General features: G+C 44.9%; 1 protein-coding gene across 4 annotated transcripts; it reads left to right on the forward strand.

Annotated features, from left to right (window-relative positions):
• Positions 1–7247: 7247 nt before the first annotated feature.
• elavl2 (ELAV like neuron-specific RNA binding protein 2) lies at positions 7248–39523 on the forward strand. 4 transcript variants are annotated; one of them, XM_056575670.1, is made up of 8 exons: positions 7248–7534; positions 21875–21965; positions 23029–23272; positions 26603–26706; positions 32838–32991; positions 33559–33784; positions 34622–34660; positions 36830–39523. In XM_056575670.1, the coding sequence occupies exons 2-8, from the start codon at positions 21894–21896 to the stop codon at positions 37158–37160; spliced, it is 1170 nt and encodes a 389-aa protein (XP_056431645.1). In that variant the 5' UTR covers positions 7248–7534; positions 21875–21893; the 3' UTR covers positions 37161–39523. The 4 variants fall into 4 exon arrangements, with proteins under 4 accessions (XP_056431645.1, XP_056431647.1, XP_056431644.1 ...); XM_056575672.1 differs by lacking the exon at positions 7248–7534 and adding an exon at positions 12462–12637 and having other exon boundaries at positions 23032–23272; XM_056575669.1 differs by lacking the exon at positions 7248–7534 and adding an exon at positions 12466–12637.
• Positions 39524–51984: the final 12461 nt, after the last annotated feature.

Consider the following 51984-nt stretch of genomic DNA (forward strand, 5'->3'; position numbering starts at 1 on the left):
CTCGTACATTGCTAAGACTGCCACCATTTTGGGAGCATAGGAGCATTGTTATCATGTTTGGAGTAACGTTTTTTGGGTCCCTGTTAAGTATTAATCATGAAATGATTTGTTTTCACGGCGAACATTTTTGAGTTTGATGCTGCCACCGTGTTTCTCATGTGAGCCAGTGAAAAAACAAATGATTCAATAGCCTATGGTTACAGTATTTTCACTTTGGTTAAGGATTTCACGTTACTAAAACTCTCTTGAGTCCTCTCAAAAAGGCGGAGTGTTGCCATCATAAAATGGCCCATGATGCATTCTGCTGTACAAGCCCTATAGGGACCGAATGTGACTCATATAAACCTTGAGCAGGCTATGAGCCTATGTCATTTAGTGACCATCCACTAATGTGTATGGTTCTTTTGTGAAATCAAAGATGAATTGCCAATTTCACCCCCAAACCCGGGTCCCATTGATTACTTACAGTTGCGGCTGAAGATTAATGCTGGGAGATCTTCCCCTCTAGATTACTATTGATTCAGATTCCTCCAGAAAAAACATATATTCCCAAATGTTTTTCCCTCGAGTGCTGAGCTGAGACAACATTACTGAGAGATCTGGAGTTTGCCTTTTGACGTTGAATTAAGTTTGTGTGTTTGAGCGAATAAATGTTAGTTTAACTTCTCTGTTAGACATGCTCTATGATCTTTTTGGAGGGATGAGTAAAAGAAAGAAAACTATAACGTTGGGTTTCATAAATAACTCATTTTGGGTCTCTGGTGTGCTGTAAATGTTACAATACAACATCAAATGTCAGTATCCATCCCAAAAAGGACAAACAACACTCTCTCCTGAATATGGCCGTCGGGACCTTTATTTTGCCTATATTCCAACGGAAGCAGAAGTCTGAACACAAAATTGAGATTGTGACCATTGTGATCTCCCTAAACGTGACTTATTACCCATAATTCTCCCGAGAGTCATGAAAGCTGCTTTGAAAGCCCTGCTTCCTTGTGATGTGCACGTGCCGTGGGAGAAGGCAACATATCACAAGCTGCAGGATCTGAGATTCAATTACAGATCTATTTTAAATGAGACATGTTTGTAGTGAAGGAAAAGCACAGATTGTAGTTCTTTGAAATGGAAAAGTGGTTATTCATAAAGTGCCTGTGCCCTGTGTGTGTTTGTGTGTGTGTGTGTGTGTGTGTGTGTGTGTGTGTGTGTGTGTGTGTGTGTGTGTGTGTGTGTGTGTGTGTGTGTGTGAGTGTGTGTGTGTATGTGTGTGTGTGTGTGTGTGTGTGTGTGTGTGTGTGTGTGTGTGTGTGTGTGTGTGTGCGTGCCTGTGTGCGTGTGTGTGTGTGTGTGTCTGCATGTGTGTGTGCCTGTGTGTGCATGACTATGTGTGCGAGTGTGTGTTTGTGTGTGTGTGCGTGTGTGTGTGTGTGAGAGCCTTTTTATGCTTTTTATTTGGAAGATCCAAGTTCTATGAGACGGATTTGCAGTGGCTCGTATCTGCAGAAGAGACATGCCTTTTGTGCATTGAGCGCAGGTTTCATATACATTTCATGGGAATTAATGATTTAATGCAAGCCTTGGCATTCTTGAGGCGTTAAAAAAACTATATTTTTCTTTGTAGTTTGTAGTTTTGAATTTTTGTATGTACTCTTTCCGACTACATTCATCTCAAACCCAGAAAATTAAATAGAGTGCCAAAGAACCAATCCCATGACTCTTATTAATGTGTTTTGGCTGACTACGTGTTATTGTACTTTGTTGTTCTTAATTTTATTTACATCAACAATGCATCAATTTTATTTGTTTAAAGAAACAAGATGGAGCAAAATCAAATTCAGAAAGTATCATATATCCGCTGCTAGGGAACCAGGTCCCCACTCTTACTAATAAGTTAGGGAATACTCCACTGAAATGCTTGAAAGGTCCCCCCCCCCACCTCCCCCCCCCCCCCCCCCCCCCCCCCACACCACCATCAGAAACCTGTTGAAACCGGGCGATCGATGGGGGTTAAGTGACACCGGGAGCAGCAGGTCACACAGGCCGTGAAGCGGGGAATGTTTGTCTTCCTGATGGCCCGCCCCCCAGGGTCCGCGGCCACTGAGCCCTTAACCCAACCCCAACACCCCCCCCCCCCCCCCCCCCCCCCCCCCCTCCCCTCCTACCCCCGACCCCCGGAACCCCATCCCCCTCCTCCAGGTGATGACAGAAAGGCCCTATGACCATGAGAGGTGCACGAGGAGGTGGGGGGCCCCAGAAAGTTCTGAGGTGGGGGCCCCAGACAGGCCTGTGCTTGGGGCCCCACACAGGGCTGAGTTGGGGGGCCCAGTTATGTCTGAGGTGGGGGCCCCACATGGGGCTCAGTTGGTGGCCCCAGACAGGTCTGATGTGGGGGCCCCAGACAGCTCTGAGTTGGGGGCATCATATAGGGCCCCAGACATGTCCACTTTCACTACGCCCCCTGATCCGATTGGTTTGAAAGTGGGTTCAATTTGTAGTGTAGTGTCAATAGATTATATTTTATTATGCATTTATTTGCTTGAAATTGTGGTTTGGCACGCATCACTTTGGCCGCTATATATTTCAAAATCCTGCTCTCTGTACCTCGTTCAAATCGTTGGTTTGTATGAGGTACAAATTTTGTTTTTCTGTATTTTCATTGTATTGTATTTAAGATTGCATCCACCCAAGCCAAGGGCAGACCCTGTGTTGTTATGAATAGGCTTTCAAACCTTTTTGAATAAGGTCAAGAAAATGTTTGCACAGAAAATACAATCTATATATACAATAGTTTACAAAATTTCACGCAATTATTGCTTACAGCTTTGAAATATATTTGAAAATATAATCAACAATAAAAGTGTTAAATATTTTGACATTCTTTTGTATCTTTGTTGTTGGTAACAATATTAAATATTTTATCTTTGACTCCAAACAAGGGTTGTACAGTGCTAGACACATCTTTTTTTCGTCGATTTTCAATCAATCTATCATTGTGTGTTGTATGATTAGTGGAGAAATAAAGTAGATCATGACTGAGCCATGAGATCACTCTTTATCTTTGAAGGTTGTTTATCCTAACTCTATCATATGCTCCTTCAATATTTAAGAAAGCTTAGATATCTCGTAAGCATTACCGGGACTTATTCACATAAATATGCTTCGGAGCCGAACCATTTTAAAAAGGCTCTAGACGTGAATGACTATTGCATAGCTGAGCAGCATTGACGCCAGACAAAGGTCCACAATAGAAGCCAAATGTGTTTATCTTTAACCTAAATTCATTAAGGTTATCGGAAAGCCATTATCCTGTCAAACTGCCTTTGGTGAATAATTAATCATCCCATCATTCAGTTTGTTTGACCCAAATGTAGAACATTCATCCTTCGCTCTTCCCTCATAATCAAATCGTCTCTTTAATTTGAAAATGATGTCAGCCATTCATTTTTTGTTATCCATTTGAATGGCAATACAGCTAATGCATTATAAATTGCATTTATGTGGCACTTTTGGATGGCAAGGGCAGGGTCTCCTTGAGGCATGCCCTGCCACTGGGAAGCCATTTTGATTTCCAGCTTCATAACGAGATTTAATGTATTTTGGCCCAAGTCACAAAGTTACCAAGAGATTGGATGCAGATGCCATGAGAACTTCTGTTGATCTGATTTCTACTCTTTCTACAAAAAACACCAAAATGGCTTTACATATTTGAAGATATTTGGTTTGTGTGTTAGCCATACCTTCCCATCCCTTTAAATGGAAGGAAATCCAATGTAATCATCAGAGTTGAAAATGAAACCCTTTCAATTCAAACTATTTATTTGAACTTTTTGAATTACTTTTGAAAATGCAGAATGTAATTAAGTACTGCTATATGTGAGATGAAATGATGATGTAACTAGTGGACACCTTTATGATTCAATCTTTATTTACCCATGTTATTGATATTAGCTTATGAGCCACTGCATAGTTAATGGAAGGAATAAAAACTCATCACCCAAGACAGCTGGAACCAAACCAGACTTCTGGGATCAAACTCAATTTGGGGGACAAAATGGTCGGTTAGCCCTGGTCTCGGTTCAACAACCTTATTGTTGTTAGTTTTATTTTACGCTTGTCTTGGAAAGCTCACTTTTCTAATCCCCAGGAACCCGTCAAGGACTTTCCATGTTGTAGGTTTTTCTTTCCACATGAAGCAACATCGATTTCTTATTTTATCCGTGGACGACCAAAACGGATCACCCATCAACCACCGCCAGCACGACCTAGGGAAGAGAGAGAGAGAGAGAGAGAGAGAGAGAGAGAGAGAGAGAGAGAGAGAGAGAGAGAGAGAGAGCGAGAGAGACACTCTGTCTTTGGTAGCGGTTCATTCAGCCAGTGGCAGGGGTATAGCCTATTTCCTAGAGGGAGAGTAAAGCTCTATGTGGACCAGCAGAGCTCACAGGACCTCCCAGCAGTGTGATACGTCTAATTGAGATTCCATCACCTTATTTTCTCTTAGCACTGAAACCCAAATCTACTTCTCCTCCATCTCTTTCTTCTCCTTCTTCTTCTTCTTCTTCTTCTTCTTCTTCTTCTTCTTCTTCTTCTTCTTCTTCTTCTTCTTCTTCTTCTTCTTCTTCTTCTTCTTCTTCTTCTTCTTCTTCTTCTTCTTCGTCTTCGTCTTCTTCGTCGTCTTCTTCGTCGTCTTCTTCTCCACCTCTTATTTTTTCCCCACCACCAGCGGTATTTCCCCAAGGAAGGAGACAAAACGAAATTGTTTTCAGGTTTTATTTGCTCTTCTTTTATCGCAGCTGTTTTAAGACCGTCTTCTTTTATTTATTTATTTTTTCTTCCTTCCAGACACGTTTGAAACAGCTCATCAATAAAAGTGCCGCTTTTATTTTGGAGGAGAAGCAACCATGCTTGACTGCCTTGTCTGGAATGGCAGGGAGAAAGAATTAACCCCATTTGAAGTTTCTCCAAACCGTAATGGCTTATTAATGGCATGCCCACACTTGCCCAGAGGTTTGAAAATGTACTTCTCTCCTCCTTAGTTCTTATTTACAGATTTAATCTCCAACACAGCCACGCCTACAAGAGGACTCGGCTATTAAATCAATGCATTTGACCGAACAGGATTTGATATTTTGTCACTTCCATGGTGATTCTGTGTTCACTATTACGTGAACCCACATCAGAATAATTGTATTCTTTCGATTATCAGGTCTTGTTTGGAAAATCCCGTTTTTCTACTCAAGTGTGGGTTTCATGTGTAAGTGCTTTTAAAATAAAGTAACAGCTACACTAGGCCTGCTGAGCCCTCTTATCAAGGAGGCTGGTACGCATTACATCAGTCATTCTCATGTTTCCCCCACTTTAAAAGGAGCGCACCATTGCTTATTAATCTACCCGGTCAAAATCGTGAGTGAATTTAGATGGGCCCCTTCGTCTCATGGGGGCCCTCCCATAATGGATCCTGTGCTTTTATTCTGACATCATATAGCATTGCATTACACGGACCCTAATAGCCACTGTGGGACTGCTGCTGGACCCTCTGCGATCAATGTCATCATCAACACACACACACGCACACACGCACACACACACACACACACACACAGACACACACACACACACACACGTACATACATGCACGCACATACATGCACGCACGCACGCACAGACACACACACACACACAGACACACACACACAGACACACATACACACAGACACACGCACGCACGCACACACACACACACACACACACATACACAGTTTCTCTGAAAAGAGGTACTGGGTGATGTCAGACCCTAAAGACCATTTCTACTTTAAAGCCGGTGTGTTCAACATTGGCGTCAGCCATGTTGAACAGAGTGAAGGTGATTTGTCAGCAGTAATGAAGATGTTGAATTAAGTAGTCATTGGTTTTATTATGCATTATTCCAGATATACACAAACGGAAGTAAAAAATACCTGCTTCCATACAGCAATAGTCATGAAATCTATCATATCATATTATCTCTGATTTCAAATCCACCCATACCCTTCCCCTGCCATCGTTACTCGCTGTGAAACAAGCACAATAAATTATATATTTTCCCTTCGAATACAGCTCCTTTCTCTTCTACTTGGTTTGTTAAGTCTATCCCGGCGGTAACCAAATCCCCTGAAGAAGGCTGAACACCACACTGACACAATGACGGACCCTTTGAAACACAAACGTCTTCAGAGCAGCATAGATGGATGCCTCCGGCACGGGACGCCGTTGTCGAGACCAAAAGTCAGCGCGGAAGGAAAAAAAAAGAAGTAGAAGAAGAAGTAGAAACACCAAAAGGAGTTCCTCCCGAGTGTTCAGTGTGAGATGAGAGGTCAAGGGTCAAGGGGGCCCTACTCTTGACATTCAGCGTCAGTGGAGTGGGCGAGAGCCATACGATGGGTGCTTATGAACTATTGGCCCAACAGAGGCAAGGAGGAGGAGATGGAGGGGTTGGGGGTTGGGATCCGGGGGGTTGCAGATGAGGGGTGTAAGGCCGCGGACGACAGCATTATGGAGATGGATTAGGTTAATGACCCACAGGGAGTGTGTCGAAACCTCCCTCCCCTCCTCCCCCTGTCTCAAAGGAGGCCTTTCATGCATTTCCGGTTGTGATATATGGACAATGACCTGATGCTACACCCTCATCCCCACCACCACCACCACCACCACCACCTTACCCCCTTGTTCTTGTTCACTCAGAGGTGGATGCTAATACCATCCCCTCCATTAAATCGATATTGGTTTACAATAAACAGTCCCTAGGGGAAGCCTCGTTGCCACCTTTTAGCCCCGTGATGGGCAATAAGTACTCTGTGACATAACAGCCACGATAATGCTCCCAAATGACTCTTTTTCTTTTTTTTAAGGAAGCCGGTATTAGAAGTTCACCATGTAACACAAGCCCATCCGTATCAACCACCGTAACCTCAGCCGCAGGCCCAGGGAAACATAGAACAGGGAAGTAAGCCTGTGCAAATCCAGTTTTAGGCTCAGAATTATGTCTTCATTCTCTTTGACATCTTTCCTAAAGCTGGATACTTTTTTTAAGCCAGCTATTGGATAGATTTGCAAAGAGCTTTGCGAACCGTTCCCTCCGCAGCACTGGCTTGTCCATGTTCTTTTTTTCAAAGAGCTACCTTTAAGGCCGGCCACGCCCCTTTTCCACTCCAAAGTGGGTGTGGTCTGAAAATTGTTTGCCACACCAACAGGTTCCAGTTAGAATATACTGAGGGAGCTGCTATGGCTTCTTGTTTCCTCTCCCTATCGTTGTTTCGGCCCTGCTAACCTTGTTCAACACTATTAATTTCACTAAAAGCGTGCACTGGCGTGTATTTGTGCAAGTTTAAAGCTCAGCTGGGAAGGCTAATGCTGTTAGCCCAACAGGGTAGCTGCGGTGTGCAGTCTGCTAGCGTTAGCTTGTTTGCTACCAAGATGTTTGTTTTTGCACAGTTTGCTGGGTGTGGTGTAGCTAACCAGGAACATGTGGGCCTAACCTGAAAGGGACATCTGCACAAGTCTGGTAAGATTGTTTCAATGATGGTCACTTTCTATTTTTCAATTGATTTATTTGTATGTCTACTGAAATGGCAGCCAGGACATGGGGTATGGAAGCATATATGTAGCAAAATTCAAATGGCAATGCAATTTGGAATTACATTATGCATTTGACAATTCATTATGCAATTTTATAATGTAATTTGTAAATACGTTATTCAAAGTGTATTTTAACATGCAAAGTGACAATGCAATCCTCAATTAAATTTGCAAAAGTTATAACAATACAAATAGAATAACATTTTGTCAAATTCTTTGAGTTCCTTTATACAAATTGAAAAGCTATAGCGTCCCCGTGATTGCAATCCACTTCGCCACGCTCCGTGTGTTGCGATATTCAAATGACATTTCAATCCGCAAAACGGAATCCAAAACGGAATCCAAAGAGGAATCCAAAAAGTCAATATGCAAAGTGGCAAACGTATCAGCCAATCAGCGTCTGGGCGGGAACTACGTCACTTGCTCGTAATTTCCTTGTTCACTTCTAGTTCGTATGTGTCAGGTCCATGGTCACCAATGGAGATTATAGATACGCTCCGAAGTTTGGCCGATGATGTGGAGAACAATCGTGTTGAAGACACAGATGCAGTAGATAGAGTGCGTGTTCTGGGAGATAGGATAGACGACTTATCCTCACTTGTACGTTTTGACGCCAGTCACTTCCCAAGTGCTACAGGCACTGGGTGCGAAACATAGGGTCGGGAGACCCACCGTCTCCACCCACTCCTCACCTACAAAGCTCTCCACAACCTAGCCCCTAGTTACCTCTGCGACCTCCTCCAAGAATACACTCCCTCCCGCTCCCTCCGCTCAACCTCTGGACTACTATATGTATTATCCCCACATCACGACTCATTACGAATAGGTGCCCGGTCATTCAACTTTTCAGCACCCAGGCTCTGGAACTCCCTCCCCCCACACATAAAACAGATACCCTTGGAGACAATAGAAAGTGACGTAGTTCCCGCCCAGACGCTGATTGGCTGATACGTTTGCCACTTTGCATATTGACTTTTTGGATTCCTCTTTGGATTCCGTTTTGCCAAATCTTTTGCAAAGCGTTCGTTTTGCGGATTGAAATGTCATTTGAATATCGCAACACACGGAGCGTGGCGAAGTGGATTGCAATCACGGGGACGCTATAGCTTTTCAATTTGAATAAAGGAACTCAAAGAATTTGACAACATTTTATTGTTATAACTTTTGCAAATAATTTAATTGAGGATTGCATTTTCACTTTGCATATTAAAATACACTTTGAATAACGTATTTACAAATTACATTATGAAATTGCATAATGCATTGTCAATTGCATAACGTAATTACTTATTGAATTGCAAATTGCAAATTGCATTGCCATTTGAATTTTGCTACATATATGCTTCCATAATGGGGTTTAACAGAGACTTCTACTTTATGTGTCTGAGCTTGGGAAACATGTTCTTGACTGGATTGCATCACATGCAGTTCCATGGTAGTTATCTCCTTAAATCAATTCAAAATGATTTAGTCATGGTGGTTTGAAAAGTGTCACACAATTAGTGCTCTATGAATTGAATGTTTGTTCTCTAACTAATGGTAAAGATGTCAATGTGTTTGACTTCAAAGTTTTATTTGGCTTATTTGTTCTGCAATGATTCAACATAATGGCATGTTTGCTGAATTTATTGGGTTTTAAATAGCCTAAACTTTTAACAGATTGACTAAATTCATTGTATTGCTAATAACTAAATCTGCTATAGTTCAAAACTTATGGCCGGTGTAGTGTTGTGAATCTGAGGCAATTGGTGGGCCTTAATGGGAACACAGTTATATCCAGGGTTTCTGCAAAAGGTTAGGCATTGCTTGAAAGACAATCTTCCTGTTTTTTTCTGATGGATAGAGGGCTATAATAGAACCACTACTTGAACTACACATGTATGCTAATCGCAGCGCACAAATAACATGTTTGATAAAATACACTAATTAATAAACTATAAACAAGTGTTTGTTTTCCCCTTGATCATTTTTATTAGTATTGTCAGTTAAATTTCAATACTGAAGGATGAAGTGCAACTGAAGGGAAAATGCAATGAAGGAATTAGAGTAAAGGCACTTATTTAGTCTAGAATCACCTTCTCTGTCTAAAGAAGGTGGTAATGTGTTTTAGTCTACTGGCCTTCGATCGTTTGAGATTATTTAATACACAAATGGCCAATGAATTGAATAGATCACTTGCAAAAGTGTACAGTAGTTTCAAATCAATGGGGATAGAGCCAGACTGGTTGGTTAATTCATTCTTAAACTCCCCTGCCATTTTTAATGTATTTAAGTTGTGAGACCTTTCAGACGTTTAGGCTATATGTTTTCGTTTGAAAGCTGTTTCATTGGATACTTTGTTGTTTTCATTATTTATAATCATTTGTTTAATTAATTTGTATAATTTCTTTGTCATATGTTTATACATTTTACTGATAGGGCCTTGTATTTACTCGAACTGTTGCTCCACCCTTATAAACGTCAACAAAAGCGAAGCGCAGTTAGAGCCTATATTGTCCCGTCTATTTTTTTATTCCAGATCTCGTCGTAAGCTTTCTATATAGAACCCAAACAAAGCCGGCGCGTCCTCAAGCTATCGCGAGATCAAAATGAAGGTATCCCATAGCTGCGGATTGTTTTGCGGCCGATGTTTTGAACGCACGAAGAGAGAGGGGGAGCATGCTTGGATGTGGCCTAGCTTATGCAGGAAATACGAGGGGGAGAAGACGACGTGGGAGGAAAAGTGCAACGTCAGAAACGAGGCTTTCGTTTTCCATGGTGCTGAAAAGAGCCGGTGCTGAAAGCAATTGCTATTGCAAGAAAGCGTGTGTGCGCGTGTGTGTGCGCGCGCGTGTGTGTGTGCGCGCGCGTGTGTGTGCGCGCGCGTGTGTGTGCGCGCGCGTGTGTGTGTGTGTGTGTGTGCACAATGTTGTGGAATTTGGCGATGGCGCAGGAGGAAAAACGTTTCGCCAAACGCATATGATGGTCTCCCAGGCATGGTTTAAATCCTCTGGAGCATCCACCTCGGTGTCGAGTCCGTAGCGGTGTAACGTCGCGCGTTCGCCTTCGCAGCCTATATGCTCACAACTCAAACCAATGCTATATTGTCACTGCCCATTCATTCTGCCGCGCTCCGACGTGCGCGCGCCTCGGCACGGCAGCCGTGGTGGCTTAAATCCCACATTAGGGAAATATTTGATCGTCTGAATGACTCGATAAGAGGACGAATTGCTTCTTTTTGTTGGATAAAAAAAAAAAGGGGGGTTTGCCCGAGGAGCGAGTCTTGGCGTCGCGGCAGCCAATTACATGGCCGCGCTGCCGCTGTGTGCATCACGGTGGGTTGGAGCTACTCCGGGTATGCTTCCGCGTGCATGCGCGCTCGTGTAGGTTGAATGGGTGCGAGGCGAGAGCGGAGAGGTATGGTCTCGCTGTGATACGGCCCTATATATGTGCGCTGACAGGACTATCTTCCTTTTAAAGTCAACCTTTTCCTTCCGCTGCTTTTCACTTAGTAATGTCGCGTATTTGTGTGGCGCACCTGTAAAGAGAGACGGGCAGAAGCCGACTTTTTTTAATGATTTGATTCGTTTTATTTCCTCTTTTCGTTTCCTTTTTTATTTGATGCATTTGCTGAAAGGAACCATTTGTGTATTTTTGATTTAATAAATATTTCATTCCCCCTCCCCTTCATTTTATCTTGTTTGTGTTATTTTTTTCCAAGTTTGAACTAAGATTGGAATTCCATCCTTTTACAAGCATTTGCCAGGTGATTGTCTCAGTGGTTGTTTGCCTAAGGACGTCCGTAACTTTCATTTATAGAAACGGTAAGATCCTTTACACATTTGCTCCTTTTTAACCAAACGATGTGTTGTGTGCAAATTGTCTTGAAGTCTGAGTTGAACCAAAACGTTGTCTCCACCGTATGCATGCATTTGTAGCTTTATCTTCAGCATGGCTATGGTTTTATTTATTTATTTCGGGGGGCTGTTCATTGTGTGGTGCGATGGCTTTCGCAACGGAATAGCTTCGGCAATATCAAAGTAGGCTGTACCTGCATACCTTTCGACCTGGACCCGTTACAACGACACCGGATTGCGCTCATGGCGAGTAGGCCTATGCAAGCTATCACATTATTATGCATATCGTGCAGGGTTAGAAGCAATATTGGACTGGATCTGAGAGTTACGCGACTTCAGGTTATGTGTCATTTTGAGCATTTGAGTTAGGACTTTCATTCATCTCGCGACTTGCCTTTATTAATATTTTGCCATTATGATGCACCTAGAATTTCCTTTTGTATAGGAGAAACATGCCTGTTCTATAAATCTGCAACAATCCTGGATTCGCGAGGTGGCATTACGTGGAGAGGAACCTGTATAGAAGAAATGCAATGTCTTCTGGATACTAGACCACATTATGTTAGGATGCAGTAGAGCTACCGGCGTATTGCAGCAGAAACCAAGAGCATGGCATTTAGTAGGCTGCAACCAGTACACTATACCACCCCTGCTATACTGTGATTCAATCACTTTTTTCTTTTAAATACTTAACTGTTTTTTGCACTGCTTAAATAGCACTATTGATCATTAACACGCCCCATTCACTGAAGGTCACAAATACCTATCAGTGGTAAGGTAAACTGTTTTTGTAGTAGGCCCAGTTGAAGGTAGGCAAATTCTAACTCTAAAAGCATGTTTGGTCACCATTTTTTATTGTGTGAATCCCAATCAGGCATACGTAAAGGAAATTGTTTAAAAAAACAACAGCCCTGCTTCTTCCTTCTGACTTGGGCTGGTTGACTTCAAATTAGGCAGCACCCAAACACCCCGTTCTTGTGTGCAAACCCCGATGTTCCTCAGGACCCTATCAGTGATGGTCCAGTCCGAGCGACGCTATTGGCTAAGCGGTCTGATTAGTTTACTTAGCGTGGGAACCTGCCCGCCACACTCCCCCACTTTCCACTGCGCAAACTTCTCGACAAAGCGATTGATGTCGTGCGGACGTCCTTCATAAAAAAAAGTATCTGCGATTCTTGTTCAACACATAACAGGTAAGACCACGGCCACACACACACACGCCTTTCTCCATTAGAAGGTGAATGTTGCCCCCAAATTGCGGGGCTAGTTGGCCTACGTGGAGGCGTAATGTCACCTTAAAGTCCATCTGGGTTGCTTGTGAGGAGGAATTGTCGTGGCTGTGTTACGTTATGTAAGCACGAACAAATGTAGAACGAATGGTCGTACAGTTGTGCTCACTTTCGTAAACGTTATCTTTGACTCAGACAAACAATGGACCCGCTAGCCAATGATCCTGATCAGCTACGGTGTCGAAACTCATGGACACCCACCACCTCGTATCGTTTTAATAGATTCGCTATTGGGGGTTTATTTCTTCGTTTAATATCATGGCCTACTGTCTTTCAACGTCTTCGTAAGCCTACTTCGTTTTAAAGGCCAACATCGTTTGGGAATACCTCTGAATAAAGTATTTCCCAAACAGTATTGACTGACTCTCAAACAACGTGTGGGCTCAGGCTTGTAAATGCCCCCCCCGCTAACTTTGCCTCGTTCCATTACATTGTATTTCGCCTCGTGGTTGAGCTAAATGCCATTGCTGCGTCACCCCTGGACGGCGCTCGTGGGGACACCTTACACAGGTGTACGGGATTAACCAAACGAGCTCGTGCCTATATGGAGTCAACCCACAGGCATGCATTGGTTACCAAATTAGCACTTGAGTAACTCTAGTATGGCGCCAACCGCCATGGTAACCAAATGAACACGTTCTTGGCGTTACCATTGCGTTAACCAACAGTCATGTTAACCAAATGTACGTTACCGTGGCGTTAAACAAGTCTTGGTAATCAAATGAACTCGTGCCAGACGTTACCGAGGCGTTAAAACAGGTTAGCGGTTGGTTAACCTTTCAGCCACAGGCCTCCGAGAAATCACGCTTTAAATAAAACGCCTTCCTCTTGTATGGGTTAATGGCTGCTCTACGGTTTGCTGTGCATGGGGTTTGCCAACATGTGTGGAAGTTGAATTTAATCTGAAAATGTCTTGAATATGTTGGCTATATGCGCCATGTTTTGTAAACCTAGCGCCTCTGCGCTCTTTTCCATTAGAAAGAGCAACAACGCCATTCGGTTTATTTAAACAATTATCAATTTTTCAGGTGTTGGTCATGTTGACAGGGACATTTAATCCGATTTGAAAGTAGTCCCTAGCTTTTATGCAGATATTTGAACAGTTTATTTTTTTAAATGGTTGTACTGCACTAGCTAGCTTATTTTGAAGCTAGGATTTGGTTGGTCAAAAGTCAGAAGGTCGTGAATATATAATAACAAATCAAAGACTGACCGGCGATTTATTAGGAGGCTGCTGTGTGCTGACACCGTCATATGGGGTTGGAACATTGGAGGGGATGGTACTGGAAATGAAGGGTGTGGTGAGCTTGAGGTTGGAGATGGGTGACTGGCCGCAGGGCCAGTGTGTGTGTGTGTGTGTGTGTGTGTTCATCTATTGATTGTGCTTTTCGATTAATTAGGCCACCTGTCTGTCCATTTAACAACATTAACTTAGTAGTAACTTTAACGGTATTATCTGTCCTCTACTACTTCCCAATAATTTGGTGGGAAGTGGGAATTCCCAGATGCTCGGCCCCAGATCCCAGGCATATGTTCCCATAGGCCCTCATCAGGTTTCCTATCCCTTCCCCTATTTCAGGAGCTGTTTTGGGATAAAATGGGTATCTTGATGCATTTTCGAGATCACACAATTCCCTCTCTAAATAAGGCCGATGTGACAGCAACTCAAACGCGGGAAAGAGGCGACTTCCCAAAGGCCATTTTGAGAATAATCACTTAGTTGAGGTTGGAGGTTATCCAGTTTCAGGGTAACTTTTTTTATTTTTTAAATCATTAATTGATTGGCCTAATCTGAGCAGAAATCTATGTCATAGAGAGAAATATTATAGGCCTTTATGACACGGGTCTTCTCAATGCCGTGGAACGCTCCGTTCACTTGCATGGCTAGTAGACCGGTAACTTGTCAACCCCAGCGTCTTCCGTTGCTAAGCGACGTCAACGTCTTTGGCGGACTATTTCACTGCTGATCAACACTACGAATACTGGTAACGAATAAATTGTAAAAAGACACACCATGTGATGTTATTTTTTCGTTTTGGCAAGTAGCTGTGTAATAAGCGGGATGATGTATAGAACGTCGCCGGTCATTATCGATATGACCGGAGTTTTCCCGGTAATGACCGGCGTTCTATACATCATCCCTTACTATATATTTAGCAGAGTAGGTCTAAGTAACAAATGTGTACAAAGTTAGAAATGTATTAAAAAAATGTCGGGTTGCAATCGGGCTCGGTCTCATAATTACAGTTAATGTGTCGGGCCGGGCCGGGCTCGGACAGAACGTGCATGGGCTCGGGCCGGGTCGTGCTTGATTTTCTGGGTCCGATTTAAGCTCTACAATAGGGGTGTATATATGGGACAAGGAGATTTTTGTTAACAATCATTGTCAAAAAGGCAGGTAGAGTAGTGGTCTCCTTCACTGTGTGTGTGTGTGTGTCCATTCCATCACTGCTGTAGATCTGCAGCTTTTAACCTTTGCTTGCTCGCAATAGAGTATTCCCTATTCAGTAGGCCTTCAGACTCGTTATTCATTATATCATGATGTTGTGGCAATATATATGTGTAACTGGAATTCATTATCGGCTGAATATTCATAATTTCCGGTCATGGAGGCTGTGTCAATATTAAAAGATCTACTTCATGACGTTCTGTAACACACACGTCAATCATTACTTCCACCAGGTGTTCCTCATGTACTCGAAGGATACGTGTGGGCGATGCTGTGTATGTGTGTGCACGTGTATCAGCATGGTAATGGCTAATATTGAGTAGTGCTGCATCACCATTTTGCATCATGCGCTATAATGCTACACCCTTTAGACTCATCATACAGGGATTGGGTCGTACAGTGCCATCATCTGATGGCACTAGGCTAGATTGTGTATCAGGTTGGTTTATTTTTCTTCGTCTTCAGTTTCATGTTGTTTCAAGTCTAGGTCTTTTATGGGGCATTTGCTATGCTTATCTGATCAATTGATTCCCTGTCCTTGCTTTCCCAAAATGTAGTGTAATAAAGCAGTTTTACAATATTGTTTTGTTTAGGCCTAGACGCACACAAGCAAATGTACCTTTTTCCAGTTCACTGAATGGTTTTCAATTTTTTTTTGGACTTCTCAAAAGTCCATCAGTAGCACACAACTTTGTTTCAAAAGTTGTGTACTCAATCAAACCATAATTTATAAGAGTATCTAACTGATTTATTGTTGGTGTCTGAAACTGAGCAATTTCTTCACACTTGCTCTCCCGCCAAGGTTTAGTTTACAAGATGTAGAGGAACTAGTGCTGTACCTTGGTCACAAATGCAGGCCAAAACTGTTAGTTCTTTCTACAGCAAATCAACCGCGAGCATAACTCAATTGGTATTCCTCACATGGATTGTTTCCTTCATAGTAGCATTGCATGCCAAAGCCTTCCCCTCCCTCTGTGAAAGGCCAGTGGGATCTGAACCAGCAACTAAACGCGCTGCACTATTAAATGTAGCGTTAAACGCAAAGGCTGCAGAGTGGGGGGGCCTAAAACCGAGGCAGCAGCGGCTGTGTTGATCCTGGCAGGGACAGAGACGAGGGTCCTCGTGCTGCTCTCGCTGGGTGTGTATTTTGATAAACTGCTCGGGTAGGCCTCCGGGGAGCAAGATGCTCCGTGCTGAAATGCCAGCTCCGAGAGTAGAGGGCCGCTCCCTCTGAAGCCAAGCGCAGAGACTCGGGAAGGGGGGCCCCACGCCAAACGTCCTCTTCCAAGTGTTTTTATCGAAGGAGATATTTCTGCCTTTGGCCCGTTCCATCCCACCAGGGACAATAGCGCATGTTTACACTTTGAACTCCTAATGGAAGGTAAAGCACGACTCTCCTGACCCTGGCGGTCTTCGGCCTTGTTTTGTTATCGCTGAAAATAGGATCTTCCTCGGCTGTAGCTCGCGCGTCAGTAAAGATTTAAAAAAGAAGAAAAAAAAAATCTTTGGTGTTTTGGCAGGTGCACCTTTTGGCATTCGGGATGTCAGACAATGGGCCATCGAACTGTCGGCGGCTGACTCCCGATATGTGCTGATTTGCAGAAGTACACTACCCACCTGTGTGGAACTTCCAGGCAAATAACAGATGGAGGGAGCTGTGGGAGGGCTCGGTTGAGCTGTGAACTCCAAGCCCACAGAGATGTGTGGAGTGGAGAGCAGCGAGCATATTTTGAGTACAGTTTGACTGTGCGTCTGGCACACGAGGCCCGCTTAATGACACTAAAGATTCAGACTTAATTTATAACCCCCTTTTTCCAAATGGTGCTTTTAATTATTTTCTATTTTTAATGAAGATATTTCTGGAAAACCGAAGAATCGTAATGTTGTGCAATGTGAGACTTGTCTCCTGTGAGACGCAGGTGAATGCCGTGGCAGAAAGCGTTTGTTTATGAATTCAGTCATGTGATTGCTTATTCAAGTCTATCCTCGCTGGTATGCACTGACAACCTGCCATCAAACGAACAGAAGGCACTTCACACTCATGGATTGGCACTTTACTTGGTGTTTTTCTGTTCCTAATCAGTTGTAAACAAGTATAAAATAAAATAGCCTGACATAATGAAAACAGCATTATATATTGGTTTCCAACATTCATTTGTATTGACATTATACACCTTCATTACCTTTGCATATGTGTAGTAAGGAATAATGGTTGGGTTTTAGTCTTTCATTTAGTTTCATCTTTTTAATTGGCAAACAAACATATTTGAATGACTTGTGTTGATCTTAAAGCTGCTTTTCGGATTCTAAAGGCTGTTGGCGATGTCATTAGATGAAATCCTCAGGAAAGAGGGTGCTGTACTTGCTCAGTGATTTCTAATGAGATGGAACTAGGTTTTCATAACATTCAAAATCTTAATTTCATCAAACTTCACAGCTATTCTTAATGACCCAACTACTGTCATTGTGTAAAATACGGTACATGTAAATTGCTGTCCACTTGCAATCAAAATAAAGCTTTTGGCATGCTTGCTTGCATACGCATAAGTCCAATGGGATGTTGTCCTTGGCATTATGGGGTGTTGGGATTATTAAAAGTTGTGTTTCAGGGTATCCCTGCCTAGTGTTTACCAAAAGCCTACTGTTCAGATTGCCCATTGCAAACCATGTTTTTCTTGTTAATTAAATTGTTTTCATGCAATGCAAGATTGTTATTTCAAGGCTGGTGGCACACAAACTGAAATCTGGGCGAACGGCCGTTTCCCTTTTGCCTCATATTAGTTTTTTCGCCCGAGCATGGGGCTGGAGGCAAGGATTGGTTAGCGAGTAATTGGCTACCACAAACTGGGCCAGCCGTACTAAACTGTTATGAAGTGTCTTGAATCAACACAGCGTAGACTGGCCACTGTAGAAATTGAGATGGTAACGGAGTAAACAAAGTTTATACACAGACAAATCCCCTTCAGTTTCAGACACTGTCTTCAGTAGATCTCCAATGAAAGGGAAACAAGGCGTCACTCTGCCCCTTGCATCTTTTGGTATACACCTCCCTCCCCCCTCCCCAGTTCTGGTGCAAGGTAGGACCGCTGGACCTTAGATTAGGTTGTATTTGACACTCCAGGATGGATTTTTTTCATGCTTTGACGATGTGCATTACCTGTGAAATGTGAATTAATAAGAATAAATCATATATATTTATGCTTCATGCTATATATGTGACAGGAAGGAGGTTTGTGCTCAATTGAATCTCGTGATGACCTTGTGTCCCGAGTTTCTTTCTTTTTGACCACTGACTGAATATAGACTACCAGTGAGATAGGAGAGGATGATTTTTTGTTGGCTGTAGCATATTCCATTTTTCACCCGTCAATCTGAAGGCACGGATATTTATATCGTATTGACGATATTTTTATTATAGAAAAACCCTTTAACTTGCTGTGCTTGAAATGTGAAAATGCCATCAGTTGTACTGCTTTGATTGAACATCAACTTGGAGACAATGATCCTAGCTGGCAGATAAACATTTTCATCTAACTGTCACTCTGGATGATGGAGAATAATGTTAATGTTGAACCCTGCTGCAGAGGGCGTTAGGAAATGCTTACTTGGCAACTCGAGCAGGAAATTAAATGTGCCCTTTTAGTGTTTAGTCTGATTAAAAAGCAAACTCTGCTGTATAAATATTGATCTCTGCATAATGTATTACTGCCACATACAGAAATTCTACTTATAAACATAGCCTATATTAGGTTATGTATGTACCAAACTGAGCTTGTATGTATTTTCTCTCTATATCTCACTTTAATATGCTTCCTTATCAAATATAAATGCTTTTAGGCCTACTTGTAGGGCTCATCATTTTAATTGGTCTGAACTGCAGCTCTGTTCTATAACAATTTGGTTATAGAACGGAAATCTGACCAAAGATCCATATGGCAACAATAATTATTTTTATAATTTTTGCAATATTGCCTCAACTCATGGATGAAGTCAGCCATATGCACATTCCAGAAGAAAATCATACTGTTGCCAAACGAAAGTGTTGGATGTGGGAGGCAGTGGGGCTGCTGAAATCATTAAACATTGGGAAGTAGTATAGTGCAAAACATTAATTTTATAGCCGCAGTACAGTAATGGTTATTTATGTGGTCTTTTTTTTTTTTTTTTTAGTCCTAAATGTGTCTCTCCTTATATACCCCCAGTCAAATATTGTACTTTAGGGAAAAGCCTTTTTAAAATCTGATGCCAGCTAATTCCCCCATAGGCAATCAAACTGAATAAAAGCTATGTAAATGCTTCTACCCAAACAAAGACTGGCATTTGTCTTTCAATCATACAGAAGTGAATTTTTAAAAACCAATTCCAATGTCAGGCAGTTGCCAGTGGCAACGTTTTCTTTCTTGTTTGCGCTTTTGTACTTAAAGGAGTGGGTTGCAGCTATTCATGAGTGTATACACCTCCCATTACCCGTAATATTGAACAATTTAAAGCTAGGCTATCGAGGGTGCCTAAAGCAATGTGCTCTAACCAGAAAGCTAATGTTGTTGCATTTCTCTGCGAGTCTTACTTCACTGGAGGCAGGTCGGTGGGGCTGACCCACTCAGGGGAAAAACACAAACTGGAGGCAGTTTGTGTTTAAAGGACGTGTCAGACTGACATCTGAGTCCTTTATCAAGACCTAATGAATGTTCGCTTGCTTTTCTGAATGCCGTTTTAATTTGTACCATTTTGAGCTGCAAATACGTGTCACAACTGTTGCACACAATGCACTTGTGTCTAAAAGGCAACCAGGGGGCAGTGAGAATTCACGCTTTTGCCTGTTTTAGATTCATGATTAGGTTGAGCTGTATTGTCGTTATTCAGAGTACAGGTACAAAGCCGTCTGAATGCATTAAGCATCGAACCAGGAGTGCAAATGTATTATTTGCAGATGTACAGGAAAGAGCTGCAGCAATACTTAAGCAAAGTAACGCTATATTTTACAATATGTACTGTGATGCATAGTGTTGCAGTATACAATCAAATTGTCAACTGTGTTCCTTCTCGTTGTAATCCTTATGAGCAAAGACTTGGATGTATCTAATTGGTGGTGTGTCTATGCTAGATGGAACTACTGTGTCTCCATTACATTTTTGGGGCATCTTTCCAGGAAGCCACCCAATCCAGGGTTTTCCACGGCTGTCTATAAGTGAGACATAGCTATATGACCTACCGCCCATATTGTATGTCATGATCTACATTTGATACAACAAAAAGCCTACTATTGGGGTCAAATAAAATAGGCAAATATGTATACCGTAATATAATGTAAATATTACCATGCATCAAACATTTGGCGGTTTCCATGGATATGCAGAGCTGTTTGATTATGCAGGTATTCGCACCGTATCAATTATCGTCAAACAATGAGGTTTCTATAGATAGACAATTTAGAAGTGTAGGTTTCATTAGGTGGTTAAATGCAGTTCATTTTGGTGCAACATTAAGATAGTAAAGTTCATTGTAATTATCTAAATTACGGAGCTGCTTAATCATGAGTATAAACTGAGCATGTTGAGAGGTAATTAGCTATGCCTTATATAAAACCCCAGTGAGTGATTTATTTATATTTTACCAAAAGGTAAATTTCATGAAAAAGTACACTTTAACTGTATAAAAATATAAAACTGCATAACAATGTATATAATACATGCTTGTGCATTTAATCGCTGAAATAAGCATACTTTGTAGCTACTGTATTGAGCAGCATGTTGTTTGGTTAGCAGCCTGCTGAACTAGTTTAGTATTTTGAATTCATTATTTTCTCACAGACATACCTTGTTAACAACACTTATCACTTGCATTTAGAGCGAATCTTGGGGGTACCGAGATCACAAGTTTTTAGCAACTACTTCTGGGATCTGCAGGCACATGTCACACATGTGCTGTGATGACTCAATATCGACAAATCTGATTGGCTTACATAAGGTGCCATTTATGTAACAGCAGCTTCATTGGCAGAAACATCACACAGCAAAAATGATGTTTGTTTTGCTTTGACCCAGAAGTTTTAAATCCAAAATCATCATCTTGCGTCGAGAGCGGGAGTTTGCTGGGTTAGCATTAGGTGATTAGGTGAGCAGACATCTAGCATTAGATGGCTACTGAAAGCAAGAGCAGTTGGAGTGCCAGTAACAACGCAACAAGATTGTAGTTTGCCTAGAAATGCTGATATTCCCGCCCCATTTCCAGAGCTGTGATTACTAGGCTACCTGGGGTGGGCCGCAGACTGATAACCCCCCCCGTGCAGACCACCCAGCCAGGACCAGCTCATAATAAAACTACGCCAGTGGCCACATTTAAGAGGAAGCACTCTCTTCCCTCCCTCCACTCAACTTTTCATGTGGGAAACCCTGCCAACCACTTCACTAATTGCGTTCATAATGCTTGTTGTCCCTGCCTGGGGGCCAGATTTTCTTCTATTGACCGAAAATGTACTAATGCTCTGAATTGTCCTGCTGAACATGAAGTGTGACTAAGGGGAACCGTTGTGAAACGTACCTCTCCTCCGGCCGTAACCGAGCTGCACACAGCCAGCATGTGGAGAAGTGGCCCGTTTCCCCTTCTCAGCCAACGCGATCGCCGCCGCCACTGTTTCTATCTTCTGGTTGTTCTAACGTCGTGTTTTCTGTTTTTGTGTCCACATTTTGCAGACGGCAACTCCAAACTAACATGGCAGTCAGACTGTGCGACGTGGCTTCCCTGCTTAGGAGTGGTTCGTGGGCGGCCGAACCGTGGACCGGGGTGAGTGGCTCTCCTCCTCCTGAATACGCTCAGGCCCGTCGTCTCCGTGCCATACCCATCATCTCCCTAGCCGTAACTGGCCAGTGGCCACCCTCACAACGGCACGAATACTGTGTTTTTGGCCTCTTATTTTTAGCTTTGATGGAAAGCTGCTGAAGCCTTATCGTTAAGTGACGTGTTGGTGTGGTTTTAACATGACCGTGACCGACTGATATCGACATGGTAACTCTCTGGGCATGATATTGCCGATGCACACACAAGAACAAAAAATTGGCCTTGTCAAAATGTGAATGGCTGAGCATAATGTGGACAGGGTGTGTGGTTGTTCATGCATGGGTTCTGTGCAAATTGCTGGCCGTGTTCTGAAAGCACGACTCTTCTCACAAGCTTAAACGGCTTGGTTTTGAATAATATTACTATGTTGTTGTTTTCTGATGCAGAGAGGTGGAGGGTTTGGTTTATTAGAACTGATGACTGACTAACAATGTAAAAAAATTGGGATGATAAAAAAATCCTTAAATAAATAAAACTAAACTTTATCTGACAGATCGTTGGCAAAGCCTTCCTCTGCCTCTTGAACACATTTATCCCGTCGCTGCGCTGACACTTGTGGGAGGGACAATCGTTTGCTCTGCCAAAAATAAAAACAACTGCATTCAGATCAGTACCAATTATGCTCTTGAGAAATGCCTCAATATTGCACCCGGCATTGTCTAAAAAGCATTCATTAATTTTGCTTCCCAAGTTCCATAGTTTTAGTTCTGAAAGAGTTCTGAAAGTCCAAAAGGATGTGCCAGAAGTGTGTGTACTGCTCTAGTTAATCATAATATTTACAACACACGGGAAGAAAACACACGGAAATGACCTGAATTAGTGTTTAGTAACACATCTCCGGTAGCATTGGTTTTATTCCTGTGCTCATTAAAACGCCACTCGACCGTGAAAGAAAAGAAATCATTTTTTGACTGTTCCTGCCTCTTTGAGTCCTGTGCTTACTCCAAGTGCCTTTTCCTCTTTTTGATTACCATGCGGCTCTGACTCTGAATTTCTTGTGCCTCTATAGCAGGTAATTGCTGCCATGGAAACACAGCTGTCCAACGGGCCGACGTGCAACAACACGAGCAACGGTCCCTCCACCATCTCAAACAACTGCTCCTCCCCTGTGGAGTCGGGGAGCATAGAGGACAGTAAAACCAACTTGATAGTCAACTATCTGCCTCAGAACATGACCCAGGAAGAGCTCAAGAGTCTGTTTGGTAGCATCGGGGAGATTGAGTCTTGTAAACTTGTTCGAGACAAAATAACAGGTAATGAGAAATAACGCGTGTGTTTTTCTGTGTCCGTGTGTGTTTGTGTGTGTGTGTGTGTGTGTGTGTGTGCGTTTGCTTGAGTGTGTATGCTTTTGCATGTTTGTGTTGATATATTGACAAAGTGACTGAAAATCATCTTTTAACACTAATGGACACACAGGTCTGTCCGGCCTTGCCACAGTTTTTTTTTACGTAAATTTAAAATATCTGCATCCTCGATTTAATCAAGGCTCTGAACAGAATTTGAACATCCCCTCATTCCCAATTTATATGATTGATTGTAACTTTATTTCTAATTTCGAACTGGAGGCAAATCGAATGGCTTCTTAAATTGGCTGTCATCGTAAAAGCTTAGCATCAGGAATCCATTCACTCGATGCAGGGTCTCCTGGTTATTTTCAGCAGTCAGTTTAGCAGTCAAGGGCTGAGCCTTTCCTTTCTGATGAGTTCATGGCAAAATGGCGTTGCAATTAATTAGCCGGTCACATATAGATTCCTGTCGGAGCATTACAATGGCTGGTGTCTGACGTACGTGTGTGGGGCCCGATATGAAGGAGAATAACTTCAGAGGCAGCCCAGCAGCTGCTTGCTGACAAGCCTCTGTGCTGTGCGTCGTCAGGGGTTGGCTGCGGCCTCTAGATATATATATATAAAATGTGAGCATTTTTAAATAGTGCTTGCTATAGCGGTCAAGGATGTTTAGGCTCATTATGGCTGGCTTATAAGTCTGCCTGGTCCTCTGGGACTAAGTGTATCCAGCCCTTTTAGGGAGAATAAGTCTGTGAATTGCCACAGATTATACTGTTTACTAGTGAATGTGAGGTACATTTGTAAACCATGGAGGATTTATTTTCCAAAGAGAGGTCTATTGGAATATAAATTAGAATTTTATACTGCTGTTGAATGAGTGCAGCCGACTCTGGCAGCAAGCGCCTGGGTTCCCAAAATAAAAGTTAGATATTCCATTGTCCACCTCGTCTGAGCCTTGTGTGGCGACAGAGGTCGTGGACCTCTAGGACCAGAGTGCTGTGTCTCAGCTGCTTCTCATCATCCCTACAGTTGTGCTGAATGTATTCTCTCTAAATACAGACTGTTCGTTAAGGTGTACCCATTACTGATGCTGCAGAAACTGGGCTGGTCTTGTCTTTTGTAGTGTAACTATAAACGGTAGCCCTAGGATGAGGAAAGTGTTTACGGTTTTACTGAATGTAATTTCATTCACTTTAGCTTCTCTGTCGTTGGAACATGAGAGGTGAGGGGGGGTATTCAGTTGGTTGCAATCTACAACATCACCCCTAGATGTCACTAAATCCTACCCACGCTACCTTTTAAATACTTTAGGCCATGAATGGTAGAAGTACTTAACGATGCATTAATGATGCCGGACACATTAATGATGCCGGACACGGCATCATCGACCATCGAGTTTAATAAAAAGGCAAAGGATAGCACAAAGAATGATACATTTTTAAGATATTCAATTATACAATTTGATATCGAGCTATAGTGCAAAGGTTGTTTCAGTTTCTCAAGCCTGCATAGTTCTAAAAGACGAGCAGTCAAAATATTTTGGTTACTCAAATAGAAATGTTAAAGTAGACACCTTTTGAGATGTGTGCTCATAGGCTACTAGCTGGAAAATCTTTCAATGAATATATTTGAAATTGGAAGTCCTGCTGCGAACTGCAAAGCTGGCAGCCTTTCTTATTTTTCACCGCTGTCAAAATATATTATAAGGCAGAAGTTGGTTCGCAAAGACTTCTGTATACTTTCTACATAGTGTCCTGATTACAATTTCCCTGCACCATCAGATTAAATCAGAGTTGCATGTTTCCCCTTTTCCTTATTTTACTTAAAAATTAACATGAATGTGGGGGCTGAGAAGAAGCCAGATATTTAAACACATCTTTCCCGTCTTCACTACTGCTGTGTGGCAGACAGTCGACCAGTAATTTTGCAGAGCCTTTCGGGCGCATTACGCGCGGATGGTGCCTGGCTTCAGTCTTAATACTGCACAACACGCATTATAACCCCTCCTCCAGCTCAGCTGCCTTGTTTCTCCTACCCCCATTCGCCCGCCCCTGTGGCAGTGTGTTAAATCCAGCCTGCATGGGCGCTGGTGTCATGTCTGATAAGTAATCAGCCGAGTGCGAGCTGCGTGTCTTGCTCTTAGAATCCTCGAAGGCTCCTCTGCCTCCTTTGGACGCGAGACTGTAGGCCTACGGTGTCACCACTGGCTGCGTGCATCCTCCTCCTCACCAAGACGTCCCTCCAGGTCTCTCGACGTTCCCGCTACAAGAAGGGGCTCGGGTCTTGATTGCTCTGAAGGGCATGTGCTTTTTTTGCCATAATGCAGTGATTGGCCCACTTCTCAGCTCCCAGCATTATATGGACTTACACACGTACGCACGCACAGAAGAGGCTGGCTGGAGTGTGACGTGGCCAAAGGCAACATGTTCTTCATCACTCCTCGTCCTCCCTGGGATGGAAATGTAGTGGATGTGGTGACACAATGAGAACAGAGACTAGTGGTAATATCCCAGTGGTGTTCCTCTATACTGAGCATTACAGTATATGCTAGTATTCCTACCACTACCGGTCTTGCAGTCATACGTTGATGACAATGTGGATTTATATTCTGAGTTATGAATAGGATGATTGAAGTGCAGTCAACGATCTAAGGCGTGTTGATTTGTGGGTTGTGACAATAAGGAAACAAATATAAATCGGACTTGAATGGAGCAAATGCATTTTTGTCGTGTAATATCCGGAATGGCTAAAAAACGATGTATAGAATACAAATAGGGAAGGAATTTTCAGCGGCCTATAATTGTACATTTCTAATTGATGCCCTCACTCTGTAGCATGTTGCGGTCGGTGAACCACGACAGGGCTTTCAGAGCACATGCTATGGAAGCGAAAACACTGTCTTGGTTCAGAAGACAACGCTGTATACGGCGACTTCGCTTCTCCCTTTGTCCTAATTTGCTGCAAACATCCGTCCAGCGGGCTTGTGAGTGTGCGTGTGTGTGTGTGTGTGTTACACCATGCCTGTCTTGAGTTTTGATTCGGTTCTGGGAAAAGAAATGTGTTGGAATTCCTCTTCAATGACAGAAATACACGCTCTATTCATTTGTGTCTGCTGGTAGTACAATTACCCGTCATGGACCACAGTTTTTATCGAACCAAGAGAGACATTTGCTCCAAATAACCTCCTCTACTCTATTACCAGGAAGCTGTGCTTTTTATATTCAGGCTACCTCTCTTCTACTTCACTGTCAATCATACACAATTCTGATTTTACTTTCTCCTGTCTTTCCTTTGCAGGGCAAAGTCTCGGCTATGGATTTGTGAATTACGTGGATCCGAAAGATGCAGAAAAAGCCATCAATACCTTAAACGGCCTGAGACTTCAGACTAAAACCATCAAGGTAAGGCTACATTGCGCCGTGGATCTGTTTGCGTGTTCCTTAATGCGTGAACCACAATGGGTCTCTTATGCCACAGAGCCATTTGATTCCCTGTCAACATCCAGCAGTCCTCTCATTCAATCATCCGCAGAGCAGCGTTCGAGAGATGCCTCGCTCCCCGTCGATGCCTCGCTCCCCGTCGATGCCTTGCAGCCTATTGTTAATCTGGGCACAGCCCGGCTCGCCACGGCGGCCTCAACTAGAGCAGAACGGTTTCTATGGTTGCATGTGCTGCTGCTGCTGCTGCCGCTGCTGCGGCAGAGCCCGGGCGCATGATGCCAGGAGGGAGGGCGGTGGCGGCGGCGGCCATTAGCATTCATCAGGCACCAGGGCCCCTGTGCTGCCGGTGGAGAAACTCATTTGCTTTATATAGTGTAGCGGTACTTGTGTAGGATCAAATTATCGGGGTGGGGGTGCTTTCTGTGCGCGGGGACCTCTGCGAGGCATTAGGGGAACGGGCCGAAAAGCCCACGACCAGAATAGCCTTCTTGGCGGTAATATATTTAATGATTTTGATAACAAGTAAAATCAATCTTGCGTACAGCCGTGTCTTGAGCAGCCATCAAAACGTCTGCGGTTTTGATTGCCTCGTCTTGTTGAAGCGGCGGCCCGCTCTTTAACGGTGCGACTGGATTGCGCATGGTTTAAACAAATGGACTACATTTCTGTGTTTTCCCCATCGTCTTTATTTTTTAAGATGGGTTACAACCCCCGTATTCCCGGGCCCCCGACGTCAGTAGTGCAGATAAGCCCGGGAGTGGCAGGGCAACGAACACACTTTGCATGTATTAGCATCCCATTAGGGGGGGGGGTGGGTGGGGTGGGGGGGGGGGTGTGTGTGTGTGTGTGTGTGTGTGTGTGTGTGTGTGTGTGTGGGGGCCAGGAGGCTGTGCATTAAAACACATTTAGTATTCACTCCCTTTTCCTCTGCAAACACAAGGAGGAAGTTTGTTTCTAGCTTGCCAACTTGGCCAGGGGGGAGGGACTGTCTGGTCACTTCGGAGCCCCCCGTCTGAAGGTTTAATTAAAGAGAGTGTATTTTATTGATACCATTCATCTGATGAGATGGTGGAGAGGGGGGCCGGCGCAGGGCTACTTGGACGCTGCAGCGCGGTGTAATAATTAACGAGGACTGCGGTGCCTTTTACAGATGACACACATCCCGGTCATGAGGAAGTGCTTCCATGGGGAACACGGCTCGGGTTTATGGCTGCTTACCCCAGCTTGCTCGCTCGCCGGTTTGCCATCCAGGCAGTCTGACGTACGGGGATATTTATAGATTCAATTCATCAAGTGCGTGTTTGAACGAAAACCAAAATGCTGGCTGTGCATTGCATTTGTGCAATTTGTGCAATGCACAGATTCCACCCCCCCCCCAGCTATAGATTCTTAAAGAGTGTGGAAGCGTTCAGTTTTTTGTAAGGATGTTGAGAAAAGCTAATTTGGATCCCCTTCGTATGTATTGATCCGAGGCCGGTGAATAACTAGGGCTGTGCCTCGGGTTTCTATTACTTATTCGCCGTGATTTATTGCTCGGGTGCAGATGTTTATTTAACCCGGTGTCTGGCGCGGGAACATTGCCTCCTCTCCATCTACCTCCCCAAGCTAATGTATGCAGCGCCAGCCAGCAACCCGGGTCTTTTATTGTGAAACCTGGCAAACAGTCACGCTGCCCCCCCCCCACCGCCCGCCCCCACCCCCGGGGCAGAGAATCAACTAGGTAACGAGGTGGAGCACCTTTAATGCAGACCCTGAAAGCAGAGGCTGCAGCCGCGAAGGGGCTATGCAACATTATGCATCAGTAGATGGATATGACTGAGGCTAGGGTGTGAAAGTGGTTGTGCATATGTTTACATACATGTGTATGTATATATTCTTACAGTTGGATAGCGTGCAGCCTAGGGATGTAATGGTATGAACATTTAACCTCACTGTTATTGAGACCCAAATTATCCTGGTTTTCGGTAGGGGTGGGAATCTCTTGGCACCTCACGATTCGATTCCGATTATGAGGTCAACGATTCGATTCTGAAGCGATTATCGATGCATCTCGATGCAACAATTGTTCTTATGTACATTTCCATGCATGATTTTCAAAAAAATATATATACATCTTGGTTTGCTACTCGGAGTCTGCTAATCACTTCCTACTTTTGTGATGATCATTAAAGACAACGGATGAATTAACTTATCTAATATTTCATAAGAGAAAGCTTTTGTCACAAATGACTTTCTATGAACAATGGAATAAGCAATGCAGCTTGCATTATAGCACAATATGGAAGCATGCAATCTTTATTTTCTATGTCATTAAAGGAAAAGCTATTCTTGAATTAGGAGTTATTGTGTCTGGCTGTGAGTTTGCGCGCATGCTATGCGTAGGCTGAATCGGTATTATCGTGTCGAGACATATCAGATTGGCCAATACACACTGAAGATAAATTCAATAATTTTAGAATTACAAAAATTATCCCCCTCTGGCGTACAGAATGTTGCAGCAGGCAGAAAAAAATAAAGAAATCAGATTATAAATGTATCTGCATCGAGACAGAATCGTTCTAGCGAGAATCGCGATGCATCGAAGAATCGATTATTTTCCCCACCCCTAGTTTTCGGTATTATCGCAGTATTTTGCTTGCTAAGCGTTGCTAAGCGTATAATGACCGCTGTCAAGGAAAGTTTATTAAATTTTCTATCGTATCACTCCGCAAGTGGTCTGGTAACTTATCAACCCCAGTGTCCTGGGTTGCTAAGCAACGTCAACGTCTTTGCCAGACAATTTCTCTGCTGATCAACACTACGAATGCTGGTAACAAATAAATTGTAAAAAGACACACCGTGGGAAATTATTTTCTTGACGTGTGTAGTTCACCATCATGCAGGCTGTGTTCAGTAAAATAAATAATTAAATAGCGATCTGTTTTCGGCCCATGTAGACCTATCCGCCTAAGCCCACGTTGAAATAATTTTGATGTTGAATGTTGATGGCGCAGTTGGTGAAATAATCAGATTGATTTCATACAGATCATAAAAGCCTCTACCTGTGTCATTGTGTGCGTGTGTGTATCCGAGCTGCGTGTGTGCGTGCGTGGGGGGTTCTTGATTGACGATTGAATATTATTCGAATACTTCTCAGCAAATATTGAATAGTATTTTTTGCAGAAATGCACATCACTATTAGAACAGGGTGTCCCGAATCATTAAAAAGTCTGTAGATTCTAAATTTAAGGCCATAAAAAGTCTTAAATTCGTTACAAATGTCATATGACGGTCATAAATACTGTAACTCAAGGACTTAAATTTGCCGGGGCAGGACTATATATTTTTATTTTTCTCGTGGGACTTTTCAGGAAGGAAATGTAGAGAGGCTTCTTTCTTGCTAGCTGCATATATAAAGGATTATCTGCGTGCTTGCTAGCTAGTCTGCGACAATGGGTAGGTGTAAATTCAAGGACAGTTGGCTGAAAGACGTCCGTTTCCGAAGTTGGCTCGCATCTGTTGCCAACCCCAACCATCGCGTGTTTTAGGTCTTAAATTTCATTCAAGGTGGTATTAAAAAGGTCTTAAAAAGTCTTAAATTTGACTTGCTGAAACCTGCAGATACCAAAGGCTGATGGATGTCTTGAGCGCTGTCGTCTCCTTCCGCCATGATTCCAACTGAAACGAAACGTAAAAACATTATGTTGTAGGCTACACAGTGCGCCTGTGGGGCAATTTCAGGAGACTCGGATGAAGCGATGGGGTGGATTTAAGCACACGGTTTCCACGCCGTGGGCGCGGTTATCCACCGCGATAATAATTTTATTCGAAATGATAATGGTAACATTTTTATCGCGGTTTACAGTACCATCCCTGTTGCAGCCGATGTGGAACAGGGTGGAATGCGAGTGTCTGACGAGATTGCGCGCACGTGTGCCTGTTTCACCCCTTTTTTTGCTGTGCTGCGAGACGGCAACACAATTTGCATTTGAATTGAAAATCCTGACACGTTCATGTGTGGCTTTACTGTTTTTAGTTGCTTCTGAAACAAATGCACAGCTTGTGTTCCCCCACAGGACAACCGCAGCCCCCCACATAGAACACTTGTACGTTGTAGTTTTTTTTTAACTAGACGGCGCTCTGTAGGTTAAACACACGCCATCGATCACATCGCCTCTGATTGGCTGTTGGGGTTCCCCGGTCACCTGCTGAGCGCACCGGTTCTCCGCTGATGGGAACTGAATTGTCTGCAGTCAGGGGGAGGGGGTGGGTTCCCCTTTTAAGAACAATAGGCACGATGGTCGGAACAAATGTAGTGAGTCAGGTTTAGCCACTACCATGTGGTGTTTTAGGTCGTTCTTCAATATGCTGAAAACTGACATAACATATTGAACACTTTTATCAATTGTACTATTATCATTATGTTTACAAGAATGAACTACCGTAGTTGTTTGTTGTAGTATTTAAAAAAAAAAAAAGAAGTATTGACCTTTAAAAGACCCAGATGGTATTATCATTAAACTGTTATAATCCATTACACTCTGTAACTGCACTTCAACGTGGCTTCAGTTTCTCTCTTGACCACTTTTTTTTTTTTTGTATCCATTATGTAATTTTTTTACATATAACAATAGCCTTTCTGTCTCACCATCTGAAAACAAACTGTCAGAGCGATTAGCCGTTATCTGAAGGCTTGACCTCCACCTTTGAGAAGGCCTGGAAGGATCCTCCGGCTGACAGCCCTGTCAGTCTCAATCATCTCCTGTTGTCCTCTTGCTGCTAGGTAGAAGTGACTTTGGGCTTGGTCTGTGCAGCCACCGTTTCCCTTTGTTTAGACACAGCTAAACAGCTAACAGCTAAACCCTTTACACTTGAAAAATAGTATTTAGAATTGAGTAGCATCATATCCTAGCCATCTTTGTTGTATACGGGGATGGGGTAACCTAGCGATAGTTAGTGCTTGGTACTTGATTCTATGAACATCCTTGCTGTTAGTATCGACAGCCGAATTATTGTTTCTTACTTCTGACAGATGTACTTATTGTAAGTCGCTTTGGATAAAAGCATTTGCTAAACGTAAATGTAGATCCTACAACCGTATCTCATTCCAGAATGCATCTAGATTCAGAAACCGTTCTCAATCCTTTTCCGCAAATTGCTCAGCACACTCACACTGGTCTCAGCCTGTTTAGATGCGGCTCCTGAGAGATCCCTGCTTGATATGCGCACGCACAGCCTCATGGAGTCCAGTAGGGTTAGGGTGAGCACCGGTTTACGTTGCTTTGAGTAACATGGAGCTCCGTGTTGAATTCTCGACTCATAGGAGCTAGGCGTAGGTGACGAAGGGGTTAACGACCAGACATGGCAGGTCCGTTGTATTGAGTTGTACGAGTAGGCACAGAACGGTGTACGGCTTTGGATACGATGCCAAATGACACGCATTTGCATGCGACACCACCTTTGCTTAATCCAGGCTGATGACCCGTGACTTATCGGCTAAGCATGAGTCTTGTCAACGCTCCTGCCAGGGATTCTGTCCAGATCGGTCCCTCATCAATCTGCATTGGAAGTGACGTTCACTCCGTCCAGAGGTGGTTCTGAAAACTGTTTAGAAAGAGAAATTTGGTGTGAACATAGATATTGATTTGTAGCTTATTTATCAGCTGAAATGCACGAGACGTGCAGAGTGGCTCGGATGGGGAGGTTGGACTCTGCGTAGTGAGAAATAATTGTGCTTTGCTGCACATTTACGTTGTGCGTGCTCCGCTGATGTTGAGCTTGATTGCCTGTTTCGCTAGCTTATATTTTTTACTGCTCCTGTGGCAATGTCCGTTGTCTTCAGCAGTGGAAGTGACCACACTTTTACTGCCTGTGACTCACTCCTATGAGTGCGTCTGCACGCACAGCCCCGGCCGTCATACAAAGAGTCAGGCTGAGAGAGCATTCCCATGGATTGACTCGAACACCGTATTTGCCGATGTGGAAGTTCTACAATAGTGGTTCTTAATTTAGAGCCGGTCTTCTGGGGCATGAGGGATCCCCTGGTACACTGCCTGATCTTCATCGCTCCTCTCTCCCTCTCCCACTCACTCCCTCTCGCTCTGTTCCTGCAGGTTTCCTATGCGCGTCCAAGCTCAGCCTCGATCAGAGATGCAAATTTATACGTCAGTGGTTTGCCGAAGACCATGACTCAGAAGGAGCTGGAGCAGCTGTTCTCCCAGTACGGCCGCATCATTACCTCACGCATCCTGGTGGACCAAGTGACTGGTGAGGAGACCATCCGTGTTTTGTGTTCTGTCTCCCTCTGAATACCTCTCTATCTGTCTCCATGGCGCCCAAGGTTATAAAGGACGGTACATTTTCTAACTTTGAGTAGCGGAGTGTTTTGAAAAGGTTGCGCTCTGTGTGACACGACCCCTTAACTCTCCAACTGTGTTCAGTCATGCTGAAACTCTTTTGGGAGATGTCGCATTCAGAGTTATTTAGAACAGAAAGTAAATGCTTGTTGCCTTTCTACGTGTGCAGGTGTTTGTATTGTCAGTTTTGTTGCGTCTGGGTAGGCCCTTGTGACATTTCCAAACACTATTTTCTCACTGAGCCGCGTGGCGTTCACCCCGTTTCCGACGAGGTGAACCAAACTGCCGCTAGTGTTAGCTCGCAAGCTAGCGTTAGCTCGCAAGCTAGCGTTAGCTCCTAAGCTGGCGTTAGCTCCTAAGCTGGCGTTAGCCCGCAAGCTGGCGTTAGCCCGCAAGCTGGCGTCAGCCCGCAAGCTGGCGTCAGCCCTCAATCCAGCGTGTCCTGGACGCGGTGACAGTGACCATGCCTTCTCCCCAGGAGTCTCCCGCGGGGTGGGCTTCATTCGCTTCGACCGGCGCATCGAGGCGGAGGAGGCCATCAAGGGCCTCAACTGTCAGAAGCCACCCGGCGCCACGGAGCCCATCACTGTCAAGTTCGCCAACAACCCCAGCCAGAAGACCAGCCAGGCGCTGCTCTCCCAGCTCTACCAGTCGCCCAACCGGAGGTACCCGGGGCCCCTGGCGCAGCAGGCCCAGCGCTTCAGGTACAGAGTGTGAGGGGCCCGGCCCCCAGACGTATGAATGTGTCGGGGCCCCTAGAGGTATGGATGTGGTAGGGCCCCCAGACGTATGGATGTGGTAGGGCCCCCAGACGTACGGATGTGGTAGGGCCCCCAGACGTACGGATGTGGTAGGGCCCCCAGACGTATGGATGTGGTAGGGCCCCCAGACGTACGGATGTATTGGGGGCCGGCCCCCAGACATGTGGATGAGTTGGGGCCCCGGGCCCCAGACATGTGGATGTTTTGGGACCCCCAGATGTGTTGGGACGGGGGGGGGGGGGTGGTGTGTGTGTGTGTGTGTGTGTGTGTGTGTGTGTGTGTGTGTGTGTGTGTGTGTGTGTGTGTGTGTGTGTGTGTGTGTGTGTGTGTGTGTGTGTGTGTGTGTGTGTGTGTGTGTGTGTGTGTGTGTGTGTGTGTGTTGAGGGTACTAGGAGCAGGGATGGTGCTGGCTCCTCGTACGACTAGGGACTGAGTAGTTTGGGATTTAGTGGAGGGAACCCCTTTCACATTGCATGCATGACTGTATGATCATCACTTGTATTAGCTGGATTATTTACACTGGCAACTCTCAACCAAATATGCCTTTGATGGTAAAACAGATGACTCTTTTGGGGTTCGGTGGATCATATACACGCTCCATTGTGCTTATGAAATGTTGTTGGAAAACACCAGACGAATAGTCCAGAAGGGTATTCTAGCGCGTGATTGACTTTGTTTGTTTCCGAAGCTTCCGATGCCGCACAAAAATGTGTTCACTGATTTAATGGACGACGAGGTGCGTGGCAAGGAACTAACCTGTGGTTTGTTTTGTGGTTTCAGGTTGGACAATCTGCTAAACATGGCCTACGGCGTCAAAAGGTACGTTCTCACGTTCTCACCAAACGCATTTCCGACATATTTCAATTAACGGTATTCTTGCTCAAGACGGTTCTCTTTATCTCTGACGGATCAGACCCATTTAGTCGGCAGTGCCAATGGCATCAGAGTCAGTCCAGTATAAAGAGATATGCAGCCTTTTCAATATCAATTCTGCCTCATTTATAATCAACACTCTTTAAAAAGCATATCAGTCTCCAGTTTTCCTAACCTCAATTCTGGCCTGTGGAAGGCTCAGATTATGTATTCATTGAAAATGTTAAATCTTGGTCTAAACACGTCCATACTGGTGATATATTTTTTTATATTGCAATATTTGATTTTATTGCGTCAAAGCTACATTTATTAATTTCCTTTTCCGACCCAAGTCTAAGAGACCTTTACAGCTGATTGTCTGTCTTTTCCAGCAGCTTGCAATACCGGTCTCTTAAATAATAAAAGCAAAGTGGGAGCTATACAACTATGACTACATTATTGTCCTCTGTATAACAAGAAGCTGCAGAAGATAAGAGAAACCAGTGTGTTTTTGTTTCAAACAAGTGTGTGTGTGTGTGTGTGTGTGTGTGTGTGTGTGTGTGTGTGTGTGTGTGTGTGTGTGTGTGTGTGTGTGTGTGTGTGTGTGTGTGTGTGTGTGTGTGTGTGTGTGTGTGTGTGTGTGTGTGTGTGTGTGTGTGTGTGTGTGTGTAATGAGTCACATTTGACATCCACCCATATTCCAACCAAAACACTTCTGACTCCCTCTTCAAACACACGATGGATACAAACAAATCCATCCATTTTGATATGCTCGAGTCTAGCAGCAAATCCCGGAGCTTTTCGCCAAGTTGAAAGACTGCGTTCGCTTCCTTCGCCTACTCTTTATCCATGTGAGAAGGTGAAATCAGTGGAAAAAAAAAGTAACTTCACTTTTCTTAGTCGTCAGTCCATTGCCCTCCTTTTTGCCCACACTCGCGATACCCAGTTGCCCGTATCCCAGATACGTGGGGCGACCACGCCGGTCCCTCACAATCCAATTTAAATTAAAACAATAGACGGCAATGTCCTGGATCAAAGGTCAAGTTTCTTACCACTTCTTGCATGCTATTGCACTAAATTGCCTCCAATTCCCCCAGTCTTTTTCCCTTAACCCCCCCCCCCCCCCCCCCCCCCCGCCTGCTCTGATGCAGGCCGTCCGTCCCGTTTCAGCCCCTGTTGCGTCAGGCCCTTCCCAGGAAGCACTGGACCGGCAATTTGCCAGCACCGAGCTTTCACAGAATTCCTTCCCTGAGCGTTATTGAACTTCAATCCTTTTCTTCCCTTCAAGGCTCCGTCACTGTGGAGCGAGATAGGAGAGACAGATAGGAGAGACAGAGAGGAGAGGGAGGAAGAGGTAGAGTCCACCACCGCAACGGTGGTGGACTCTACCTCTTCCTCTCTAGTCCGTGAGAGAGAGAGAGAGAGAGGGGAAGCGCTCCACCGCTTCCTCTCTCTCACTCCTCGCTATCCCAGCTCCCTTGATGCTGGTAGTTTACCTGTCATGGCGGATGTTCCCGAGACGCCAACTGGAGCACATAATCTCCTGCGACACGGGCGGCAATAATTCATGGCCTTCCATACACGTCCTTTTTTTTTTTTTTTTTACTTCTCCCCAAACTGCTTTAGCCTCAGATTGGGCCTATCCCTGTGATGTGATATTATTGTCCTGTTTTTGTTTTTCCTGTTTCATCCCACCGGTTTTCCGCCCGATCCGCTTTCGCCAACGCGGCCGAGCCGCGTTGGCGTAGGATACTAATTGAAATGCATCATTTAGAACAGGCATGGATATTTAAAACCTGTGGGCTCACCCCGTCGGGTACCCTGTCTTTTTAAACATTAAACCCTGCGCGACTTGCGTATGACAAGGCCAACTTTATAAATACATTCGTCAGAGCAAAAAAATAAATACGTCATCCTGCCAACAAGTATCTCCGACATATCCGGCGTTTTTAAAAATACATCGGAGCGCTTTCGCGGCTCCAGCGCCCTGCCCCGCCCGGCCCCGCCCGGCCGTCTCTCGGTTTGTCAGATTGCATTGACCCTGTTGCGCGTGATCCCCCCCCGTCTCCAGTACCGCCCCGGTCCGCTGTCCCTGGCGGCCGCGTGTTGAACCCCCGTTGTGTTGTGTCTCCACAGCAGGTTCTCGCCCATGGCCATCGACGGGGTGACCAGCCTGGCTGGCATCAACATCCCGGGGCACGCCGGCACCGGATGGTGCATCTTCGTCTACAACCTGGCGCCCGACGCCGACGAGAGCATCCTGTGGCAGATGTTCGGGCCGTTCGGGGCGGTGACCAACGTCAAGGTCATCCGCGACTTTAACACGAGCAAGTGCAAAGGATTTGGTTTCGTCACCATGACTAACTACGACGAGGCGGCGGTGGCCATCGCCAGCTTGAACGGCTACCGCCTGGGGGACCGAGTGCTGCAGGTCTCGTTCAAGACCAACAAAACGCACAAAGCCTAATCCCCCGTCCCCCCGTCCCCCGTCCGGTCGGATTGTTTCTAGAAAACCGCGGGAAAAAAGGAGAAACAGGAAAATGGAAAACGTTCTCGCCGTAAACTTTCTACATTAGTAAAAAAAAAAAAAAAAGAAAGAATCTTTGTAAATCAGTGTTACGAAGGGTAAGCGAATTTGGCGTCCGGTGTGGTTTGATTTGTTTTCGATATTTCGTTTTTTCTTCATTGCTGCGCTTTGGAACTTGGTATACTTTATGTTGAAACAGGAAAAAAATACTGCAGGTATTTCTGCCTGTGATGTTGCATTCTCTTGCTGTCTACAGATGGACCTTCTAAAATGTTAGTTATTACATTTTTGTCATTTTGTTGCGCCTATGCTTTGAATCCGTAAGTCTTGTAAGGCTTTGTGTAGTGATTTTCTTTGTATTGTGTCCTAATTTGCCTTAGGTGCGTTTACGCCTTCTGTGGTTAGCAAGTGTTTCGTTTGAACATTTTGCAATATCGTTTTTTGTAAGTATTTAGTTTCTTGTAATATCAGTTGGTTATTGGTTGGCTGCATAATGTTATTGTAAAATTAATATGAAAAGACAAAAAAAATCTTAAAGCAGTACCTTGCCAAAGAGCTGAGAACCTCTTTGATGTGGGTTTAAAAAGCATCTATTTTTATAAAAAGAAAAATTTGGAGAAACTTTTTACTGGACCTGGAGCAAAATATTTTGACTTCGATACTTTAGAAATATCTTCATATGACACCTTGTGGGCTTTTGAACTTTACCAGAACGTTTGCCATGGGTCGACATTTCTGGGGAGACTTATGCCGTTAAAGATACCTTTTGAGATCTTTGTATTACCTTCAGATTCTAGACTCCATGGCAACGCTGGGTTCATTTGTAAAACCATCCGTGAGTTGTCCCGTCATTCCGGTTGCCGAGTGACTAGCGACTCTCTTTCCGATTCAATTTGGAAAACACACACTTAAAGAATAATAATACAAAGGTTTATTCGCAAGAAAGTGCATGCAAAATTCTTCTTCAAAAAAGTGTTACTATCTTTAAGGAGTGTGAGAATCAGTGGAAGGCTGCCAATCGGTGCGCTTTAAACATTAGGCTGATTTGTGTCTTGATGGCGACTTGAAGAGTTTTTACCGGCTTTGTATGGAAGACTAAGGAGGACGATGAATGGGCCGCTTGAGGCTTGAGAAAACTAGTTTGATTAACGCATTGAATGGATTATCTTCTTGGCTAAGAGCTATGTAAATAAGTTTATGTTGAGTATTTGACCCATCTTTCTTTTTAGGTTTTGTTTTTTGGACTTCATTGCAAAGTGCTTCTTGTTTTTCCCTCTTAAACGAGTCTGTGAAGTATAGTTTTCGTTTGGGTTATTGCCTTTTTGTTTTTACGTTGAATGTTACCTTTGAAAGACTTGATCTGTTGTCCAATGGACTCGCATTGCAGTGCATCATATGTTGGTTGTTTTTGTTTGTAGATAGTCTTGCTTCGTATAAAGGTATTAATCTATAGACAGATTTGTTTTCTTTTTGTTTTCTTTTTTTATATATATAAACACTATAGATATATATTTATGTGGTGAAGAATGGATATAAACCACAGTTTTGAAATATTTGATTACCTTTTTCATATCTACGTAATGCATATAACCTGTCTTCAAAAAAAAAAAAAAATCTTAAGTGTATATTGCTTTATTCACTTCGGGGAAGTACGAAGAAGTGGTTTCAACGGCCGTGAGCGCAAAACGTACGGAGGGACTTCCGAACGACAGGGGGGGGGGGGCTAGCTACGAGCCTCGGATGCCCCGAGTACTGCACCGGAGTCCTGCTTGGTATTTAAACACAACTATTAGTCATGCTTCCCCTAAAGATGAGCAGTGTGCTATGCATTATATATTTATCTTTGCAAATGCTTTCTTTTTCTTTGTCTCTTACTACTTCTTTGGGTATCCTTGTGAAGGTTTACCCTGGACTCTGAGCTGTGAATGATCGCTGCTGTAGGGAAGGGGTTGAGCTTTTTTTCACGCCTGACCTCAGCATTTAAAAGAGAATATTAATATAATTGATATAATAATTTGGTTTATTTTGGGTAATGGACCGATTGGAGGCTGACGGTCCGGCCTGAAAATAATCTTCCTTCGGTACCCCCTCCTCATATTTCAATTCTTTATTGTGAGAATGACCTATTTATTTGAAGTTGTACAGTCTGACTTTGTTCACAGCGATTTTTGAAATAGAATCTATCTTTAGTTGAGTATTTAAAAGATGTACATGTTATTTACTTTGTGTTTGAGATACTTTGGATTTTTCCATGTTAAGTACATGAATAAATAAGTTGAAGGGCAATGCACTTCTTGTGAATCGGTCCCGTTCTTCAAATTAATGTTTTTTTTACTCCGTACTACTTTCAAGCACCGGGTCTAGAGAATTCTAAAAGCCTGGTAATCTACGCTCCAATATGTCTGTGCGTTTAAAGATCTTTCATTCAGTCCCAACGGTTCCTTGAAAGAAAGCCTTAATGGCAAAGTAGTCTCTGCGTTATTGTGCTCGCTCCATTTTTACCATTTCCAGTTGCTGCGTTCACACTCTCTCAGACCTTACGGGAGTGGAGTTTATATTGGTGCACTGAAATGTTTTCCCTGAACTCGGGGAGGAACAGCCTTTGCTTTTTTTGTTTCCTGTACGGCTGCAGTGTGTCCCAAAACCTTCTGCAGCAAGCGGTAGAACACACAGCATCTGTTGATTCCATTGACATGCGTCCGTTAAGGAATTGTGTTTTTTTTTTTTTTTTGCATCGATTTTCCTTATCTTTCGCGCCGCTGGACACAGACAGCCTCTGAAGTCAACATGGCCTCTGTATCTAGATGAGCACTCCAACCCCTCCCTCTCTCCCCCTCTCCCTCTCTCCCTCCCCCTCTACACCCATCCTGCAGCCCTCGTAGCTTTGTCCTCCTGAAGGACACTGGAAGGTCGGGCATCGGCCAGTGATTGAATCGCATCAATATGTTCCTTGTCTAGAAGTTCTTTTAAGCCTTGTTTTTCACTTGAAGCACTCTATCTTGACACTTTGGAGCAATTCCCGAAGCGCCCGGCTCACTTTAGAAGAGGTGTTAACACAGACATACTCTCATCCCCCGCAGAAAGTTCCTGTATGCTCGGCGCTCAGCAGAAAAGTTAGTTTTGTGGTTAGACGGTACAATGTGCTATTTTTTATACTGTATAATGTCGTGCATTTAGGGACACCAATATTGTCGATGCAGAGTGAATGTCAATACTGAAGAACGTCGCCAATATTAACACCGTGCAGAGACGGAGATTAACATTAACAATATATTGAGTGTTAAGTGTTTTTAAAAGTGCCATATTGCTGCAGGTGTTTGCAGGAAAACAAACCTCACATCTCCCTGCTTGTTTATACCTTTCGACTTCACCACACGTCACTCATCTTGTCAGACTTTGGGAAAACAATCGTAGCACACACACAAGTCTCAGTGGTGTCTTGCGAGATGGATGTGCAAGAAATGAACAGCAAGCGAATGAGTTTTTATATTGAATAAGAGAGTGGCGCTTCGCTGGTGGTGGTGACCTTGCCTTCTGCAAAGTCCACATTTGAAATCGCATTTAGATCAAAAGTGACGGGTCACGAAGAGGAGCCCTGGACTGTCATTAAAAGTCTTATTTCTCCAAGTTGCAAAGGTCGGGTCGTCCAATCTGAATTTCAATCTCATAAAGTACATTTATTTTGGGCGCATAAGTGGCATTCAGAGTAGATCCAAATAACTATTTCATACTCTTTTGAAATGAAGTGGTCTCGTTGCTCTCCTGTTACTCCGGGGACCAGTTTGCATCTCACCATCTGCACCTCCACTGACTTCTTCACATTACGGCTTCTGGGGGGGTCATCCCACCCTGGGCTTACTGCTCCGCCAGTGTCGTGAACGCTCCGAGCCAGTTAATGCTTTAACAGTTGTAACCTCTCCCCTGCCCCCTCTCTCCTCATCATTCACCCAACGTGTTAGCGAGGAGAGGGAGACACTTGCGTGTCGCACATATTCGAGGCTGGCTCACACCTCGAGCCCTGGCTGACGCAGACGTCTGAGGAGACGGGGTGTCATCGGCCACGCGTCGCGGACATGGCCCTGAAATCAAGAGGATGCAGAGCGCACAGCGATACCTGGTACTCGTGTTTCAGAGGACACTTTGGGTGTTCATGAGCTACACATGAGTTTTCTGGTTGGGTAGCATTTATTCAAATATGTTTTTTAGACATTTGAAAAATGGCAGTAAAAGATGTTGCCCTGTATGCCATCCATGGTTTTAAAATATAACATGAATCTAAATAGTTGGGGGAATTGTGCTTGATTCCCTGAGCAATGCAAGGGGTTTAGCACAGAGCTCGGATTTATTTCTAGCAAAGTAGCAAATACATATTCATATAATTTTAGAGAAAATGGAAGGTCCACACAGCGGAAGAACGGTCACAGATAGTTCCAACCCTAGTTCTAATTCGAACATGACCGTTTTTTTGGGCAATTATGTTGTATTTAATAGCGGAACCGTAGTGAGTGATTTGATCAAGGGTCGGAGGCCCTTGGATGATGAGGATATAATGAAGGTGATCTGGTTACCGTTCTCCTCTGTGGAGCCATCCTTCAATGCACCGCCACTGAAATGCTCTTCAACGCTTCAAATGAAAAGGGCTCTAGGTCTATTAGGCTTGAGTGCCTGTTTGACTGCCTATTCTGTTTTTTTGTTTTTTTTAATGGTGCTCGACAAGTGTCGCCGATACTTTTGCAGATAAACCTTAGAGCGTTGTCCACCTCTCTCTCCCTCGCTCTCTCTCTCCCTCCTGTCGTTGCTTGTCACGCAGATTGTGGTGGAATAAGTGGCGATGACGTGACCGATGTTGATTGGTCACGGAGGCAGCAGGCGACTGCGTATGACTACAGCAAAACAACGCCCTTCCTTCTGTTCATGTTGCCGATTTAGTAAAATGTCGCCGTTATGCGTTCACCTAACGCCGACGCCACAACGTGCATCACAACATCACCACAACGTGCACCACAACGTGTCTGGACAACCAGACGTAGTTGGCTTAACGCGTTCTCTATCCATTGCTTCTTCACGGTTTGTGTTTTGTTTTGGTTTCCCCTGATGGGATTTCGACGCTTAACATCAACATTTATCATCTTCTTATGCGGTGGGAAAGATTTGGCGGACGACCCAAGCATCCTGTCACTGCGGTTTCTGGCTCCAGTCGGAGGAGTCGTAGGATAGCATCGTTTAACCACGTCTGGGACCCGCCGCCATCTTGCCTTCTCCTTGGCAACCTCTGTTTCGTAATGAGGCTGCGAAGAAAAGAGAAGAAGCAGGGGGTGCCGGGTGGTGGTGGTGCTGTTGGTGGGGGAGGAGGGGGTTTGCTTGCAGATTAGAGTAACAGCCTTAACTAATCCATAGCCGGGCTGAAGAGCCATCACGTTCAGGGGAAAGCGTGTCATTTCTCATTTTGCAGTGCAGGCGATGAGAAATCTGTATGCACGCACGCACACAGATACACAAACAGACTCACAGTAATGCATACATATATTCACACAAACAAGCATACATATAGTCACACAAACACACGGATATTAACTAAAAGATGCACACAAACTAACAGATATGGACACACACACACAGATATTCACTCACAGATACACAAACACAGAAACAAAATCAGAGAACAAGCTTTGAAAGTAGTGGCTTTGGTGGCCCCTGGCACAAGGACTGGCAATCAACACAACTGCTTCCTTCTCTTCCTCTCGCTCTCTGCATCACTATTATCTATCTACCTCTCTCTCTCTCCCCTCTCTCCCCCCCCTCCCCCCCCCTCGTCATTCTTTGTCTCCTCTTCATCTTTCCAAGGGAAGCGACAGAGCCAAAGAATGCATGCCTCCGTCTGTTGCCTCTGGAAATTGGAGAAGATGAGGATGAGTTTCTCAGTGGGGGGAAACCTTCTCATCTCAAGGACAAATGGCCTCTCTCTCTCTCGCTCTCTCTCTCTCGCTCTCTCTCTCACGCTCTCTCTTTTTTCTCTCCTATGATTGCTATTGACAAGCATGGCCCTCTGCCTTTGTTGGGGAAGAAGAACGGGCGAAGTCAAGTGGATTGTATCGCCGGCTCCGGCTGTCGTCCTGCCTCTGCATTCGAACGCAGGATAAAAGGCTTTTTAAAGGCATTTGCATGCGGGCAAGTGAGTAAGGTTTCTACCGCCGCAGTACAGTACAGTACAGCAGAGGCTGCTGGGAAACGTTTCTACTCCTGTACATTTCTGTGAATCCGAAAGCGGAGTCGTTCACCACCGCCGTGGCCGCGCGTGACACTACAAGCACTCCCCCTTCCTGTCTTCCTGTTGGTTTCCCCCCCGAGTGCAGGAAATGAAAGCGATCCATCCTCCAACCAGTACTTGGCCCAAACAACAGCAGGTCTAGGTTTCAACCAGCGGACCCGGCCTAGTGTGCTCAAGAGGACACAAAATGCTGGAGGCCATTTTCCCGTCCCTCTGTGACACCTCCCCCCCCCCCCCTCCCCCCCCCTTCGCCACATGGGGCCATCCCTAGCCCCCAGACACACACACATGTTAAAGTGTGTTTGAGGCCGCGCCCAAGCAGAGGATCGAGGCAGATACACGTGCCTGGATTCATCGGGTTGAGGATGCACACACACACACACACACACACACACACACACACACACACACACACACACACACACACACACACACACACACACACACACAACCACACACGCTTCTCCCACCAGGGGGCGGGCAGAGCGGACGCTCTCTATGGATTGTTTCCTACTCCTCGGACCCCCCTCTGTGTGTGTGTTTATCTCCCCCCCCCCCTCCCTGGAGGTCTGGAGTACAGTCTCTGCATGAGTGGGAGTGGGGGTCCATGCCATTGCGCCTGCTGAATGTGGGTAAAAGATGTACACCCCCCCCCCCCCCCAGCACATGCACAAATTGTGCTTGTGCATGTTTGCACGTGTGTAGTTGCATCTGTGTGTATGCTTGTTTGTGTGTGACTATGTCTGCCAACGTTTGTGTGTGTGTGTGCATGTTACTGTGTGCTCCGTTTCAGCTTGAGGTGTGTTTCGAACAAAGGTCTGCTGTCGGCTTCACCAAGTCTCTCGCGCACGCGCTCTCTCTCTCTCGCTCTCGCTCTCTCTCACTCCCCACTGTCTTTCATCTCTAATGGGCCCTGGATCAGCAATGACCCCTATCTCACCACTACACCAGGACCCCCCCCCCCCCCGTCTCTCTCTCTCTCGCTTCCTCTGCCTCTCCCCCCCCCCCCCCCCCTTCCCTCCTGCTGCTGTGGGAGACACACGAGTCTCTTCAAAATATTTAGTCAGGGAGGGAGCGTTTGATCTGAACTCGCCACTGGCGTCCTCGTCGGTAAGAGCTTTTGTCCCTCCTGTTCCTCAACCCTGTTACAGAGACACCGAGGGGCCGTGGAAAACACACCTCGGTCTGGTTGTGCTTTGATTTGTGTCGTTTTTTATGGCTTAGTGGCTATTTTGTTTTCTGTTTCTATGACCGCAGAGGACGATGATGAAGATGGCGAACGCAAGTGCGAGAACATTGTGTGCGAAATGTGAAGGTAGTCACGCTAATATAGAGGGAACTGGAAATGGAAAACACTGTGTTTTCGCTACAAAAAAACAAAAACGGTTGGTGTTTGTCAAACACAGGACACTCAATTAGTTTATTTAAAGAAAAGCCTTTATCACTTCCACTCCCTTTTGGAAGGAATTCAAAGTTAATAAATTAAAATATTTTCTCTTTCTGGCTGAACATATTGGACGTGGCGGGTTTCCCTACGGGGGTGACGTCTTAGGAATGAGACGCAGGCCGCGGTGGACAGCATCTGTCCCGGCTTTATTGACCAATCACAAGTAATTATCTTCATCCAGACACACCGCTCTCTAGGGGGGGCGGGGTTACAGAGAGAGCCCCCCCCCCGAATTCAAATTGGGCGGATGAACGTTGACAAATGAAGTAATATTGTATCGCTGTGTATTCATTAATTTAGCGTTTGCTGACAAGACGCTTTATTTAAACATCCAATCAGGTTGTAATTTAATGTGGGGCCAATCCGAAGAAAGATTTGATCTTGGGAATCCTGCCTCTGGGAAAAGGTGTGTGTGTGTGTGTGTGTGTGTGTGTGTGTGTGTGTGTGTGTGTGTGTGTGTGTGTGTGTGTGTGTGTGTGTGTGTGTGTGTGTGTGTGTGTGTGTGTGTGTGTGTGTGTGTTCTCTTTACTCAGACGTGTCATTCACAGCTCGCGGAGCACACACAGCGGTATTTACTTCCTTTGCCGTCTCTACGGAGGGGAAGACGTTGGCGTCTGTGCTCGCCGCCCGCGTTAATCGCGGACAAACAAACGCTGCGTCTCCCGCAACAACAGGGATCATTACTTTGCATGTGCGTCGCTATCGTCATTCAAAAGGACCCAAATCGAAAATGCGTGAGGAATATGTGCATATGAAACCCGCAGGGGCGGCGAATCGGCGGCTGATCACATGCACCGCATGGTGTCGCATTCCCCCGGCGCGACGGAGCAGGGACACTCCGCCCCCACCGTGGCTGCAGAACCGTCAATTTCAAGTTGTTTACAAACGCTGGCATCTTGGCACCAGCAAGAGAGAGGGAGGGGGGCTTTTACCGGCAGCGTGATGGGAGTGCAGTGAGGCAAATTAATTAATACAACATCCCTGCGGCCCTGCGAGCTAGCCTGGAAACCTAGCCTAGCAGGGAGGGAGAGAGATGGGTTAGACAAAGAGCTAATGGAGCGACTTTGATTTCTTTCTTTAAAAAAAGCGAATGTGTTCTCACCCCATGGCCTCGGCAGCAGTTGCTTACCCGTAACTCTGCCTCGCTGGGAAAACCCTTTTGACAGTTGAGCTCCATCAAACGAGAGCAAAAGCTGCCTGAAGATACTACTGTCTATTGGGAGGTTCTCGCCTCCCCTACCCATCCCTCTCTTCCTCCCTCCCTCTCTTCCTCCCCCTCTTCCGCAAGTATCCATTTGTTTTAACGGCTGAGAATACCTGGAGACCGAGAAGGTTGACAAATAACAGGTTTTTTGTATATACAATTTCTAATCAAAACGAAACAAGTCTGTGGAGGGCAAAAACAACAGCAAACAACTTTCTGAAGATTTGACAATATGCCATCAAAACAACAGAAGTGCACAGAGATCGTGGCGTCTAAAATGGGTCACTGAATCCCCGAAGGAGCTCGAAATGTCCGATATGTCTTCTGTGTTGTATTTATATTTATTCTGATCCTTGCTTTCTTGAACAACTCATTGTGCCTTTTTGTCATTTATTTTCTCAGTGCCTGAAGCGTGCGCACGTGTATTCAGGACAACTCGGAGTGATAACGGACACAAAAGAAACAGGACAGAGGTAGTACCACCCAAAGAACGTGCGGGAGCAATGCGGGAAGTAATATCGCAAAGCCTGACACATTGTATCCCAATGAATCGTACTCCTCCCTCTCGCAACTGTGTTTACAAAGCAGCTGATAAGAACCGTAATAAAATTCCCGTTTCCTAGCGGCACCGGAAAGATGAGGAATTGGCGGGGGAGGGCTTGGGAGTCTGGCTTGGAATTGCGTCCTAATTACCAAGATGCAGCCATATATCTCTCTCTCCCCCCCCTTCTAAAAATAACCCAATGAGCTTCAACAACACAACGCCCGCTCACAGCCACCCCCTCTCCACCCACCCACCAGCCAGCCAGTGCCCCCCCCCCCCCCCCCCCAACCTCAGCTCATGGGGCCCCGAGGGTGGTGGTGGAGATGGGAGGCAGTTCCTGGGGGGAGTGGGGGGGGGGGTCCATGCTGAATTCACAGGCTTAACCTTTTGCATGTATCTCCTCGCTGTGGCTCCATGTTAAGCACATCCTAACCTAGATTCTGCACCGCGGGAACGCCTCTTCCTTCTCCCCCCCCCCCCTCCAAGTCTCTCTCTCTCTAGTCTCCCTCTTTCTCTTGCTCTTTCTCTCCGTCTCGCTCTTTCTCTCCCCTTCGCTCTCTCTCTCTCTCTCTCGCACTCCTTTTCTCTTTCTCGCTCTCTCTCGTTCTCTCTCTCTTTCGTTTTCTCTCTCAGCATGGGGAGAGGCGCGGCAATACAGCATTTTAAGAAATGTTGTATAAAAGTAAGAATCTTGACACATTGGGGTTGCAGTCATGAATATACGGCAGACTGTCTGTGCTTTGGAAGTTCTCCGCTCCTGTTCAGAGTTTTGTCTGGAAAATATTCCTTTTCGGATTCATTTGCATATTCCCCTTATCCTTTACTGTTTCAGAACAGATCGGAGCGGTTCGTTCTGGCTTTAATCACACCTGTTGACCTCTGAAGGCGATGAACGAGAAAGGTCTCCCGCATGTACCACATGTTGTCCAGAAAGTTGATCTCACAGAAAGGGCTGTAGACGGGGTTTGAAAACTAGCGAGGTCCGTTGTGGAGGGGGTTGCGGCTTCATTTGCGGGGGTTCAGTTTTGTTTGGGGTTTTGCTCTGTTCGGGCACGCACCAATAAATGTCACACACGGTGGACACAAAGTAACAAGTCTCAACTGAATTAGGCCTTTACTGAACCGTACTGAGTAAAGGTTCTCAGCCGCTGGTTTTGTATGCAGTTGTATTTAGGTTCAAATTATTTGTATCTCTTCAAAAATGACCGAGGTCCGGAACTCAGTGACCTCTACCGGGCATGTTCACAGATATACGTAGTTAATGACCGGGCGTTAAGACAACTGCGTTAAGCGGCTGCAATGAGCCAAAGAGACTCAAACAGCAAAAGTGTGTCTGGATGTTGGAGCTTCAACAGCGAGTAGCTCTACCACCAAGGTTGTGACGGATTGGCCTGAAAAGGCCCTCGCATTAAAGGGGCGGGTATTTTAAGGTGTTCTTAAAATACCTATTATATCTTTGTGAAATATATACCGGTATGTATAAAGTTGTACTGCGTTATTATGCTATTTGAGGATAATACACCTTAGTTTTGTGTTTTGACTGGTTAAAGAATACGACCAACGTACGAAGTTCGTACATTTCCTCTCTCACGGTCATACACTGATATGCAGAAGGTCGACGAGCCAGAAAACAATTCCAAGATGCATTCTGGGTACTCCAGCCGTGCAATTGCCAGTGTAAACATTGTTATCGTGTGGCGAGAGGAAAGGAGCAAAAGAGAGAGGATGCTATAGAAGAGGAGTTAGGGGGTAGTGGAGATTAGATTAGAGGAGATAAGGTCGAAACAAGGAGGTGGAAGGAGGTAAGGTGAAGCGAGAGTAGTGGTGGGGAGGGAAGGTCATCTAGAGGAGATATGGGTGAGCCGACAAAGGCAGCGAGGTAAGGGAGGAGGGAAGGAGGAGAGGGGGGGGGGGGGGGGGGGCTGATTCTCTCGCTCTCTGTGATGAAATATTGATGGGAGGCGGCTTTGATTCCGCAATAAGCACTTTTGATCCGGCTCTGTCACAACACATGAGAGACCACCACCTCCCCGACCACCACCTCCACCCCCACAACCACCACCACCTCCTCTTCCTCCACCACCCCTCCTCTGCTTGCCCTCAGATCGAGGGACGTTCCTCGGATTTTCGTAAAAATGCCATCCGCTGTGCGCTGGCTTTGATCTGAAGGGTGAACTTTGAGGAGGGGGGGGGGGGATAAGGGGTGTGGGGGGGGGATCCGTGTAGATCAATGGTGGACAAGCTAGTCTATATGCTTAACTCGATATGGGGCTAGGAATAGAGTGTATGGATCTGGTCACTCGATACGTGTCGCTGTGGTTCTTCGCCCCCCCCCCCCCCCCCGATTCAATTCAAACAGCATAATCAGCGTGGGGACGTTAAACATTTACGTCGCCGAAGCGGTTCCAGAATAAAGCAAAGGAGAAGTGATGAACAGGCACAAAAAAGTGAAGGGAGAAGTAAACAAGGGGACAGGTGGTATTGTACAAAGAAATGAGGAGAGGGAGTGAATCAAATGTCTCTCTCTCACTCTCTCTCTCTCTCTGTCTCTCTGTGTCTCTCTCTCTCTCTTGCCTTATTGCTATCTATCTCTCTATTACTATCTCTCTCTCTCACTATGTATCTATTGCTATGTCTGTCTCTCTCTCTCTCTATCTCTTCATCTCTCTATCTCTCTCTCTCTCTCTCTCCCTACCACTGTTCATCTCTACCTTTTCTCGCCCACCGTCCATCTTCTTTACTTTTCCTCCATTTAATCCTTCCTTCATCTCCTGCTCCCTGCAGTGTTCTCCCACACACGTTTACACACACACACACACACACACACACACACACACACACACACACACACACACACACACACACACACACACACACACACGTTTACACACACACACACACACACACACACACACACACACACACACACACACACACACACACACACAGACACACACACCATCAGTGTGTTTATTCATTTTCTATATTTGAGTGTGGTGCTGGCATAACGCGATCCATCAGATTGGGCAACCTGGGTATGCAGTCTGATCCAACCAAAACAAACACTGTATGTTATTGTTTTTATTTTTAGAGATTCAATTGTGCAGGTGCCCGTTGCTTTCTGTAATTTCTGTCTTTTGGGAGGAAAAAAAGTATCACGTTTGTTTGTTTGTTTTGGGGAAAAAAGTTTGACTCGGGGTGAAAAGTGCGTCGCAAACCTACAATTCCGAGCGCAGAAGTCACGACCGCCCTATGCAATGCAAAGAGAAAAGGAACGCTCTGAGCAGAAGCCCCCAGTGCAGGGTCTCGCCAATAATATCCCATAATTGTATAAGTATGTGGAAAGAGCCAGGCCGATCGCACAAATGACTATGATCAGGCTGAAAACCAATAATTACCCCGGAACTCTGCGCTCATTAAGCCCCGAGCTCAAGACAAAGTACCACACTGACATGGCCCGGAGAAGCTGCTACTCCTCTTCCTCTTTCTCCTCTTCTTCCTCCACAGAGGTCCACGACCACTCTTTCTTTTGCTATCGCCTTATTGTCTCTCTCTCTCTCTCTCTCTCTCTCTCTCTCTCTCTCTCTCTGGCCATTTCTCTCTCTCTCATTCTGTTGTCTGTTTAACTAGCGCTCTGTTGCTCTACTCTTCTTCTTTCTTTATGACCTCTCTGTCTGTCTTTTCTTCTCATTCCGTCCGTTTTCTGTTTACCATCCTATTGACTATTATATTGACTTTTCTCTCTCTCTCTCTCTCTCTCTCTCTCTCTCTCTCTCTCTCTCTCTCTCTCTCTCTCTCTCTCCCGCTCTCTCTTCCCTAGGTGGTGCTCCCTTAACCTATCGTCTAACTGCAGGCCTTATAAGGGGATGGGTTGGGGCGACAGCAGCTCCGCTATAAGAGCGGGTTGGCTGGTAACCGGAAGGTTGCTAGTTCGATCCCCGGCACCTCCGAGTGTCGAGGTGTCCCTGAGCAAGACGCCTCACCCCGACTTCTCCCGACGAGCTGGCTGTCGCCATACGGTTGACTCCGCCGTCGGTGTTTGAATGGTTGTAGGTCACTTTGGATAAAAGCGCCGGGAAAATGAGAAAGGGGGAGAGAGGTACCGCAACAATTCACACCGGCCTCCATGTCTGCTGGGGGCAGCGGTAGGGAGGCGGGTGGAGGGTTAGGCTGTCTCAGCCCAGCCTGTGTGGTTAATTTGCACCCCGTTTTGGCCCTGCTGAACGTGGTAGGTGTGCGAGGTTACGCATGGTGTTAGTCTGTACGCTAGACACGCACACAAACGCTGACGCACACATGCACACATCTATGCATACACATACACACATATATATGCAGACACACACACTACATAAACACATACACACACATATACACACGCACACACACGCACGCCCACGTGCATAATGCATATACACCAACACGTATACAAACCAACATGTACACACACACACACGCATACACCCACACACAGACATATACGGTCACACATATACACACTCACACATATACAATCACACACACACACAGATGCACACACACACAGGTGTGAGAGCACGCATGCGAACAGGTCCGTGAGGCAAATTACTCACAAATTACAACCATTTCATGAGATTTGTATGCGAAGATCGACCGGGCATGCCACAAACAAACAAAACAAACCCGAAATAAACCAAAGAATCTTGTTAAGGTGGATGCAGGTTCTGCCAGAATGTAACAGTCATGCATCATCATCATCATCATCATCATCATCATCATCATCATCATCGCATTTCCAAGATAAAGATCAATACTTTTGTTTGTTTAACGCATATTTTGTAAAGCCAGGTCGCACAGTCAGAATATCACTACAGTACGAACACCAACCCAGTGACTGTACACTCACAGGTGGATGGATGAATACTAAACTTATGAGTGCATGCATGCAGAAATGAAGAGATGGATGAATGCTAAACTTATGAGTGCATGCATGCAGAAATGAAGAGATGGAATACTAAACTTATGAGTGCATGCATGCAGAAATTAAGAGATGGATGAATGCTTAACTTATGAGTGCATGCATGCAGAAATGAAGAGATGGATGAGAGCTTAATTTATGAGTGCATGCATGCAGAAATGAAGAGCCAAATAGGAACCCTGCACGTTTGGACCAAATGAATGGAACCCGCTGAACAACAGCAACAGTGTCATTAATACTGCATCTCAACCACTAGCAGACAGAGCACAGTATAGAACTCACACACACAGAGACTGACACACACACACACACACACACACACACACACACACACACACACTGTG

Source organism: Gadus chalcogrammus, chromosome 17 (assembly GCF_026213295.1).
Source record: "Gadus chalcogrammus isolate NIFS_2021 chromosome 17, NIFS_Gcha_1.0, whole genome shotgun sequence".
In the NCBI taxonomy this organism is placed as follows: Eukaryota; Metazoa; Chordata; class Actinopteri; order Gadiformes; family Gadidae; genus Gadus; species Gadus chalcogrammus.

What these genes read in the sequence shown, in the direction of transcription:
- elavl2 (XM_056575670.1), top strand. Translation starts at nt 21,894, where the DNA reads ATGGCAGTCAGACTGTGCGACGTGGCTTCCCTGCTTAGGAGTGGTTCG. An exon ending in TTCAGACTAAAACCATCAAG is followed by an intron (nt 26,707 to 32,837) that starts GTAAGGCTACAT and finishes CTGTTCCTGCAG; the next exon opens with GTTTCCTATGCGCGTCCAAG. An exon ending in CCTGGTGGACCAAGTGACTG is followed by an intron (nt 32,992 to 33,558) that starts GTGAGGAGACCA and finishes CCTTCTCCCCAG; the next exon opens with GAGTCTCCCGCGGGGTGGGC.